This window comes from Lithobates pipiens, unplaced genomic scaffold, assembly GCF_037356315.1.
Source record: "Lithobates pipiens isolate NorthernLeopardFrog02 unplaced genomic scaffold, aLitPip1_a1.2 Scaffold_3, whole genome shotgun sequence".
Lineage (NCBI taxonomy): Eukaryota > Metazoa > Chordata > Amphibia > Anura > Ranidae > Lithobates > Lithobates pipiens.
This window is the reverse complement of record NW_027507790.1, coordinates 55,022,826-55,094,914: the sequence shown is the minus strand read 5'-3', so window position 1 is coordinate 55,094,914 and position 72,089 is coordinate 55,022,826. Positions and strand designations below refer to the sequence as shown.

The window sequence follows — 72,089 nt, the reverse complement described above, 5'->3', positions numbered from 1 at the left end:
TCTTCCTGACCGACCGTGCTGCGTGCTCGGATAAGGGTCTGCTATGGACTTTGGGGGGACCCCCATGGTGTTTTTTCGGCATAGGGGTTCCCCTTTAAATCCATACCAGGTGACGGGGCTTGCAAGGTATTAATCTCGCCAATGAAGGTGGCGACATTGACTTCCTTCTACCTGGAGCCATGTTCAAAATGAAGGGACTTTACTCCGTGTGTGGGCAAGTCTGTTAATTTCAAAAGTCCGGCGGACTCCTGCCATAATCCGGCGGATTGTCTGCCGGAAAAGTCCGGTCGTGTGTGGGCAGGTCCACTCATTCGGAAAGTCAGACGGACCTCCACAAGTCCGGCAGGTTGTTCGCCGGATAGTCTGATCGCGTGTACTCGGAATAAGGGGTAGATCTGAAATGAATGGAAGCTCTGCTGATTTTATAATCCAATAATGTGCAGGCTAAATTGCTGTTTTTATTTTCATGTCCCCCTCGGATCTACAGCGACTTTACTCCCAAGTGCACTTTCAGTGCAAAGGGGATTTTCCTTTAGTAAATAACCCCCAGTGTCTACACACTGTCATTCAGTAAACATATTTGCTTATAGCAGTGAAATTCACTGCTATAAGCAAGCATAGTATGTGAAAAGAAAAACAAATCCTGATCAATTTCCCAGAGTGGTATATTTTTTTTTTTTTGCTTACTGTCAACAGTCAGTGTTGGTGGTCACTGCCACACCAGTTATATGATGATGCTATACTGCACTGGTGACAGTATGTAAATAATAATAAAAAAAAAAACGAATTACAACTTCAAAAAATGCGCCATTACTCTTACTAAATACCTCAGACTGTCTACTTTTCAAAAAAGTAATTTGGGGAGTATTTGTACTATACTAGTGTTTTTGGGTCTCAAGAAATGAGACCCTCGGTACATCAGGATTGATCAATATGTATTTGATATATATACCAAAATTTGTGGACTCTATAACTTTCCTACAGACTAAATAATATGCACTCATTTGGTTTATATTCACCAAAGAAATGTAGCAGAATACATATAGGCCTGAATTTATAAAGAAAGATTATTTATTTGCAAACAAAATGAAGAAGGCTGGAACTGGAACATGTCACAGGGTCCACCCTAAATAAACATGTTCCAAAGGTGAATTTATCCTTTAAATATTTATTTATCTATCTGGATGACATCGTCTTTTCTTCTTCATTTCAAGAACACCTTGAGCCTAGATACTATTCATGAGATGAGCAAAGCACGTATTAAAGCTGAAGCCACAAAAAGTAATCTATGAACTTCCTGGGGCAGAGACCTATATTAACAGTATATTCCTCCACACACTAGCCACAGACACCAGGGCCATGTCCCTGCCACTAAACTAGGTTTTTTGCTCACACCTACTTATAGAAAGGTTGAGTGCTGCCCTGCTACTATTTGCCGCAGGCCTGACAGCATACCTCTCCACTTGACGTCTTTCACACCAGAGCGACCAGAAGTAGGTACTAGGCTGGAAATCTTCAGGTGTGGTTGGTTTGTCCTAAGGGCTACCGAGGTGTGAGCCCAGTGTCCATAATGTTGCCAGATTTATCCCGGACCTAGCTTTTTCCCAATTCCCCATAACATGCCAAAATAATCTTAGGGCCAGTTCACACCACATGTAGTCCAGCGCATTTTTTTTCTGCATCAAAAATGCATAGAAAGTAGGTTATATGGTTTCCAATGGCATAGTTCACACCAGTGAGGTCAGTTTCAGGGCATTCTACTTTTTTTCTTGAACTGGAACGTGCTGAATTTTTCTGGCACTGGACTGTACTAGAACATGGTAAAACACATCAAAAATGCACCAGAATGCAATGGAATGCATAAAAAAACAGGAAAAAATAAGAAAAAGGTATCTGGAATGCATCCAGAAACGCATCAAAAACATGCATGCAGAAAAGCATTCTGAATGCATCCGGATTGTGTGAACCGGCCTTAGAGAGAAAAAATGAATCTAGGCCTTCTGCACCTGCCCACCCAAGGATTTCTCTATAATTATGTGTGTAAAGACCGATAGACATTTTTTTTTGAGTTTCAGAAAAATAAAAAACAAACTGATACAGGGTTTTCACAAGATATATGTAGCGGGTATCATAGCCAATGACTTACATTGACACAGATGGGCTGCATGTACACAGGCTTTCCAGCCTGAAAGAGGGGAGTGAGCTGGCTGTCGTGTTTGCATGGGCTTTTTCACCCCCCCCCCTTCCTGTTTTCACTGACTGAGTAATGTAATGTGAGCTGACACACACAGAGCTGTGCATGCAGCAGCCTCTTTTGTGCCCCTATTGGCCAGAAGAAGAAAACCAATTAAAGGCACAGTTTCAACAGCCAATGGGAGAGACTGGACTGAACTGCATAGAGAGCTGCAATGGATTCTGGGACATGCAGTCCCCACACAAAACGGCTCCATGGACTGGTATACAGCGAGAAATACAAATCCCAGCAGGCTTTGCGGTTAGGAAAGTAAGACTCCAATTTGTGTCCTGAGGTAAAAGTCAGTCGATGAGGGAGTGCAAGAGACACAGACATGACCTGAGGGGCTGCTGTTACCCAAGGAGGGGATCCATCCAGCCACAGTTCCAGAGGTCGGTGTGTTGATCCTGCCACAGCTTCAATGGTTGGTGTGCTGATCCTGCCACGGTTCCAGGAGTCGGACGGCGACGGACATCCAGCCTGAGAAGGATCCCTGCTATATCTCCTGTCTTCAGGTGTTCCTGAGGGTGTGGACTGATCCGGTTACAGGGTGGCCAGTCGGGCCTTTCGGGGAACTGGTCGCTTGATCCTTTGGTTGCAGGATGGGTGAGCGAGCGTTTGCCCATTGTTGGAATTGAACATGATACATCTAAAGTTTCTACATATCTGTTGGTACAACCAAGTCACCAAACACAATCTGCATAGCAGAATGAGTTCTATTCAGCCCACCTGGTGTGCACGAAGCTTCAAAGAGATTTAGGACAATGACGGCGCCGGTCTGTCTGTAAGGACAAAAGGGACCTAATGAGCGGGAGGAGCATCCGAGATCGAATCACAAGATGTGAACCCAGTCGGAGCAGTTGCAATTCATGGGCAAACACTGCCCCCCAGAGGCCAGTTATGGCAGGACTGTCAGAGATATTTAGCCTGGGGGAGGAGACGCCCCAGAGACGCTGATTGGTCCACAGGCAAAGGAGGGTGGGCAATGGGGTGTGGTGTGGCTGAGGTGTATTTATCAAAAAGGGTTTCATAAAAGAGAGCTGCCTCTCATTCCATCAGGATGTCCAGTCACGAGGGTCTGATAAGTATACTGCTTATATTGTATTCTGATTGTATGCTATGTATTCTTGTAACTTCTATTGATACCTTATGCAAGCTTTCTTATTTCCTTGGGAAATAAATGAGATTTGATTGATCCTAGACCGTGTATTTGGTTTCATAGCTAATTGTTATAGTATTGTGATATTAACGATAGCATGCGCTCAGAGTATAGATAGACTAACTAATCTATAGGGACTAGACAAAGTAATACATAACTGATGATAATAGGTTGTATTGATCAGTTACTTCATTTGGCACCCCAGAAAGGCGTGTAAAAGGTATTTTTACACAGAATCCACAAAAATCTAATGTAATTTTGTTTCTGAGTCCCTGTAAGCACAGATCCTCAAAGACACCCAGAACTGAAAGTCATCTCTAGTGTGGACAAGATTGGTGCTGGCTCGCGAATTCTGAAACCACGCTTGGATGAGCAGGAAAATTCTGTGAGATATTTCACCGGTAGACACGGACGCGAAGAACCTGGTGAGAACTGTGACATATATATATATATATATGTATGTATGTTATTGTTGTATTTGCTGCAGACCTGTAACCAGAGGGCAAATTGGTGCACTGGCGAGATAGGGACTGATCATCCCTGGTTATGTGATATAACCGCAGATTGACAGGAGAACCATACAATTTTGAGGGAAAAGTGGAAATCCCCACGTGAATGTGAAAAAGCGCTCTGTCCTAATAGGAATTCCCTATGGCCCGCAATTGGAGAGGAGAGCATTGATTAAGAGTGTGTTCTCCTGAAGAAATTCGTGGTTAAACGGATTTGTATTTGTTTTTTTGGTTTTTTTTTTTTCCTTTTGGTTTTTTTTTTTTGTGTTTGGTTTTATCTGTGTCTTTGTGTGTGCTTGGTATCTGTTTGTTTAGTGTATTGCTAATGCAAAGTGTTGGTTAGAGATTGACAGGAATTACCATACATCTTTGAGGAAAAAAAAAAAAAAAGTGGGGGAAATATAGGTTTTTATTTCTACCCACGTGAGAGTGAAATAGCTCTGGTCCAATAGAAGACCAAGGCATTGATTAAGAGTGTGCCTTGTGTCTTGTATGCTGTAGAACCACAAGTCACTGTAGATTTAAATGGTTCGTATCTGTTTTTTTGTTTTGTTTTGGACTATAGGTGAAAGCTAGCTTTTAAACAGCTGTATCTGTGTCTTTGTGGGGGTTGTCTATTTGTTTGTCTGTGTCTATTGTCTAAGCAACTGGTTGAGCAACTTTAGTGTGGGTAGGCTAATTAGCATGTCAATGGAAGCCATTGAAGGTTTCATTAGCAAGCATGATGGTATTAGATTTCAACTTACACAAGAGAGTCATTTAACACACCAATTTGGGGAACTTCTGAGACAATGTAATACACATAACAATCTCATAAGTAATAAGTAAAAAAAAAGGCAGGAAACAGAGAATGGCCAATGCCTTATGCATGTTAATGAGAATGAAAGAAATTGCGGAACAAAAAGAATTAGAATGGTTTGATGAAAGAGAAAAAGTGATGGAACAGGTAAGAGATATATTAATGGGGATTGAAAAGGCAGATGCAGATGCCCATAATCGGATTGAACAATTAGTGACTGAGAAATGTGTATTGCAACAGAGATTAGATGAATTAGAACAAACGTGCAAATTAAGAGAAAGTTGCATTGCCTCTTTGAATCAAAGGGAGGCTGATAATTTGCAGGTTATCACAATGCTTAAGGCACAAGCAGCCATAATGGAGTTATCCTCCAAGTGTGCAATGGTGGAGGTACCCCCGGACATGCTCAGTGTACAGAAAAGCTAGAAGTGAAACATGAAGAAAACCCGTATGCTATTATCACTGCAAATGATATTACTATGATGGGAACCGATGTGGAAGAGGCAAATAAAGGTGCGATAACTGCACTTGAAATTGATTCAGGGGTTGAAACGTCTGATGACTCCTTAGACGATGAAAGTGTAAAGTCTGTTCATTCCAATCGCAGTAATATTATCCAGCAATGTGGGTTTCCAGCGCCATATGCTCAAAGAAGGGCCTATGCAGGGAAACCAGAGCTAAAATGTTTTTTGTGTAAAAGGGGGTCACATTTCAAAATATTGTTGGGTGGCGAATAATGATATCAAAAGGAGATCATACCTGAAAACGACCCCAAGCCATTATGTGTGTTATTCAGCCAGGTGGGGTAGCCATCCAAAGCATGGAACCCATAGTAATCAAACCCATTTCCCGTGTAAAATGCAAATGCGGGGTCTACAAACTGAAAAGCAATATGTAGGACAGTTGCGTAAAGTCAAAATGGAGGTAGACGCATGGTTATCAAATATAGCACTGGGGGAAACAATGTTAGCAGAACTTAGTGAGCTGCAGGCATGGTAAGAATATTCTGGTCAATGTTTCCCTGCTATGAAAAAGGTTTGATGTGAGTTTCAGGTTCAGAATATAATAGAGGACCTTGATATAGATATACATTTTTTTTTTGTATTTTCAGGGATAAACCTCTGAATTGGTATTGTGTTTTTTTTTGTGTGTGGTTAAAAGATGTTTCTGTTATGAGTATTGTTTTTTTTGTGTTTCTTTACTCTTCTCTTATTTTCAGTCTTTGTAAACGTTTCCCGAGTAATATCCAATACTGCTGCTTAACATAAGAATTGTGTGTAATCACTGTCTGTGTGTTCCTTTTCCAGAGACCAGGGAAGAAGTTAAACTGGTTTGAATACTGATATTTGCATTTGTTTGCAGGTCTGTCAAAGTGAGAACAGTGGGAAAAATATAACAGAACAGGGGTTAGGTTATTGTAAAGGCATAATCGATTATCGCATGGTACCATGAGCTCATTAGTTAGAAATTGTTTGAAAACAATGAAAAATAAATAGTACTAAAAAGATATAAATGAAGCTACAATGTTGTGATGCGATACATATGCTTTGTTTTGTTTTTGTTTTTTGTTTTCCCCAGTAACTATTTCAGATTGGAATGAGCACTCTTCTCAGGATAAAAAGTCCATGGATGTTGTCAACTAAAAGTTGAGTGTTTGTCATTGTTTTATGGTGGTTGTCTTGTCATGTTATTTGTGTGATCATGGCCAGATTTTTAATTTTTTTTACATTTTTTTTTATTATTTTTAGTTTTTTTTTCTCAAAATTTTTTGTTTGATATTGGTTTAGTCGTCTATTTTATTTTTATTTTTGTTCAGGTGGAAAAAGTAGTAGGTTTAATCCACCTGAAAGGGGGGTAATTGACAATGCCCTCAGTTAGAACCAGTCACCTGAAAGGGGGTAGTGCATACATCGTAAAGATACAGATAGATGCATTGTCTTTGTAGCTTGTAAAATTTGAAGTTTTTGAGACGCAACACTGACGTTCAGTTTTAAACATTTTTGATCATACCATGGGGATCCATTTTACAGTGGGTTAAGCCTAAAGAGGTCATGGTTGTTGGGATAGCTTGGTCAAAGTTGCAGAAGCCAGGAATACTAAGGTCCTGGGTTCCAAGGAGGGAACTATAAGTAAACATGATAAGCGAGCAGATATTGTGGATAAGAATTTCATACTGCTCTTGTTTTTCACTTGCAGAATCCTGGTGGAGCGAGAATTGGAGAGGCTTCTGGAACATGGATGACAGATGATCATCTGGTTGGCAGTTTGTCTGTGCCACACCACACTGCAAATTTGTTCTGATAAACATCAGGAGAGGAAAAAAAAAACTGAAAGATTCAGATTAACCACTTCAGCTCCGGACCAATAAATACCTTAAGGACCAGAGGTCTTTTTGCAATTTCGCACTGCGCTGCTTTAACTGGTAATTGCGCGGTCATGCAATATTGCACCCAAACGAAATTTGCGTCCTTTTCTTCCCACAAATAGAGCTTTCTTTTGATGGTATTTGATTGCCTCTGCGATTTTTTTTTTTTGCGATATAAATGGAAAAAGAGCGAAAATTTTGAAAAAAAAAGATATTTTCTTCTTTTTGTTATAAGAAAAATCGAATAAACTAAATTTTAGTCATACATTGAGGGCAAAATTTATTCAGCCACATGTCTTTAGTAAAAAAAATGTCAATAAGCGTATATTTTTTGGTTTGCGCAAAAGTTATAGCGTCTACAAACTAGAGTACATTTTCTGGAATTTACACAGCTTTTAATTTATGACTGCCGATCTCATTTCTTGAGGTGCTAAAATGGCAGGGCAGTACAAATCCCCCCCAAATGACCCCATTTTGTAAAGTAGACACCCCAAGAAAATTGCTGATGGGTATGTTGAGCCCATTGAATATTTTTTTTTTTGTCCTAAGGGATTGAATAATGACAAAAAAAAAAACTAAATGATATATTGCTCACACATGCCATGGTTATATGTGGAATTGCACCCCAAAATATATTCCGCTACTTCTCCCGAGTATGGGGATACCACATGTGTGGGACTTTTTGGGAGTCTAGTCGCGCACGGCACCCCGAAAACCAATCACCACCTTCAGGATTTCTAAGGGTGCAAATTTTTGATTTAACTCCTCACTACCTATCACAGTTTCGAAGGCCATAAAATGCCAAAATAGCACAAAACCCCCCAAAATGACCCCATTTTGGAAAGTAGACACCCCAAGCTATTTACTGAGAGGCATGTTGAGTCCATGGAATATTTTATATTTTGCCACAAGTTGCGGGAATATTACAAACTTTTTTTTTTTGCACCAAGTTGTCACTAAATGATATATTGCTCACACATGCTATGGGCATATGTGAAATAACACCCCAAAATACATTCTGCTGCTTCTCCTGAGTACGGGGATACCACATGTGTGGGACTTTTTGGGAGTCTAGTCGCGCACGGCACCCCGAAAACCAATCACCACCTTCAGGATTTCTAAGGGTGCAAATTTTTGATTTAACTCCTCACTACCTATCACAGTTTCGAAGTCCATAAAATGCCAAAATAGCACAAAACCCCCCAAAATGACCCCATTTTGGAAAGTAGACACCCCAAGCTATTTACTGAGAGGCATGTTGAGTCCATGGAATATTTTATATTTTGCCAAAAGTTGCGGGAATATTACAAACTTTTTTTTTTTTGCACAAAGTTGTCACTAAATGATATATTGCTCACACATGCTATGGGCAGAAGTCAAATTACACCCCAAAATAAATTCTGCTGCTTCTCCCGAGTACGGGGATACCACATGTGGGGGACTTTTTGGGAGCCTAGCCACGTACGGGACCCCGAAAACCAAGCACTGCCTTCCGGATTTGAATATAAAATGCTACCAAAAAACCTGTTAGCGATGGCAGGGATCAGGCCTGACTCTGCGATCGCTGCAGTTATGTGTTTAGTGTTTTGTAAGTGACAGTGATCGATCGATACTGCACTTGGGTGGGCTGGGCAGAGGGGCAAAACGCAGGTGCCAGCAGGTTTTTGGGCTGATCCCGCTAACAATGCGTTTTTTTGGAACCCTAAACTGCTGGGGACGCTAGTATAGATCTGATCAGATCAGATATTGATCTGTTCAGATTCTATACCACTACAGGAGGTGTATGCTTTGTGTGTGGGTGTTAGCGGTACTGGCACTAACCTAGCGCTGCCTGGGGCGACGCAGACCCTGACCCTAAAACCTAATTGATATCACCCGCCGGGTGATCAGGGGGTTAAACCTTTATTGGGTAATAAATGGTGGGTGCCCTGATGCTATAAAAAACAAACTAACCAGAGTCACCCGTAACACTTATACGGTGATCAGTGGTGAAAGGGTTAACTAGGAGCAATCAGGGGGTTCAAATTTTTATTAGGTAGTATATGGGGGTCCCTGGCGCTATATAAAAACCTGACGGGGAACCTAAATAACTAACTGGCTAACCAGCGTCACCAGTGACACTTATACTGTGATCGCTGGTGAAAGGGGGTGAAAGGGTTAACTAGCAGAAATCAGGGGGTTAAAACCATTATTGGGTAGTATATCGGGGTACCTAGCGCTATAAAAACCTGGCAGTGAACCTAAAAAAATAACTAGCTACCTAGCGACTGTAGCGACACTAATGCAGCGATCAGAAAAACGATCGCTTAGTGACACTGGCAAAAGGGGGTGAAAGGGTTAACTAGCAGAAATCAGGGGGTTAAAACCATTATTGGGTAGTATATCGGGGTACCTAGCGCTATAAAAACCTGGCGGTGAACCTAAAAAAATAACTAGCTACCTAGCGACTGTAGCGACACTAATGCAGCGATCAGAAAAACGATCGCTTAGTGACACTGGCAAAAGGGGGTGAAAGGGTTAACTAGCGGCAATCAAGGGGTTAAAACCATTATTGGGTAGTATATCGGGGTACCTAGCGATATAAAAACCTGGCGGTGAACCTAAAAAAATAACTAGCTACCTAGCGACACATGCAGCGATCAGAAAAATGATCGCTTAGTGACACTGGCAAAAGGGGGTGAAAGGGTTAACTCTAGGGGCAATCAGGGGGTTAAATCTTTATTGGGGGGTGATAGGGGGCTACCCTGGACCTAACACTAACTGTCCTGACAGTTTTTACTGTCACAACTGACACTGAATGCATTGATCAGTAAAGAAATGATCAATGCAATCAGTGACACTGTGACTGGGGGGGGAGGGGGGGCGGGGGGGATCGGGGGGCGATCGGGGGGGGGTTTGTGTGCCTGTGTGTACCTACATGTCAGTGTAGTGTTGGTGCACACTTACTTTCTGTCTTCTCCTCGTAGTCCGGTCAAAAAGACCGCCCCGAGGAGAATTACATCACTTCCTCCTTCCTGTGTAAACAATACACAGGGGAGGAAGCTTCTCATTGGCCAGGAGCGATCCAGAGGGGGTGGCCGAAAACCAACGGCCATCCCCTCATCACGGAGCGCTCCTGGACCGAATCGGACCGCCGTAACCAGCGGGAGGGGGTCCGATCGGACCCCCCACCCGCTGGAAGGCAATCACGTAGATGTACGTGATTGTGCCTGCCTGTGCCATTGTGCTGACGTACATTGGCAATACGGCGGTCCTCAAGTGGTTAATACTTGTTTTTTTCTTATGGACAATGTGGTGCGAGTGCTGAATCTGAAACAACAGAGCTTGTGAAATATTTTTGCTGAAGTCTCTCCTGATGAATGCAAACATGTTATTAATACATGTGCAATGGGTTGGAGGTTGGGGAAGGAATATTACACATCCAATCCGTCAGAACATGAAAATGTAAAATATGTGGGGTTTTTTTGTTGGAAGGAGGAATTGAAAAAGGGAAGGTTTTAACATATAACATGTATTGATGTAACGGAGTTAATATGGTGCAGGTACCCAGGAGGCAGGCTGGCACTTATGCACAATAAGGTAGCTGTTGGACAGACTAAAGGGTGCCAGATGACACATCAATGGGGTGAAAACTTCCTCATAGGGGTGGTGTCTCAATCCTAGCGGTCCTAGAGAGAAGCTTTCGGTTACTGGACATGCGGGACACCAGAACTAGACATGGGGAAGATACGCCTGGTTGATGTCTCACCTGAGAGGTTGAAACCCTGCACAGATAATGCCAGTGAATATACACAGGAGCATGCTCCGTTAAAATAAAGGGAACAAACGCTGGCTACCAGGGTACCATATGACTTCACCACATGGCGCTGCAACATCTCACTGTGGTTGATAGAAACCTATCACCCTATATGTGCTGAGTATACACTGAATCAAGTGCGGTCATTGTACCAGTGACTTACTCCCAGAGATGCGATCAAGTCCATGCAGGATGCTTATTTCTGAGGAGTAACCCGAAAAAGGAGGGATGTATTCAGCACTATATTTGAGGGGAACAGTAGCTGGGATGGGTGTTGTTAATGGAGTGGACATCAGCCTCCTGAGGAACAAATTCACAGCCATAGATTCAGAGAAGGAGCATGACTTTGTTACCCAGAAAGATTGGTGGCGTCCTTGATAACATTCAATGAAGTCACAGAAACACCCAGGTTAGAGTGGCTCCGGGTTTTGTCAACCATGTTGAGAGGTTGGTAGAGAGGACAGAAACCTGTCATTGGCTCTGGCGCGCACTCTGTGGCAGGTGGAAATATCAGTCAACATCAAGCTGATTGTACCGTCTCTGTATGAGGGGCAGTGGCCTGATGAGTTAGCATCACCGTTCAGTAAGATTTTGCCAAAACACATTGCTTACACTAATCCAAAGTAGTGGTCGAGTGCCTGTATGGGCTGTACTAAGTAGGATTGTGAAAGGTGTTATGCTGTATGTTCCCATATACAGAAGTGCAGACTCGGTCTGTATATTTGGTGGCATCAAGGGGCTTACTGACTGGGGATTCTATCTTGTTGCATTGGAGGCTTTATCGCACATGTGATCAGAGAAGATGAAAGCTGGAGGCAGGTTGATATTTCCCTTTGTCGGAAGCATGACCATGATGTCCTTTGTATGCCAGGTCAATACATGGGGATGAACGAATAATGTTGGGAAGTTATTTTTCTCTGTGTTCTGGATGGAGAGATCATTGCTGGGAAGGAGGCACCCGGGTATTATTTAAGACATAGGCGAGTTTGTTTCTTTGTCCTAAAGAATACCAGTGTAGTGTTAGTCATGGAACTAGAGGGTTCCTTAAACCTAACCATAGGTAGAGGTGTATGGTATACCATGGGCATAATCTCTGAAATCCAGGCACAGGGGTGGAATTGTGTGGGTTTGGTAATTGTTGTAAATTTATATGTGTAGTTAAGCGATATTTATCTAGAAGGGTCTCCCATTTGTCTATGCAAGTTGAGGGACGATTTGACGGTAAGCTCTCTGTGTACAAATTGGAGACTTTGCTGCCAAATCAGAGCCCTGCAATGCCGCTGTGAGCAAGTTTGCCGAATCCAGACCCATATTCACAGTAAGAGATCATAGGAGGTTGGGAGCAGGGTGCATAATTGGAGGGGACACATATGTATATATTATGGTAATAAGTTGATTTATTTCTGTGGTAGAGTGTGACCTATGTGTAGTGTAGGCTAGTAATATGGGCAAGAAAGGCCCTCATCGGAACTCGGTAGTTGAGAGCTGGATGAAATATTGCTCTGAACGTATGCTGGTGAATGGACACCCCTTGCCTGTACTGCCGTCCTGAAGATACAGAATGGTGACATGGAAGCTGTCGCTGAAGAATGGTGGTGATGTGTCACTCAGTGGCAAAGCGGCACGTGTTGGGAAGCATCACATGGTAAAACAATTATGGACTGCTCCATAGGACCTGTTTCTGCACATGTTGAAAGCACAGCGCTGTAAAACAATTGTGAACTGTTCCATGGGAGATGTCTCTGGAGCGCTTGTTGAAAACAATCACATGTTACACAAGCTAAGGACTGTGCCACAGGTACTGGTTCGGACACAGGTTGGGGAGCGACACGCGTTAAGACGGTTATGTTCTGTTCAATAGGAGCCGTGTTTGAAGAAGGGTGGTATGCACCTTTTAGGCGCAAAGTGGACTATGTTGGAATTGAACATGATACATCTAAAGTTTCTACATATCTGTTGGTACAACCAAGTCACCAAACACAATCTGCATAGCAGAATGAGTTCTATTCAGCCCACCTGGTGTGCACGAAGTTTCAAAGAGATTTAGGGCAATGACGGCGCCGGTCTGTCTGTAAGGACAAAAAGGGACCTAATGAGCAGGAGGAGCGTCTGAGATCGAATCACAAGATGTGAACTCAGTCAGAGCAGATGCAATTCATGGGCAAACACTGCCCCCCAGAGGCCAGTTATAGCAGGACTGTCAGAGATATTTAGCCTGGGGGAGGAGATGCCGATTGGTCCACAGGCAAAGGAGGGTGGGCAATGGGGTGTGGTGTGGCTGAGGTGTGCTTATCAAAAAGGGTTTCATAAAAGAGAGCTGCCTCTCATTCCATCAGGATGTCCAGTCACAAGGGTCTGATGAGTATACTTCTTATATTGTATTCTGATTGTGTGCTATGTATTTTTGTAACTTCTATTGATACCTTATGGAAGCTTTCTTATTTCCTTGGGAAATAAATGAAATTTGATTGATCCTAGACTGTGTATTTGGTTTCATAGCTAATTGTTATAGTATTGTGATATTAACGATAGCATGCGCTCAGAGTATAGAGCGACTAACTAATCTATAGGGACTAGACAAAGTAATACATAACTGATAATAGGTTGTATTGATCAGTTACTTCACCCATCTTTAAAGACATGTAGTCAAGCAACATTGCCTGCCCAGTGGCCATATTTGAAGGAATACTTGCCCCCTGCTGAACAGCCACTACATTTTACTTTGCCTATTAAGATACTGCTAGCATCCTACATCTCATTTTTGCCTACCAGGATATTGTCAAGTACCCCTTTGTTTATCCTGCTCAACAGGACACCAAGTGCATCAACGCCAGGCTAGCTGAAGATCCTGGATATCTCCATTGTGAGGACCCTGTTATTCAATCAGTAATTTAGTGATTCCGTGTTCATTATTAAAGTGACAATTTCATTTGTGGCCTATTGCCTCACATTTACCTGCCTTGGTCTGTGATTTCAGCAAAACAGATTGACTGTTAAGTCAGATCAGTTCCCCTTTATGCCTGAATGCGTAGACTACTCTAGACCCCTTTAAGTTGTTTGACTGTTATTTTGAAATCTGCATTTTGCGTTTGATTAACACTTTTAAACACCACAGTTTACCATTCTTGTCTATTGAGTTACCAGATCACAGTTTGATTGTCAAAAGTCTCCCAGTAAACAAACTTCCTTTTCACTGCATTTGTGTCTGTTTTACTGTGTTTGCAAGTACAACGTTTACTAGGTGGACCAGAAGGGCTGAGAGGCAGTGTAACAGACTGAACAAATTTAAGCAGGTCCTCCAGGGGTATTGCTACACATAAGGGTTTGTTTGGGACTGTTTCGCTACTCTGCAATCAACTCTTCAAGACAACACCCCTACAAGTGCCAAGATGAACCCCACTGCTGCGATCCAGTGGTGTTGTGAAGAAGGCGCCCACTCAAAGTTGAGCATGGTGATCGAACTCCCTGGGAAAGCCTGGGCTGAGGAACAAAATCAGCCAAGCTGTGAAGACAGTGTCCCCAGACAGGAAGGTGTGGGCGATTGCTGTCAAGACAGACCATGGGACCTCCCGCACCTCTGCGCTGTTAGGGTGGAGACAAGGAGTCCCTGAAAGCTTCAAAAAGGTGCCAGTATGCAATTGGCCAACATGAGGGTCCTACCAGCTTCAGTCAAGCCGAGTCAACTACAGAAGACTTTCCCTCCCTGTCACCTCTGACCATGATTGGACAAGAATTCTTTGCTGCCCTGGGAGACTGTCAGTAAGAACCTCCACCATACTGTGGAGCTAGTTATCAGGAGCTCAGGGCTTTCTCTGGAAGACAACCTGTACCTACATGGGAGGACAACTTTGAAGAGTGACTGGAGTAGGCGACACAAGGCTTGGATGAACAGGACATTTGAGACCCGCAAGAAACAGAGCTTAAAAAGGCCTGCCTCAGAAGCCATTTGCAATTTTAAGCTCAGTAAACCAGGTTGTCCTGGGCAACACAATCTTAACATTCATGGCAAACAGAATTAGACTTGGAAACTTAACATTAATAAATCCCCAGGACCAAATTGCTTGCACCAAAGGGTACTTAGGGAACTCATTTAAGCAATTGTCAGACCATTGTTCCTCTTTTTTTACTGACACGCTGACTGGCATGGTACCAGCTGATTGGAGAAAAGCCAATGTAGCACTAATATTTATAAAAGACAAAATACATAGCTGGGAATTACAGACCAGTTAGCCGAACACCAATAGTAAGCAAGCTCTTGTAGGGGATAAGGGATTATTATGCCACACAAAGATTTTAGTAATGAAAACTTTATTAGCAGTAATCAGCATGGATTCACAAAGGATCGTTCTGGTCAAACCAATCTATTATCCTTCTATGAGGAAGTGAGCTGCCATGTAGATAAAAGGTCTGTAGATATCTGGATTTTGCTAAAGCATTTGACAGTTCCCCATAAAATGTTACACATGGTACAAAGTAAGGCTTGTTGGCATGGAGGTGCAAGTACATGGATTGAAAACTGGCTACAAGGGCAAGTTTAGAGGGTAGTGATAAATGGGAGTACTGGGACTGGTCAGGGGTGGGGTGGGAAAGGGCCACCCCCCGGGATTCTGTGCTAGGACCAATCCTGTTTAATTTGTTTATAAACAACCTGGAGGATGGGGTAAACAGCTCAATCTCTGAATTTGCTGAGAACACCAAGCAGGGCAATAACTTCACAGGATGTGGAAACCTTGCAAGAAGATCTGAACAAATTAATGGGTTGACAACTACATAGCAAAATGAGTTTAAAAAAAAAAAAAAAAAGGTAGAAAAATGTAAAATGCATTTGGGTGGCAAAAATATGAATGCAGTCTACTCACTGGGGGGCGGTGAACCGCTGGGGGAATCTAGGATGGAAAAGGACCTGGGGGTTCTAGTAGATATCAGCTTGGCATTGAATACCATTGCTGAGCCTAACAAAGCAAACAGAATATTGGCATGCATTAAAAAAAAGTGGATTAACTCCAGGGATAAAGCCAAATTCTCCCGCTCTACAAGACTTTTGGTCTTGCCTCGCCTGGAGTATGCTGCCCTATGCTGGACACCAGTCCTTAGTAAGGATGTACTGAAAATTGAGCGAGTACACAGAAGGGCAACAAAGCTAAAGTGTCTGGAGGATGTTCTGAAGAAAGGTTGCAAGCACTGAACTTATTCTCTGGATAAGACATGCTTAAGGGGGGGGGGGGGGGGATATGATTTCAATTTACAAATACCATACTGGTGACCCAACAGTAGGGATAAAAAAAAAAAAAAAAAAAAAAAAAAAAAAAAAAAAAAAAACTTTCGTGGAAGGGAGTTTAAGACACATGGCCACTAAAATTACCGTAAGAGAAAAAGGAAAAAAAAAAAAAATAAATAAATAAAAAGTTGAACCTTAAACTACGTAGAGGGTTCTTTACTATAAGAGCAGCAAAGATGTAGAATTCCCTTCAACAGGCGATGGTTTCATCAGGGAGCATCGATAGTGTCAAAAATTAGACAAGAACCTGAATGACCAAACATACAGGGATCTACAATGCAATACTGAAATAATCACAAACATAGGTTGGACCCAGTCTTTAATGTCAGACGACAATGGGGCACTCTGTATTTGGAGATTAAATCTCTTTTCCATTAGACAAAGGCTTCCTCACAGTAAGAGCTGTGAAAAAGACCACCTCTTGAGGGAGTTCTAGCCAGCTCAGTAAAAACACATTCTGCTACTCCTGACTGACTATAGGTATACCACGTGAGTATTTCTGTCTAAATGCATAGAAGGTCCCATATCCAAAGCAGCACCTTCAGGATGTCAAGGGGCAAAAAAAATAAAAAAACTCTCCACACCAATTTTTTTTACTTCAGCCACCACTGTGTCCATGATCTCTGCCACATCAGTACAGTGTTCCTGGCCTCCTATGTGATAGGTAGTAAGGAAATCGGATGGGGTGTTTATGGTGTGGAGGTTCCCCCCCACCCCGACATCCTGAAGGTACTGCTTGGATATGGGGCCCACACTGGTCTAACATTGGGACTGGTGCAGCTGTGTTCAGGAACCTTACTGATTGCTTAAATTGGTCTGGTGACAATGGGACTGCTGTGACAATAAAAAAGATCACTGTTGCCGTCTTCTGGTGACACTGACTGTCTGATCTCAAGGTGGTCATTCGATCTCATCCATTTTGAAAATTATACAAACACCCATGAATAGTTTTGAACTGCATTTATTTAATTTGGTACATACAAATTATGCTGTCACCAGGCAAAGCTTAATACAACATAGAAAAGTGATACAAGACGCATTAAAAGGATACAAAAAATTCCAGAGTGTAAAGAACTGTGGAATACATTATCCACTTCATACATAAAATGCAGCTACAACACTTTCTGCAGATTTTATCAAGTGTTAGTAATTGTTGCAGTCACTTTCTATATTGGAGTAAACTCCCATAGTGCCATCTGAAAGCAAAACAGCAGTTTATATTCATCACCATATAGGTTAAAGTATCTTGCATAAAGCCTTTTCTGTAGTTGGGATGCAGCTGAATTGATCCTGAACGCCACTTGGGTTGCATAAATGTGTCAACATAATAGTTTAGCAGCTGAGTTTTGAAGGAGGCATATAGCCAGCATCACCAAGCATTCTTAGAGTTACACGACCATTGTGGTGAATCACAAGTTCAGTAATGCTGCCATGATTTAGATCCATGCGTAGCCAAGCTTCAGGGGGCAGCTGAAGAGCCCTATGGGAAGGAAGACAATTTAGACATTTCTAAAACTCTGCAATCTCAAAATACCTTACATAGCTTCCAAAAACCCCATCACAGTAGAGACCCGATTGTTCACATTGCAGGTGTACTTTTAAAGTGCATCTACACACAATAAAAGGAAATTGCAAGAACTCATGAGTCAAATCTTTCCTGTAGTCTGCCTATATCAGTTTCCATAGGCATATGCACAGGGTGTATTGGTATACACCAGTCACCCCTGCTAATGTTTTAATACATGGATGCTCGACCTGTGGCTCGCTAGCTGTTGTGAAACTACAAGTCCCATCTTGCTTCTGAATTTGAGAGTTATGCTTGTACCCTCATGGGTACAGGTTGAGCAACCATATATATTTTACACACACCTATGTCCATTTCATAGCTCTTGGTTAGCTCTGAGGTCTATAGAATCATTCTCAGAAAAGGGCTGGGTTCTGCGGTTTTATCCCTTGTCGCGATACAGAGGAGTAAGCATTGTCATCCAGTTATGGACAGACCACCAGTTGAAAGGTTGGGAAAGAAAACCCAATCTAATACAACTGTAGCAGCCATAACCCTCGATGGGGGCGGCCTTGACTTTTGGGCTTACCAGTTACCTCCACCTGGCTGGTTCTTCCATGTCTAGGGGTTCCCAGGGTAAGTACCCAACAACTTTGGATGCTGACACCATAAAAGTCCTTTAGAAAGGTTTTTATTTGCAGGGGTAACATCTAACAGTCTCGTATGGGAACAGAGGACAAGGGTGAAGAAACTCAGGCACTTTGAACTGCTAATCTTTACAAAGTCCAATACATCCCAAAGAGTAGCCACTCGCAGCTGGGCACTTCAAAGCTGAGCAAATCTAGCCAGAAATTATGGCAGTCAGCACTTTAATTCAGAACTTGCAAAGTCTATGTCCTTGAATAAACTTGCAACCGAAAGTGGATAGGAACATTTCTTCAGTACCTGGAACGTTCTGTCTCCTTGGCAGTACAAAAAAAACAAAAAACAAAAAAAAAAAAAAATAAAAATAAAAAAAGAAGGGGGGGGGGGATTTGTTAGTATCCTTGACAACCCAGCAGCCAGGCACTTCTTGGGATGCCAGCTTGTTGGCCCTCCTCCGAAGAGTCCCCCCCCGGTCGCTTACACGAGCTGTGGTGCCCCTCCAAGTTGAGAGCACAACCAGATGCCTTGAATCCCTTTTCAGTTACTGCGCCTTGGACCAGCCGTTCCAGACTCGGGAATAGATGGATCCTTATCCCATACCATGCGGGTCTAATGGGGTCAGTCAACCGGACCATGTTGCGGGGCAACACATGCTTCCGTGATCGGGTCCCCTCGCAGGGCTACCCCGGTCCAAGCAGCTCTGCTCTTATGAACGAACCCGTGACTTCAACATCTTAAGTACCCTTCCCCAGACACCTTAGTGGGGCCAGGCATCGGCGTTCCCCGGAAACAAAAGCGTTCAACCAGGCCTGATTCTGGGCCTGTCATGTGCACACAACTGTACACATGACCAGGCAGAACTCCAACACAGCCCAGCCAAACTGATGTCAAAGTTAAACCTGCACAATCAGCCCTCAAAACCCCTTTACTGTTCTGAGGGAAAAACTACATTTGTACATAGCAGACACTTTGTCCAAAGTGTCACCACTACACAACATATTTAACAGCCAGCTCAAAGAGCTAGTAAACGGCAATAAGTGTTAGGCTTTAACCCAGGGCCAACTTTAGAAAGTTGCAGGGCATTGCAGGACAGTGAGAAATGGCTGTCAGTGAGCGGTAAGCCGTGACAGGGTAGGGCCTTTGGAGACAGTCATTTGAGCCTTCAGTGCTGTGGGCTTTGTGGGGTTAAAAACCAGGTGCTGAGACAGTGACAATCTTACTGACAGGCAACCAATTACTGCAGATAGTGTCAGGGTCTATAAACTTTGCCTTAGAGTCATCAGCGATGTGATCAGAAGCAGGGGAGAGCTGGCAGCCTTAGGCCTGGGGGCAAGTCTAGTCAAGTGGCCCATTAATCCACGAATCAGCTCACCATCAACAGTGCCCATCAATGCAGCCTCACCAATGCCCATCAATGCAGCCTCACCAATGCAGCCTTACAAGTGTCTATCAATGCAGCCTCATCAGTGCTCATCAATGCAGCCTCACCAGTGCCCATCAGCTCAGCCTTGTCAGTGCCCATCAATGCAGCCTCACCATAGCCCATCAATGCAGTCTAATCCCCATACACTGAACAGAGAGAGAAAAGCTGCTGGATAACACAGAGTGGAGATCTCCCGCTTACCCAGTGCGGCTTCTGTCATACGAAGTCGTGCCTCCTGGACCAGGTTCTATGATAGATGTCACCAGTGTGCTCTTTATCATAGGACATCCTTGGCTTCCTGGCGGTATACTGAGGTACACGTCACCGAGGAGCCGATGCACGTACCCGGTTGCTGTGATGTCTGCCGGGCACCCGCAATCGTTCATGAAAGAGCAGGAATGTGGATCTGTGTGTAAATACACAGATCCACATCCTGTCAGGGGAGAGGAGACAGAGCGTATGTTTCTAGTATATAGGATTGGTCTCCTCCCTAGTCAGTCCCATCTCCCCCACAGTTAGAATCACTCCCTAGGTAACACATTTAACCCCTTGATTGCCCCCTAGTGTAAACCCCTTCCCTGCCAGTGATATTTATACAGTAATCAGTGCATTTTTATAGCACTGATCGCTGTATAAAAGTCACTGGTCCCAAAATAGTGTCAAAAGTGTCCGATCTGTCCACCGCAATGTCAGTCACAATAAAAATTGCAGCATTACTAGTAAAAACAAAAAAATAATAAAAATTCCATAAATCAATAACCTATTTTGTAGACGCTATAACTTATTACTGCTTATCGCAATTTTTACCAAAAATATGTAGAAAATTACACATCAGCCTAAACTGTTAAGGCTTAAGTTGGCATATTATAGCAAAAAGTAAAAAATAGTGTTTTTTTTAACCAGTTCCCAACCAGCGCACGCCGATGTATGTCGGCACAATGGCACAGGCAGGCATATTGGCGTACAGGTACTTCCAATCTGGTTGGGACCCCTGTGAGTCCAGTGGACTCGATCGCCGCGGGCATACCCACGATCGTCTCACGGGGCAGCTGAACGGAGAGATGCCGTTGTAAACAGCATCTCCCCGTTCTGCCTAGCAACAAATGACGCTGATCTCTGCTCCATGTGATTGGAGCAGAGATCAGTGTTCACTAAATGAAAGCCCAGCCCCCCACAGTTAGTAACACACCCCTAGGAACACTTAACCCCTTCACTGCCGGTGTCATTTACACAGGAATCACTGCATTTGTATAGCAGTGATTGCTGTATAAATGACAATGGTCCCAAAAATGTCCGATGTGTCCGCCGTAATGTCGCAGTCACAATAAAAATCACAGATCGCCGCCATTACTAGTAAAAAAAAAAAATTACTAAAAATTCCATAAAACTATCCCCTATTTTGTAAACGCTATAACTTTTGCGCAAACCAATCAATCGCTTATTGTGATTTTTTTACCAAAAATATGTAGAAGAATACGTATTGGCCTAAACTGAGGGAAAAAAATTTTTTTATATTTTTTTGGGGGATATTTATTATAACAAAAAGTAAAAAATAATGCGTTTTTCTCAAAATTGTCGCTCTATTTTTGATTATAGCGCAAAAAATAAAAACCGCAGGGGTGATCAAATACCACCAAAAGAAAGCTCTATTTGTAGGAAAATAAAGGCGTCAATTTTGTTTGGGAGTCACGTCGTACGACCGCGCAATTGTCAGTTAAAGCGACGCAGTGTCGAATCGCAAAAAGTGGTCTGGTCTTTGGCCAGTAAAATGGTCCAGGGCTGAAGTGGTTAAAGTTGGCACTCTTTGTTTAAAGTGCAAATAAAAACCACAGGGGTGATCAAATACCACCAAAAGAAAGCTCTATTTGTGGGAAAAAAATTTGGGTACAATGTTGCATGACCGCACAATGAAAACTGACCTGGGCAGGAAGGGATGAAAATGCCCGGTATTGAAGTGGTAAATTAATGAAAGTGTATTTCTTCCAAAAAAAAAAAAAAAAAGTATTTGAAAAACAGCTACATAAATACAGTGTGACATAAAATATTGTCACAATTGCCATTTTATTCTCTAGGGTCTCTGCTAAAAAAAAATTATTATATATATATATAAAAAAAATTATTATATATATATATAAAAAAAATTATTATATATATATATATATATAAGAAAAATTATTATATATATATATATATATATATATATATATATATATATATATATATATATATATATATATATATATATATATATATATATATAATGCTTGGGGGTTCTAAGTAATTTTCTAACAAAAGATTTGTTACTTGTAAACAAGTGTCAAAAAAGGTTTAGGCATGAAGGGGTTAATATCAGCTCCCAGCTTGAAACAATGGGAAAGAAGTGAGAAATCTTCATAGTGTAAGACTTTTCTTTTTAAGGAAAAAAAATAAAATAAAAAAAATAAACTTACATTATCTCTGCTCTGTCCTCAGGATCAGCCTCATGAGGTGACAGTCTGCTCCCCCGCAGCCTCTCGTTTGTTCTCTTCCTGTGGTCAGGCAAGGGAATTTTTTGCGCCCAGGAATTGCCATTAGGCCACCGGGACTACATGTCCCACGATGCTTTGCAGCTGCTGGAGGCTGTGATGGGCTCCCTCCCTCTACCAATGAGGAAGCAGGGGAGGGAACAGAGTGGGCAGACGCTCACACAGGCTGCAGTGTTCGGAGGAGAGGAGGGGGGGGGGGGAAATCCACCACACGAACTGACAGGTCAGGTTGGCTCTCACTCCACTGTCAGAGGATTAGTGAGAGCGCGACTGACGGGAGGTGCGGAAACAGAGCGGCCTCCACTACATAAGTGAGTGTGAGTGCCTCTTGAGTTTCCACGCCCCTCCCTCTGCCTCAGCTTGCAGCCAATGCCCTGACCCAAAAAAAAAAAAAAAAAAAAAAAAAAAAAATACAAAAAATTGTGAGCAGTGGCCGCCGGCCATTATGTATATATTGTTAGGGCAGCCTAGGGGGAAATTGCCACCCTGCCCCCTGGCCCAGCCTGCCCCTGATCAGAAGGACCAACTCCTAGTATGCTACTTAATGACACAACAGTCTCCATTCTGGTGGTGAACTTGCAACACAGGAGTACATAATGCAGTGCTAAAGATGACCCACTTCTGTGATGCGAAAAAAAAAAAAAAAAAAAAGAAGAAAAAAAAAGCAGCTTGCAAAGTGAAGGTTTTGCTCAGGTACAATATAGAAACCTGACATTAGAATAGCCTGAACACCTGCTGGTTGTTTCGCAGTGCCCCTTGTGAACTTTGAAAATTAGTTACTGCATATAGCTCCCAATTGGCGCCAATTTGGTACAAAGACCTGCATTTTGGCCTGATCTATATAGTTGTAAAAATGCACTGGCAAGTGTTTCCCAGTGCTAAACCTTTCATCAAGAGGCAGCTCTCCAATTAGGTGGTTGCCTTGGGCCTCATGCCCGCCTAATTTGCGTTGCTAAACAGCCATCTGATGCAGTGCATTTCCAGAGCTGAAGCAGGTGAGATTTCAGCATGTGTCTAGGGGCAGATTTACAATTACTGTCCCCGAATAAGTGTTACAAACACATTGTGCCGACCAAGCGGTTGCTTTGCCTTTACAGCCAGTATGTGGGACTGTAACCGCCCCCTTTCTCAGCCCAGCAAATTTGACTTTTGGAAGGTACTGGAAATGGAGGGCAGCAGGGAGAGGACAGACCTAATAATGCCACTAGCTGTAAGCTAGCTGGATGTAGCAAGGCTTGTTAGGAACGCAAGGCATTTAGCTGTTGCTCCCTCTGCCTGTATGAATGCTTAGAGCTCATCTCTTGGTCTGACACCCAATGCTTAGGAGAGGAGAGAAAGGAGGAGGAGAGAAAGGAGATGTTATCCCCTGACACAGGAACATCACACCTGGCTTCCATTGCTTGTCGTTCTGTGCCGTCCTGTATTCTCTTAACTGTCCCCGCCAATGGACATTGAAATTTTTGACTTTGTGCTGTGAGGAATGCATGAAGCAATATAAGCCTCTGAATTCCCTGCAACAGTAGGTCTTCTGGGTGGTGTGTTTCCCCCCCCCCCCCCCCCCAAAAGGACCAGCAGTGAACCTTGCAGAGTTATGGTTGTCTGTGTTGGTATGTGGATTGATTAAAGTGGCTAGTCATAGTACCTGGGCTGACTACAGGGGGAGAGGGGGGGGCGGGCTCTGCTGAATGACCCTACAAGCAAAGCACAGGTCTATCTGATCACTAAACCAGCTTGCGGATGTACAGAAATCAGTCACCTTTGCTGTGATGTTCAGTGCTACCACTGATATACTGGGGTCACTAGCAAACCCTATTTGGTGCAATTACATATTGTTTAGTACAGTGCATCAGCATAAAGAGTGGCTTATTATCTAGACAGATTGCCTTACGGTTCTTTATGAAGCTAGCAGCAATATAGTGCAAGCACTTACTGCAAGAACCATTGTTACACCTCTCATTCAGTGTCTGCTAGTGCACATCTGCCATGCAACACAAGGCAAACATCTTATTCATGTACTATACACATATGATCAACTGCTGTGCCAAGAACATGGTTTCAGACACTATAGTTCTATACAAATAGATTGTGCTGTAATGTTAGCATATCCATCTCTAGTCATATGCCATCTACACGGTATAGATCACATCACCCGACAAGTAGTCATTCAGTCCTGGCTGCAGCAAATACTTGAGTGAATAATAGCTGAAAAGCTGTCTGGCAGCAGGGCTTCTGATAAGGCAGTACAACTGGCCCTGTTGTACTGGGCCAAGGCAGCTTCAGGGGCATATGCGCATAAAGTCTGTTTCACATGTCTCACGGCACAATTAGTTCAGGTGGGCTGCCCTCCCTGGCAGAGCAATTCTTTGTACAGCCACTCCTTCAGTAAGGGCCAAGGAGGCACAAGGGAGAGGCTGATCTGAGATAGCTGAGGGGGCGCAAGTCTGAAATCTCAGCAGTGGGTGATGGTGCACAGTGACACCTACAGCTCTGGGAGAACATTACTGTCCCCAGGCTCCTCACTGTGAGCATGATTACCACAGCAGGTGGTTCTCTATGGCTCTGCATCCATGGCTGTTAGATATTGAATTTCTTATAGCCATGTTAGACTGTAGCACAGTACAGTCATAAAAGTCAGCACCTAACAGCCATGGATACCAACAGCCATAGATTACATGCTGCAATTAAAATAAATTAGCACAGCGAGCTGCTAGTTTACATGTTAGGGGCAGTAAAAAAATGGCTTTACTCCCTGGACCCTTTCATCCAATTTTTCCATTTAGGTCAACCTGTGTCTTTAATGCAGCCCTGATTGAAAGCTCCATGTAGGTTTACAGGTGGCCAGATGTAAACAGACTAGTGTCCCTTACACCCACCTACCTCCAAGTCTGTTTGAATACAGAAAGAAAAATATGAAGGGCTGCATCTTTTCCAGACCTACTGTAAATGATGGATCAGAGGTAGCCGGATGCAAGTGGACACAAGCTCATTTACATCTGGCCACCCATAGAGTAGGTCCAAGGCCATGCCTGTGTGACGGACTGGGGTTTATATGGTCACAAAACAGACACCCCAAAGCAAAGTACATATTTTTTTTTTTTTTATATTTCTAAACATCTCCCTTCTATTCTATTAATAACCAGTAGATGGCAGAGAAGGTACACAAACAGTCTATATAAGGCCACACACCATGTGACTGGAAATTAAACTACTTCCAGCCATAAAGTCAGTGGTCATATCTCATGCTGTTTGTGTGATTCTTGGCAGGTATGTACTCTAAATTGTTCCTAATCTGTATTAACCTGTGATAGAAAGATTCCTAAACATCTTGAGCAGATACAGAAAAAGTCTCAGCAGATTTTATGCTATAGTTTTGCTGTAATTAGAAGTTTAGAACAGCATGTGTCAGAAACAAGTGAAAAGTGCATAAGAACATGAAAATACTGCATTAGTCAGAACAAATGTCTATGATAAACACTAAACCTTTCTAAATAAGTATATTTAAACCTGATTTTTTGAAAATTGCATAGATTTATAGAAGCACATGTTTTCTGTTATTTAATATAGGAAAAACCTATTGTATGTAAAGCTTATGTATTGCATCATACAGACATGCAATGTGCACCATCTAGTGGTTAAAAAAAAAAAAAAAAAAAAAGGAGTACTACCATGAAAATATTTGTATTAAAGCAATACATTGCCAGTATGATTATTGCACACTTAAAGTGTACCAGAGAGATAAAGATAATTATCTATAACACTGAATAACAGGGATATACATGTTATTAAATTTAGTAATGTTCATTGTTGTAACTACATTTTAAAATACTTTAGTTAAAAATCGGTATTTATATATATATATATATAGTTAATGTTTATAAACATGTGACTATAAAAATGTAAAAGATGTATTGTTATGTAAAAAAAATAAAAAAAAAAAAATAAAAAATACTTCCAGCCATAAAGTCAGTGGTCATATCTCATGCTGTTTGATTCTTTGCAGTCCACGCCAAGCTGATCACCTTATCTCATCGCGTCTACAATCATCGGCTCTCTTAATTCACATTTTGAGGCCGGTAACACCTGTCTGCTGTGAGCAAATATAGATGTCAAGATAATGACATCTGTTCAGCTCCAGTTCAAAAGAGAAACCACTCACGGATCTGTGTGAAAGAGCCCTTATATGCTGCAACCATGATGCTTTTTGTGCAGAAAAAATAAAAAAAAATAAAAACACCCACCATGTTGCCTGCTGAATATGATCCCATTTAACTGCCATCAGGTGCTGAGTAAGTGAAAACTTGATTTACTAAAACTGGAGGGTAGGAGATCTGGTGCAGCTGTGCATGGTAGCCAGCTTCTAACTTCAGTTTTTTTCAATTAAGTTTTGACAAAACAAATCCTGGAAGGTTGTACAGTGCCCCATGATCTCCAACAGCAGCTCTGGTATTGATTTTACAGGCCAGCAATCTATTCCAGGGAGAGAGCTACAGATAAATGGGGCTGTGATCAGGAGAACAGTTCTAGAAACGATGAACTGATAGTTTAAAGGATCTAAGGCTCAATATATGCAATTTAGTTCATTTTTAGTGCTTTCCTATTATGGGTGTAAGTGGGGACTAATTTCTAAGGCCTCACAAAGCCTAGAGCTGCCTCTGCAGCCAATTTTTACATTTCAAAGCTAATATAAAAAGGAATAGTGGGAACACCAAGCCCCACCCTGATTTTTTTTTCAAACTGTCTGTGCCTACATATTTGCTAATATGCATGCCTCATTCCCATCTCAAAAAGTTGGGAGGCATAACCTTACAATGCTTAAATAGCATGTTTTAAGCATTTACATATTCTGAACAAGTAGCCTAAAGCACTTAGGGGGTTGTTTACTAAACAACGGAGTGCAAATTCTGGTGCAACCCTTCATAGAAACTAACTTCCAGGTTTTATTGCCAAAGCTTAACTGAACAAGCTGAAGTTACAGTTTGCTACCATGCGCAGCTGCACCAGATGCTCCAGTTTAGAGAGGACTGTAGTGAGAGCAGACTGCAGGGGAGCGTAGCGGAGGGCCGGACCTGACGGTGTGTCTAGTGACACATTTGGCATCATGTGGGTGGGTGGAGATTGGGAGCGGCCGTAGAAAAAGGGGGCAGAGCCAGTCCAGAGTGTGTGGCAGACAAGGAGGTAGGTTTTCTCACTGCTCCTCAGAGGAAGAAGATGGTGGACGTCTGGGAGCTTGTGGTGCAGTTGCGGGAGGCGGCAGAGGTATCTCAAGGGCCCAAATGGCTCCAGAGCCAGGTCGTGGCCGTGATGGCAGAAGGTAGCAGTCCTGCGGCGGGAGTCAGCAAGGCAGCACGCGGCAGGATCTCCAGGCTGCCTGCAAGGTATTCTCCTGGGGTGGTTTCCGGGACTTCCAAGGTCACCAGGAGCCCGGGGGGGGGGGGGGGGGGGGATCTCTCCATCCCCCCCTTCAAAGTGGAGCCTGGCCTGTATTCACCCTCGGCAGGGGCCTGGGCAGCCTGCATGCCATGGGTTCCAGCTGGTGGGCGGGGCCACCGAACAGCATGGTGCCATTTCCCAGGACACTGTTGGGAGACCAGCTGTGGACACTGTTCCCCTAGTGGCTCTGCACGAGCTGAGGGGGGGCAAAGAGGGGGGGGCCTTGCAGGGACAGGATGGTGACCGACTTTGGGTGGGAAAGCAGTGGCGGTCCCCTCAGCAGCTCTGCACGTGGTGGTGGCAGGGGAGGAGAAGGAGACGCATAGCGACAAGGGGTCAACGGAGCCCACTGCAAGGACTGACATCGCGAGGATCGCAGATTCAGCGAAAATGTGAGGTGCATGTATGCTTTGAGGGCCCGTTAGGAGCGCACTTGAAACAGGAGGTATGGGACAAAATTTGCAAAGGGGAATATGTGGACATTTTCTCCTTGTTACCTTTGGAAAAGTTTAGTTTAGAGGAAAAGGAGATACCGATTTATCCCGTGGATGTTTGCCAATTGGCTGCTGGCGTTCGCCATTATGGATAGCCTCATAGGCGAGAAGAACCCAGAGAATTGCTCAGTGTTTTGTTATATGGATGCCATCAGAGAAGCATGGCTGCGTTACGACGAGCAGTTCCTTCAATGCAGGGCAGTCCGGCCCGCTCTTTGGTGGGACCATAAAGACATTAGCCTCTGGATGAGGCTTATGGCGTCGGCATGGGCTCCACCTCAGTTATTTCAAGGGGGGCGGGGGGTAGCCACTCCTCGGGACAGCCGGCAATTTAACGAGGGCTCGTGCAAGTTTGGTGGAACGTGCAAATTTAAGCATGAGTGCTCAGGGTGTGGGGGGAGCCCATACACTCACCAGGCGTTTCAAGAAGGGAAAGCGTGCCGGAGAGCCTACTCACAAGAGGGATGACTCCGATGATGTGAGAAGGACGCACCCTTTCCCAAGTAGGGACCCGCATAGGGCCGCGGCGGGTTTGATCTGTGGGTTTTAGACCGGGGTTCAAAATTCCATGTGCATTGAGGGTGGTGCCACCGATGGCAAAAAAAAAAAAAAAAAAATTGAAGCTGCGTTACAGCACCCAGAAGTGGGGGGGTATGGGGTTTGAGTTTAAACCGCTTTCCGACTTAGTGATGTCCCTGTTGGGGGTTGTTCCCAAAAAAGAGCCAAATAAGTTTTGGCTGATACACCACCTGTCTTTCCCTAAAGGGGGCTCGGTGAACGATTTCATTGACCCGAGGCCTGTACGGTGTCATACATCGTTTGACGCAGCCGTATGGTGGGTCAGGCAATACGGCCAGGGGGCCTTGATGGCGAAATTGGATATAGAGTCAGCTTTTAAGCTCCTTTCCGTTACACCTGAGAGTTTTCGGTTACTGGATTGCTGCTGTCAGGAAAAATTTTATGTGGACAAGTGTTTGCCCATGGGTTGTTCCATATCCTGTGCGATGTTTGATGCGTTCAGTTCCTTTTTAGAGAGTGGATGGTTAGGGACATGGCAGGGATAGATTCCGGCATCCATTATTTGGATGACTTCTTGTACGTAGGCCCCCCCCTTCTTCCAATGTGTGCGATTTTGCTATCCACATTGCAGGTTCAGAGTGCCTTTGGCAACCCGAGAAAACAGAGGGTCCATGGACGGAGCAGAGTTTCCTCGGTATTGTGATTGACTCCATGGCTATGGAGTGCAGGCTACCAAAGGAGAAGTTAAGGGACTTGCAGAAGGAGATTAGGGAGATCCACGGTTTGAAAAAGGTTCAGCTGCGTGCGTTGCAATCGTTGGGGGGGGGGGGGGGGGGGGGAAGTTAACCTTCGCATGCAGGATCATTCCCATGGGCAGGATTTTCTGTTGGCCCCTACGCATTTCATTTGGCTGAACAAGGATCACCGGGAGGATCTGAAGGTAGGATATCAATTCCTCTTGGTATTGAATGGCAAGTCGGTGTGGATGTCGGGCATGGTGAGCAATTTGTTACGGAGCGTCTTTTTCAAGGGCAGTGGAGCGTGGAACCCTGGCCGCGGTCCTGGGTGGAGGCTGGTTTCCTTGGGAATTTGGTACTACTGGAACTATTCCCAGGGGTGTTGGCATTGGAATTGTGGGGGCAGGCCTGCCGGAATTTGAAATTGCGATAATATGGGAGTGGTGCAAGTTATCAATAGCATGTCAGCATCTTCACAACCTGTCATATGGTTAATGCGACAGTTGGTGTTGCGTTGCTTGCAATTTAATGTTTCTCTATGCAGTGCATATACCGGGGGTGGACAATACTTTAGCTGATTCTCTGTCACTTCCAGTGGGACAAGTTCAGGGCTCTGGCACCGGAGGAAGGAGTCCCTTGCCTGGGCTGGATTTGGGAGCCGACATCGCCATGGGATGGATCCAGCGGTCAGTGAGTGGGTCCACATGGTCGGCATATGTAGAGGTATGGATGGAGTGGTCAGCCTTGGTGCAGGAGGCGGGCGGGGGGGGGGGGGGGGGGGGGGACAGGGCATCAGTGCAGCTGTTTATGCTGTATTTTGTCTCCAGGAACATGGAGGCGGGGAGCTCGATCTCGATTGAAAAGATGGCGGGCTTGGCATTTTGGTTTAAGTTATGGGGGGGGGGGGGAGGTAGATTGGACGAAGGACTTTTGGGTTAAGCAGGCTTTGAAGAGTTACCGGAAGGAACACAGGTGTAAGGATACAGGGCGGCCAGTGACTTTTTTGAATCTGGTGGCCATACACGCTCAGTTTTTGCTGGACTTTGAGGCGTTCAGCATTGGGGAACCGGTTGGTGGGATGTTGGTACAGGATGTGCAGGTTTCGGCGGGTAAGGCGTCGTTGAGGTTGAGAAAGTCCAAAACGGATCAGAAGGGGCGAGGGGTGTTGGTGTGGTTATACGTGTTGCCGGGCTGTGCAGTTTGCCCAGTACAGGCAGTTGAGGCTTTTCTGAAGGTTAGACCGGGCACGGGGTGGGCCTTTTCTAGTGCATGCAGATGGGTCCCATTAATCAAAAAAATTTCAATTTGTTGTGGTTTTCCGGAAATGTCTGGGGAGGGTAGGCTTGGATAGTTCTGCATAAACTTCACACTCCTTCCACATTGGGGCGGCCATGGAGGCCACCAGGTGCCGTTTGGATGAGGTGGCTGTGCAACGGATGGGGAGGTATTTGGCCTCATTTGGTTTTGGAATTAAAAAAAAAAAAAAAAAAAAAATTTAAGAAATGAGTGTGTTTCTGACTGTGTAAAAGTTAGGGGGGGGGGGGGGGGTCATTCTTGTGGTTGGTTATGGGAATAGGGTCTGACGGGAATCACGTTTTTCATTTCAGATGGAGGGCCTCCACGTCTTGTCTGGATTCTTGGGCACTCGTATGTGTTGGGGTGCCAGGAGAGGGGGGATGAGAGACCGGACGGGAGGCAATTGGGGATCTCCAGGAGAGAAGCGTAAATAAAAGGTGTCTGGGGAGGCCAGGAATGATGTGGGGCAGGGTGGTCCCAGAAGTGGAAAGGTACGCTGGGTTAGACATACCACCAGACGTGTTAGTCATCCACGCGGGTGGTAGTGATTTGGGAGTGAGGACGGTCAGGGATCTGATCATGGATATAAAGTCGGACTTCGTCTAATTGCGTTTGGCAGTCCCGAAGACACTGCTGCTGTGGTCTGACATGGTAGCGAGGACGGCATGGCGGATGACCCGGTCTGTAGACATGCTTAATAAAGCCAGGATGGTGGGGAGGTTTTTGGCCCGGGAAGAGGGTTTGGTCATCTGCCATAGGGTACTAGAGACGAACGTGGGCCTCTACTTGAGGGATGGGGGTATTGACCTTTGGGCCCTGGGACTTAAGGAATGCAGGTGGCCCTGAGGGTGTGGAGGGGCCCTCAAAGTTGATGTTTCATCCTATGGCGTTATTTGTTGGTCAGTGACGGTAGCAGTAATGGATGTGGAAAAAGGGGTGGGGGGGCTCATTGGTAGTATGGCCCCTCCGGTGTATTAAATCAAAAAGTTTGATGAATACTTGGTGGTTACACTGCAGGAAAGGGGGGTTGTCTGAGCAGTACAGCTGGATGCCTATGATGTTTGGTAAATAGTCCTACAGTGTACTGGTGAGATACAGTGGAAAAAGGAGGTAGCTCCGTCACCGACCAATAAATTGGGTTGAAACATGTTTCTCGTATGTATGTATAAGGTTATTTGGAGTTTTACTTCAATTGTTAAAGGCTGTTATGGCTATTATACTCCATAAGAATGGTGTGGTCTCATTTAAGGTAAAGAAAAGGGGAAAGGAGTATAAGGGGCTGTAATAGAAAAGTGGGGATATCTGGGCTACACTGTCAGGTAAACTTGCCTCAGTGTGTGCGCAATCATTGTTATGCTGTAGTTTTCTGACCCACCCTGAATTAAACAAATCCAGTACAGCTAAAGACTATCTGGTCAGTTTTGGCACTGTACTTTGGTGTAGCCAAATTACACAATCCTCTCCAGTTTACAGGCTGGGGAAGTGATAGGCCTTTATGGACTGAGTGTGGATTGCAGACTGCAGTTTTAACACTCCCTTTGACTCACTACAGTTGATCACACAAAGGCAAAAGCTCTCTTTTTTTATGTAAAAAAGATAGGATTATTGGTTCTCCCTGTTTTCACAAGAGTGCAAAGGTAATGGCAGATTCTCCTACCTGCACACAATATAGCGGATAACATTATCATGGCAGACTATGATCTCATAGCTTTCATCCTTCTGTTCATAGTCAGCACGATGAATGAAGCTTCTGAAAGCAGATTCTATACGTGGTCCATCAGCAAAATACTGGAGGGGAGGAGAGATTCAGGATTAGCACAATTAAAGTGATAGCAAAGTCTTACACAGGTAAACACCTACTCTGTACAATGGTATTGCACAAAGCAGCGCATTTGGTTCCTCCTGGGGCACTTTGCAGGCAGTACATTGCAGGCACTTTTTTTTGCAAAGCGCTATTGAAACAGCCACTCCCAAGGCTTTCACACTGGAGCGGTGCGCTTGCAGGATGGTCAAAAAAGTCCTGCAAGCCGTATTTTTTGGAGCTGTGTATTTACTGCTCCTAAAGCACCCCTTCCCATAGAAAACAATGGGGCAGCGCTGCAAACTATTACTGCAGCAGCGCTGCAAACTATTACTGCAGCAGCACTTTGTGGGTGGTTTTAACCCTTTTGGTTGCTAGCAGGGGTTAAAACTGCCCGCTAGCGGCCAAATAGCGCTGCTTTACTGCCAGCAACACCCCAGTGTGAAAGTAGCCTTTTTACAAGAATACCTCAGATTCAGATTGAAATTCAGAAGGGACCAGCCATTTTGATTAGTGTGTGGCTGCCTCCACAACAAAATTTGAGACAGGTTGGAAAATGCTCTTGACCACTAAGTAATTCAGACAGAAAAACATGAGAATGTCATTTTCTCCCTAGTCTTAAACACTTCAATACAGGGCACTTAAACACCTTCCTGCCCAGACCAATTTTGAGCTTTCAGCGCTGTTGCACTTTGAGTGACAATTGCGCGGTCATGCTACACTGTACCCAAATGAAATTTTTATAATTTTTTTCCCCACAAAGCTTTCTTTTGGTGGTATTTGATCACCTCTGGTTTTTATTTTTTGCTTAATAAAAAAAAAAGAAAAAAAAAATCTTTCAAAACTTTGCAAGTAAGTTTTCTCCTTCACTGATGGGGTTACACAGACGGGCATGGGTAGGTGGCACAGATGGGCACTGATAGGCAGCATTGTATTATATACTGTACTAATGGATGCCAATCATTGCCATCCATTGTGGCACTGACTAAAATCCCTGGTGGTCTATCTTGTCCTGGGCATCCCTAGTGGTCTAGTGTGGGCATCCTGGGGGGGGGGGGGGGGGGGGGTTGAGCATCGATCAGCGCAGAGCCCCCCCCTGTCAGAAGAGCAGATGGTCGGCTCTCCTCTACTCGCGTCTGACAGAAGCGAGTGAGGAAAAGCCGATCACTGGCTCTTCCTATTTACACTGATCAGCCGTGATTGGACACGTCATGAAGTCGGTCAGGATTTTGAAACCACTTTGCCGCCGTCATTTTGTTACAGGGCGGGTGGCAAGTGGTTAAAGGGGCATGTCGGCCCCCCACTGTAGCTGCTAACTTTTAATAAGGACACTTACCTGTCCAGCGAGCCTGTGATGTTACGCCCACCCACTGCCAGTTTTTCCTACTGTGCGAGTCGCATGGGGCTTTGTGAATGGCACACACACACACATCCCAGAAGGCAACGGGGCCACTTGCCGAAAAGTGGCAAGGCAGATTAGGAAGACTGCCTAGCAACAGGAGTTTCCGGCAAGAAAAAAAAAAAAAAGTTTAATAGTGAAGGCTATTTTAGGGTGGCCCTCCACTTTAAGTTAATGACACCTAGCAGGGATGAGCTAAAAGACCCCTGGTTTGGATCAGAGCTTGTGAACAGGCAAAAATAAAATAAATCCATGCGAACACGGCTTGTATGCAATTTGTCATAAGTGTTGGCCATGCATAAAAAGTTTAGGGGTCCCACCCAAAATCCAGGCCCTTATTTGAGCATGCAACCTGGCAGGCTGGGGGGAGGGGAGGGGTTGGGATGAGTCCAGTGTAGGCGTCAGTGTGATGTGAGTAGTGCAGGAAGTAGGAGTCAGGTGGATTAGTGTATGTGTCAGGAGGTCAGTGTAGGGGTCAGATAGGTCACATGTGTAGCAAGAGCAGGGTAAAGTGGAGTCGGGCGCATCGGCGGCAAAGGTCGGCGTCAAAGATCCTTGCACCAGCCCCGCCTACTAGCTAGGGATAATTCCAGCAAAGATTCAGGCTTCATATATTGAACCTACCTAGAGTGGGAAGTCTGTCATAGGCAATTGAGTCTCACTGCAGGCAAGTCAGAGACACAGACCAGTATGAGCAAAGTGGGATGAGAGGTTGAACCACTGACAAAGCATATCAAATTCCATGTACGCTACAAGTTAGTAACAACCCGTCTCGTTTGCCTGAAGGTAAAGTGCCAATTTGTTCCAGAATTAAAACAATTTCATAAGCTACAGGACGTGTGCTGTCAATCTGTAGCCTCCTAGCTCTGCAATTAATGGTCAGCCTCTGGGGCAATTTAGTTTTTAAAAATTAAATTAGTTCTCCACACAAGTACATAGCTCCCACGCAAAGCAAAATATTCTTACAAGTCCATAATGACTAGCTGTACAGTGAAGAGATTTCACAGGACTCACCACAACATCTGGTTTCCAGTGCTTGCTTGGTGGTTCTGGTTTAATGGGATCCCCTTCTCTTAGCAAGTCAGAACCAATACATTTCACACCTGTAAGAAAACAAGACAATTGACTGTCCATCAATATGGATGTACCAACTGACTACCAGCATATCCCAAATCTGATGCATGTACACAATTGCCATTATCACTTGCAGTGTGCGCTGTGTGGAAATGCAGTTAGCTGGCACTTTGTTTACATAGCGTGTGGGCATTTAGAATGCCATGACAGCTTAATGTTCATATATTAGGCTACCCATTGAAATTCACCTGAGCTAGAGATGAGCCTCCAGAAGAGGGGGTAGACTAGTTATAACTTGTCAAAAAATATATGACCAAGCCACCCAAACCACTCCACTGATGTTTCTTCCAACCCCCCCTGTGGGTTAGCCTGCAGGGCTTCCAAGCAGCCCCTATTGGGATTTGTGGTACAAAACCATTGCACAAGAAAAAAAAAAAAAAAAAAAAAAAAAAAAAAAAAAAAAAAAAACTATAAATAAACCCCACACTAAGCAATCTATATACCGTGGATGAAAATACTCCAATAATTCTCTTTGCTACACCCTTGTGTGCCAGTTTTCCCAGGTAGTGCCACCCCCAGTGCTTTCTTCTGCTGCACAGATACAGGCAGCTTCCAGTTTAGGCCTGAATAAAAAGGGCATACTGCACAAGTGAAGTTTAGACACCAAGTCTCCCTGACCATGTCTTAAGCCACACTGTTCTATAGGTCATCTACTGTAAAAGCCCAGTATAGAGGAAAAACCATCAACATCAAGGGCAGGTTAGGAGTGAAAAACTGTTTACCAGTTACTCCTAGGCTACATTAGGAACATTTTTGTTGCACACAGATATCAGGAGAAAGGCACTGGCTAAGGTGTTGTGGGAATTAAAGCCAGAGCCAACTGGAAGTGGAGATAGAAAGGTTCCCAAGGCTCAGATATTTGAACTGATGTCAAGTCAGTCACTTCATACATACCAACCAGATGCTGGCCAATTATTTCTGATGTCTCTTGGGCCCTTTGCAGTGTAGAGTAGTTCATCTCATTATATGTGTAACCCAAATTAGCAAGGCGCTGACCAGTTAAATTAGCCTGCTCACGACCTAGAATATGAAGAAAATTCTGTTAATTCCAGTGCCTTAACGATTAATGGGGCGTGTGGGAGGTTGTCCAAGTAAATCTTGTTTACAGAAAGATATTGAAATACAGTGCAAGAGAGAAATCCCAGAGCCAAAAGACATTTCCATGTGGACTGCCTTCCTCAAAATGCGAGATCCCTAGATTTCCCCAAGATCTCACCGGAAGGCCCATAATCTTTAACAGGGCATTGCAGGGAGAAGCCAGAGTGTAAGGCAAGAATAATTTCCCCAATTCTCGAATTGCAATTTTGTTATGCAAATTAATTTCAGCTTGTCAAGTCTGCTTTAAGGCCCCATGTAAACTGGGCATCAAGTCCCTGTGCACAAGGCATCCATCCCAGTTGCTGGCAGCCTTTTTATACTAGGAAAGGCTGACCACTGGACAATGCATCAAATGCCATTAACATTTTGTGCAGTATGCACTCAGGGGCAACTGCCTGAAGCACAGGGCAGAAAAGCAAATAAATATATTTTGATAGGCTAGATAAGATATTTTGAATCCCAAACCAATTATACCTCTACTAATTGAGCCAGTGTAAGTGTAATATGACAACTTTCCTAAGCCCTGTGTCTGAAACTAGCACCAACATGAAAGTGGGAAGGGTATAGCTAGAAATAGACCCAGTACCATACAGCAAGGGTGGACATGGGAGAGAAGAAGACCAGTCATAGTAAAGATGTAATGACCAGAAACTACCACAAAAGTAATTAAAAAAAAATAAAAAAAATAAAGTTACATGGCGTAGGGGCTGAAAACTCCCTGGCCAAATTTTTTTTTTTTTTTTTTTTTATGTAAAATTTGGCCAGGGAGTTTTCAGCCCCTACGCCATGTAACTTTATTTTTTTTATTTTTTTTTTTTTTTTTTTTTATGTAAAAACACAAGTTAGGAGTCCTTTAGGTGGACAGGGATAGAATATGGAGCTCTGCCCATCTTAGAATGCTTCCTGCTAGGCCTGGAAGAACTCTGCTTCTGGTGCCCCTGTGTTTATGTTGGCTACCACTGTGGTATTGTCTGACAGGATCTGTATATGCAGTCCCTGAACTTTGGCAAACATCAGTAAGGCCATTTCTTTGCCTTTACTTCCTCCAATTTGGAGGACCTTACTGCTTCTCTTGTGGACCACGAGCCCACACCCCAGGTGCTGGCAGCCATTGTTAATTTTACTTACCGTATATACTCGAGTACAAGCTGAGATTTTCAGCCTCTTTTTTGAGGCTGAAAGTGCCCCCCTCGGCTTATACTCGAGTCATCGCCGTCTGCCTGCCCGATCAGCGTGTCGAGCAGACAGACGGCAGCCATTCTACTATTCAAAAGCCATGCCTCCCTCTCTGTGATAGGCGGAACACTCAATTTCCCAGCAGTCAGTGTTCCGCCTATCACGGACATCCGCTCATTCTCATACTATGGACGAGGATGAGAGGATGTCCGTGATAGGCGGAACACTGACTGCTGGGAAATTGAGTGTTCCGCCTATCACAGAGAGGGAGGCGCGGCTTTTGAACACAGGAATGGCCGCCGTCTGCCAGGAGGAGAGAGTGGCACACAGAGGCTGCAGATTGGCACAGGTAGGCAGGGATGGACGGACAGTACAGCACAGCGACGGACGGGACACAGGGACGTCTCACCCTCGGCTTATACACGAGTCAATAAGTTTCCCAGTTTTTTTGGGGTAAATTGGGGGCCTCGGCTTATACTCGGGTCGGCCTATACTCGAGTATATACGGTAATGTTTGCTTATTGAATGGACTGGAGACGTATGGCCTTGAGTCTCCCAGACCTGCGTACATGCAGTTGTGCAGGGAGAGCATCTTTTCCCTCCATCCCCAAGGTAGCATGGATTACTTTCAAGAGTCCAACCTCTTCTAGTGGAGCAAGGGAAGCATCCTGGGAGATGGGACCACCACTTTTTAGGGAAGCCCCTTGGGATTCTGAAGATTGCTGCAGAGCCCTAGGTTCCCCTATGGTTTGGCCTAAAGCAGGGATCTCAAACTAGTGGCCCGCTAGTTGTTGCAAAACTACAAGTCCCATCATGCCTCTGCCTGTGGGAGTCATGTTTGTAACAGTCAGCCTTGCAATGGCTCATGGGAATTGTAGTTTCACAGCAGCTGGAGGGCCACCAGTTTGAGACCCCTGACCTAAAGGCCATTTTCAATAATGGAAACACTTCTGTATACACTGCCCTTTATCTCAAGCTTATCTAGTAAATTTGTGCAAATTTCCCTTAATTGCGAACACAAATATTAACTCAATACAGGGACCTATGAACAGGTTAACACAATATCTTATGTGTCAAATCTCTCCCTTCTGCCTCAACTCGCAGGCCAGCAATCCTACACAGTATGAAAAATACTATATAAACATTATCTTCAATTAGGATGACTCCCTTTATTTTCTCTCTAATTGCAAGAAACTGCTAAAGTGAGAAAGGGTATTACTTGAAACCCAGATATCTTCAGCTAGCCTATTTTATGTTGTAAATAAAGTAATCCAAAATTGCAAGGTGCAGCAAAGCCAAGTTTATCCTGGTAGTACAGCTTCCTTATTTTATAATCCCTAAACTAGTCATCCAATATGGCTAGTGAAATCAGTAATGTGTACTGAGCATAGGCATCTGCTTGCTGTGTCTGTTAGAGAGTTTAACTTGTGGAACTACAAGTACCACCAGCTAGAGTGTGGGTATGTAGCAGCAGTGTTATTGACTAAAATATGGGCTATGCCTGCTCACCACTCCAAATCTCAGATGGATTAGATAAGTGCAGAAGACTCCAGCCAGAACTCTTTGCTCTGGAAAATTCAGCCACCACACTGCAGCTCACTGGAATCGGAATTGAAGCCGCCTCTGGATGACCTGAAACACCCTCTGGTCCACTGCACTGAAGTGATGCTGTCCACAGAGATCCCTCTAGGTATAGCCGTCTGGCTCCCAGCTGGGCAGGCCACAAATAGTCAAACTCCCTGACTGGTCTCCTGCTGGCAAAGTCAAAACTGTCCAGAGAGGCTGATCTAGGCTGCGCCAGCCTTTATATCCTCCCAGCAGTCTGTTCGGTGCACTTAGCATTCTGTTCCTTGTAGTTCAGATCAGTCCTGCTGGAAGAGTCACTTCAGCATTCTGAACTAAATGTCCCATGATGCTTTGCTCTACATCTTCACACAGGAAGGGAGGAAATTCAAAGAGTCCAGCAGACACCATAGTGAGCCGACCCCACATTAACACAGAAAGAGTCCATAACTTATAAGCATAATGCTCACCATGGCTACACATTAAAATGCATACCTGTATTGTTAACAGGACACGACATGTTTGCATTAACCTGCATTGTGAACAGAGTTTAATATTGATTGCACCCTGGGCAAACATTTTTCTTTGGGCCCCCCAGCTTACCCCTCCGAATAAGTAGTTTCCTGTAGCAGATCAGGCTAATGATTGGTTGCCAGAGGCTACAGCATCTCAGTGCTCACTGGCTGGATGCTAGAGGTTACAGCACACCGATTAGTTGATTGCTAGAAGGTACTGCACTTTGTCACTGCTAACCAATTGGTTGCTAGAGGTTACATACTTACTGCTCACTCGTGGTTACTGTGCATCATTACCATTTATTGGTTGCTAGGGGTTATAGCACATCCATACAGCTCATTGATGTGTTGCTAAATGTTATAGCACATCTCCCCACTGCCTGTACACCATAGACTGGGAAGGTGAGGTGACCCACCAATAGACTGTCACTGAATGCCTAGAACTTGCCATTAGTAGAGAGCAGAGTACACACAACCATGAAGGTTAAATAAAATTAGTGCAGGTAGGAACAGTCTAATGTGAGCAGAATCTGCAGTGACAGGTTGCCAGAAATAAGTGACTAATCATGCTGCCTGCAGTAGAGCATTGTTGGAGTGCTCCATGTACACAAACCTACGTTACCGGTATTTCTATAAACCTTCCAGGATGGCACACCTGAGAGATGAGGGTTCCTCCCTATAGGAACCACAATCATTTGACAGTTTTGTTAAAGTCCCCACCCTTCCCCTTGATCCTCAGTATGTAATAAAATAATCCTGAACTGGTTCCCAAGGAGCATTGCTCTACACATGTACTTACCACCTAGCGTTTAGCTAATCTTTTCCCCCCCCCTCCACATAGGGCGGGAAGTAGGCCTGCCATCCTGGAAGGTTCATAGAAATACTGTTACTGGCAAGTCCAACATAGGTTTTCTCCTATCACCTTCCAGGACAGCATACCCGAGAGGATAAACAGTTAACCACAGGCCTACTTTAGGGTGGGACCTCTGCCTGCAAGGTCTTTCTGCCAAATGTCAGGCTTTGACCTGAATTTTTTTTTACCTCCACTCTTTAGTGTGTGATGAAGGTATCCTAGCTGGATCATGCAACTGATCTGCAGGTCTGCTCCACCTACGTCCCTGCCTTTTCAGATGCAGGATCTAGGTGGCATGGGCTCTTAAAGATAAATTCTGAGAGCCTGTGAATTTTGTAAGTTAGAAAATTTGAGAAAAAAAAAAAAAAACACTGAGCTACTATTTAACAGAGGAATTAGAGCAGCTAACACTCAAGCAACCAAAGCTAAACAAAAAATGATGAAAGACTAGTGTAGCGCTAAACATTATGTACACAAGTGTAAATACAAGTATGATACAGCACTGCACAATGTGATAAAATTTACATAAAAGTGCAAAACAATATATGAGAGTGGACAAAGTGAAGGACTTGGTTCGCCTATATAGGAAATGGTCTGCATAAGCCCAAATTTGCAGGTGAATGTTCCTGTAGGATAATGCCAAACAAAGAAATCTGGGAAAGCGATGCCAACAATGGGGGGCTAGGACTAGTAGTCTAGTCACATCAACCAGAAAAAAACAAAACAAAAAAAAAACCCTAGTTAGACCTTCCGGTAACGGTATTTCTACGAGTCTTTCAGGACAGCACCTGGAGAGAGTGCAGCTCCACCCACTTTCCCAGGAAACACTGAAGATCACTTTAAAGACCGGACACTTCCACCATGGCCTCAGTTGTTCATAGAGTACCTCCAGCCATGCTGAAATTAAATAAGCAGAACATAATAACACCACATTTTTCAAATACAATCTAGGGTGGGTCATCAGCGCTGTCCTGAAAGGCTCGTAGAAATACCGCTACTGGTAGGTCTAACTAGGGTTTTCTCCCTTTGTCTTTCAGGACAGCACCTAGAGATAAGAGTACTTACTCTAGAGTGGGACCACCGCCTGCAGAACCTTTTTTGCCAAACGCTTGGTCTGAAGCTGAAAGCAGGTCCAACCTGTAGTGGCGGGTGAAGGTGGAGAAGCTTGTCCACGTAGCCGCTTTACAGATTCGATGAGGCCCCTGCTCTTTCCGCCCAGGATGTTGCTACTGCCTGAGTAGAATGGGCGACAACACCTGCAGGGGGCTTTACTCCTGATGCACTATAGGCTTCCCCAATAGCCATTCGTAGCCACCTAGCTATAGTATTTTTGGACGCACTATAGCCCTTCCGTGGTCCTGAGAATGCAATGAAAAGAGTTTGACTTCCTAAACTCACTTGTGATCTCTAGATAGTGTAATAGGCACCTTCTTACATCTAGGCTATGAAAAGATTTCTCCTTAGCGTTTGAAGGTGAAGGACAAAAAAGGTAGGTAGAACTATTTCCTGCGTCTTAAGGAAGGCTGTTGAGACTTGGTAGGAAATCCGGGTCAGTTTCAAGAACCACCCGGTCCGGGAATATGTAACAGAAAGGCTCCACTATTGATAAGGCTTGTAATTCGCTTACTCTTCTAGCAGATGTAATAGCCACTAAAAGGACTAACTTAAAGCGGGATTCCACCCTAAAGTGGAACCTCCGCTGATCGGAACCCCCCCCCCCCCTCCGGTGTCACAATTGACACCTTTCAGGGGGGGAGGGGGGGGGTGGAGATACCTGTCAAAGACAGGTATTTTCACCCACTTACGGGCATAGACTCCCACGGGAGTCTACGCCATTTCCTGCCCTGCCGTGCTGTCTGCTGGGACACACACGGGTCCCAGTGACAGCGCGGAGATTTCCTATTGCGTGGCGCAGCTCACGCATGCGCAGTAGGGAACCGGGAAGTGAAGCCGATTCGCTTTACTTCCTGATTCCCTCACCTCGAATGGCGGCGGCAGCCCGAGCGGTCGATCGGCATCGCTGGAACCCGGGACAGGTGAGTGTCCATTTATTAAAAGTCAGCAGCTGTAGTATTTATAGCTGCTGGCTTTTATTTTTTTTTTGGGCGGAATCCCTCTTTAAGCAACCACAACCTGATAGTCGCTCCTACTGGGGGGTTCAAAAGGTTCCTTGGTCAATGCCTGTAGAACCAAAGACAGGTCCCATTTAGGGAAAAACTTAAATGGTACAGGCCTAGCTCTGGCCAATGCCTTAAAAAAAAAAAAAAAAAAAAAAAAAATAAGCGGTTCTTGAGATAACCGTCTCTCAAGGAAAACCGATAAAGCAGCCACCTGTGTCTTCAGGGTACTGGCTGCAAACCCTAGTTCCATACCCTCATGAAGAAATTCGAGAACCGAAAGCATCTCCTGAGGAGGCAATTCCTTTGATAGGCACCAGGAGTTAAAACGTTTCCACGTTTTAAAATAAATTGACCTAGTAGTACCTTTTCTACTTCCTAAGGCCCCTTTCTTACGGGATGTATCAGTAATGATCCGCTCGCTCAGCAGGGATCGCTCCGTTGTCCCCGCTGAGCTGGCTGTGGACAGGGCGGTCTCCGCACACTGTGCGGGGACCGCCCTGTCAGCTCTCCTCTATGGGGATCGGATGAGCACGGACCGTCTGTCCGTGTTCATCCGATCCGCTCTGCAGACGGATAGAAAAATAGGATTTTTCTCCGTCTGCAGAATCGAACAGTAGCGGAGGCGGACGAAATCGGGTGTCTGCGGATGTTCATCCACAGACACCCGCTATCCCATAGGGATGAATGTATGCCCGTATTTCATCCGCAAATGGATGGATGAAATACGGACATATCGTCCGCATGTGTGAAAGGGGCCTAAGAGGGTTGTGATGAGCTTATCAGATAACCCCTTTTTAAGATTTGCTCCTCAGTAACCACCCGGTTAAGTTGAGTTGCCCGATGTTCGGATGCTGAAGAGGTCCCTGGGTTAGGTGATCCCTTCGAAACGGAAGAACCCAGTGGGGTCCCACCGCCATCCTCTGTATGGTAGCAAACCATGTCCTTTTGGGCCAAAAGGGGGCCACTAAAATCAGACTTGTGGATTCCCCCTGCAATTTCTTTAGAACCAAATGGATCATTTGAAAAGGGGGGGGGGGGGGGGAAGCGTAGCACAGGCAGAAATCCCATGGGTGTGCTAGGGTATCCAGTCCCCTTGCCTGTTTAAAGAGAAGAAGGCCCTCACTTTGGTGTTGCTCCGTGACGCGAATGGATCTGAGGCAGACCCCCATCTCACTGTCAGATCCTGAAAAACTTTGGGGTTCAGACTCCATTCTGATTCCCAAATTTTTTCCCTGCTCAGAAAATCCGCTACAACATTCAGGTCCCTTTTAGGTGTACTGCTGATATGGACCTCAGGTTGCCTTCTGCCCATGACAGAATCCGGCTGGCCAAGGATAACAGCACCCTGCTCCTTGTGCACCCCCTGCCGTGTTATATAGGATACAGCTGTGGCGTTGTCGGCTAAGATCTGGATATGGAGACCTTGAACCACTTCCTTGAAGGCCCATAGTCCGAGCAGAATGGCCCAGAGTTCCCTCCAATTGGAGGATCTCCTGGCCTCCCTGACTGGCCAGCTCTACTGGGCCATCTGCCCTTCCAGGTGGGCACACCAAGGAGCTTGCATCTGTAGTCAGCCTCCGGTCTACCGGAAAACACCAAAGTAGACCCCTGTCTAGATTTTGAGTGATTCCTCCACCAGAGCTTTCTCTGGACCCGAGGGGGCATCCTGAATTGTTTCTCCAGGGACTCCCTGTAGGACCAATTCAGGCAATATTGCCTGTTGGAGCCCCCTTGCATGCAGGCGTGCCCACTGTACTGCAGGGATGAATGCTGTGAGGAGGCCCAAAACAGACATGGCTGCCCTGACAGAAATAGGCAGGTTTGTCTGTCCTCTTCACAGCACTCTGAACTTTTTCTATTTTCTCTACTGGGAGAAAAATCTTTTCCTGTCTGGAGTTGATGGTGTACCCCAGGAACTTTATCGACTGGGATGCAATCATGCTTGATTTTTCCCTGTTTATCAGCCATCCGAGACCCTCTAAGTGTCTTACCGTCTTTCCCAGGTCCCTCTCCAATAGATGTTTTGTATTGGCAAAAATTAAAAAGGTCGTCCAAGTATGGAACGATTGATATACCTTCTACTCTGAGGGGGGCTAGGGCCTCTGCTACGATCGGTCTATCCTCATCTGAGGATATTTACAAAGAACGGGAGAGCTCTGAACTGGAGATGCATCACCGAGCCTCCCGTCCTGAGCGCAAACCTCAGATATTTCTGTGAAGCTATGGCCATCGGCACATGGAGATATGCATCTTAAGTCTATGGATGCCATAAAACAGTTTGGCATCAGAAGACTCTTCACCGAGAAGATTGTATCCATCCTGAATCTTTTGTATCTGATCGATTTGTTTAAAATCTTCAGAATCAATCTGAATTTGCCCGATGGTTTCCTTACAAGGAAAATGTGTGAGTAACAGCCCAGCCCCATCTCCTTGTGGGGGGGGGGGGGGGGGGGGGGAGAAACACACATGATCACCTTTTGCTGCATCAGTTCCCGTAGAATAGAGATCATGGCTATTTCTCGGTCCTGAGGAGCCTGGGTTACATAAAACTGTGCGGGGGGGGGGGGGGGGGGGAGCGAATTCCAGCCTGTAACCCTCTATTGTTTTTAGGATGAACAGACTGTTTTCCACTGCGGAAAAAAGGCCTGTAACCTTGCTCCCACAGTTGGAAGACAGTCACTGGCTTTTTGGGTTCGGGGTAGGGGGGCAGAATAACACTCCCGACTTGCCCCTTCCCCTCTGAGGCTTCCAGGGCCTCCTATATCCTGTCTTTGGTCTGAGGTTTTTCGAAAAGCACGAAAATTTTTAGTGCTCTGGGGAATCACCTTTTTAACAGGAAAAACCCTTCTTGTCAGCCGTTCGGTCCAGAATGGCTTCAAGGTCAGGGCCGAACACCAAATCTCCCTCGAACGGAAGACCGCATAATTTGTCTTTTGAGGCAGTATCCCCTGTCCATGTCTTCACCCATAAGGCCCTACGGGCTGAGATTATCAGGGCTGAGGACCTGGCTGACATCTTAATTGACTCCGCCAAGGCATCTGCCATATACCCCACTGCTTTTGAGAGAACAGGCAAGGTATCGAGCAGGTCCTTTCTAGGCGTTCTTGCCTCGATATGGTCTTTTAACTGTTCTAGCCAGTGCTCCAAATTTCTGGCTACTACAGTTGAAGCCATTGCTGACTTGAGGTTTGCCAATGTTGAGTCCCAAGCCTTCCTTAGGAGGGAATCAGCTCTTTTGTCCATGGGATCCTTGAGGATACCCATGTCCTCAAACGCAAGATCTGTATTCCTTGAGATCTGAGAAAAGGCCGCGTCGAGCTTAGGTTTCTTGTTCCATACCTGAGAGCTATCATCAAAGGGAAACCTGCGTTTGAGGGACCTGGAAAAGAAAGGAGCCCTCTCAGGGTCTCTCCATTCCTTTTTTGATAGTTTTGGATAGGAACTTATGCACCGGGAAAACTCTGCATTTCACCTCGCCCAAACCCTGAAACATTCAGTCATGTAGTGACAGTTGGGCCTTATCCTCTGATATTTAGAGTAGTGTGGATATTTTTAAGCAGGTCATCCACCTCTAGGGATAATTTATACCGGGATGTTGAAGCAGAAGCCTCCTTTACTTCCTCTGCCTCCTCCTCTGAAGCAGAGGACCTACTATGTTCCTCCTCCGAGTCACTGCCCCCCCTGGATGCAGATGCTGGGGAGTGAGAACAGGGCGCTGAGCCACTACCTGCAGCTGGGCGTCTGTCTAAATAAGACCGGAAAGATTCAAAAGGTATCTGACAATTCTTTCCTGAAAGAACTTAGTAGCTCTCCCTGCTGAGACACAGGGGTATTGAAAGCTGCTTCTTTGACCAAGTCGCTTATGCAGGACCTGCATAACACCTTAGTCCAAGAATCTTAGTATGTTTTTACATGATGGGCACCTCCTCTTGCTGGGAGGGGACACATGTTTGGTCTTCTTTCGCTTTCTGAAATATACCAAGGAAAAAACCCCAAAACCTGAGTTACAATACACACAATAGAAAAAAAAAAAAAAAAAAAAAAAAAAAAAAAAAAAAGCTGCAAAAATAGAACAAATTAACAATTTTCACATTCTATTTGCTCTTCAGCCAGTGAATCCCCCCCACAGACTCACTAAACTATTGAAAAGCATTATTCCTAAATAGCATCATAGGAAAACAGTGCTGCAGGCTTCCCAAGGAAGGGAGGAAACGACACGGCTCAAACAGTAATGACAGAGACCACTGCCCCTGCTTACCTGAGCCTGGCTGACAATTGTGGCTCCTGCTCCTGCCACCGCCGATTGATCCTCCTCCATCGTTCAGCAAAGATCAATGGTGTCTGGGCGCTTTTATCAGTTTAAATTCCACGCCAGTCCCGGAAGTGATGTCAGCCGAAGAGACCCCCCCCTCTACCTGCGTTTCAGCGGCCGGAACCGGAAGCCGTGTCGCACCGTCGGAAGTCCTGCCCCCGGCCGTAATGACGCGCTCGTCATCCGGACCCGGAAGGCTTGAGCCTGAACGAACGGCGCGAGATATGAATCTCGGCCGTGTCCCAGACCCAGCCGCCGGTCTAGAAGAGGGGGGAACCTCCACGGCCTAACCCCCCTGGGTATGAAGGAGAGGACACCGGAGCGACCCCTGCACGTGAAGGGAGGAAGCTGGGCCAGGTCTGTCCAAACAGCAAACAACGGTATACCTCCAACTCTACCCACCTGGAGAGCGCAGCACCCCTTGGTTCCCTGCAGCGCTTCCACCATGGCCGGAGGAAACACTACAACTGAGGCCATGGTGGAAGTGTCCGGTCTTTAAAGTGATCTGCAGTGTTTCCTGGGAAAGTGGGTGGAGCTGTGCCCTCTCCAGGTGCTGTCCTGAAAGACGAAGGGAGAAAATAAGTGGGTACTCTTACCAGTATAGTTGGACACGTCATAAAGGCTTGCAATCACGATCTAATGCCGTGTGGGAGCAGTGGTTAGATGGATCCTTACAGAAGGTCCTTGATTCTGTATCCACAAGCTCCAAGGAATAAATACTCCAAGATGGCTGTATCTGGGACCAGTTCACTTGTCCTCCAATGCTCAGGTTGAGATTAAATAAAAATATAAAATAAAAAAGGCAACAGAGGGGCTCCAAATTGTGCAGGTCAAAATAACACTCAGATTTATTGCGTCAAATAAAATGACACCAAAAAAATATCCATAAAAAGTGATCACGAACAATGGTAAAATAGTAAAAGCAATGTGGGGTACAAGAAAGCTGCCTGATGCATATTTCAACTCTAGAGGTGTTCAACAGGGGCTTAATGTATCCCCTCACATTGCTATTCAATAAATAAACTACTAGGTCTCTGATCTGCCCATAATAAGGGGGTGGGGCAAGAAATCAACAGCTGAATCTGCTCTCCTAGCCTCAAATTGACTTGGGCTATGTGGAGAACACTAATCCAATATACCACAGATGTAGATAAAATACTATAAACTAACCAAACAAGTTGGCCACCAATGAAAAGAGAAAGCAAACGAGATAAATATCACTCGTTTAGCTGTAGTCATTACTGTACTCACGTTGGGCATCCTCACTAGATTATCACCCTATAATAAGGGTAGCAAGATCCATAGTTTCAGGGGAGGGCTGGGCCAGGGGGCAGGGATGCAATTGCCCCCTGGGCTGCTCTGATATGCGGTGGCAAAGGCTGCTGTGTTGTCAGCTCAAAACCGCAACATGCACAGTTCTTGAGCTGGCCGAGTCCAGTACTGTGAGCCAGCGATGTCTTCATGTCAGGGCTTACAGTCTGTGTTACACAGCCCCGCCCAGCCCCTCCCTACTCCACACCATTGGCTGGCAGAGGCTGGACCTGCTCTCTGCTCAATCTGAGCAGTTGGCTGGAATCCAGTGAGGCTCCTGGGAGGCTGGGACCATCCAAGTAAGTGAGCTGCTCCTCTCCTCCTCTCTGCAGCCAAAGAGTTTTTTTCTAGCAGCCTGTGCTAGTACCTTGCCCTCCTAGGGCTAGGTGGTATGAGGAGGGCTCTCACTGACATGCTGCAGTGCTGGTGTACCAGCAGTCATCCTGCATGTTGCCCCTGGGACAGAGGATGCACATTTTTACTGCATGTTCTGAAAGTGCACAAAACGTCCTGCATGTTTGCTGCACATTCAGAACATGCAGCAACAATGAGTAACCTAAAAGAAGTCTGAGGGGGTGTGACACCCACCAGTACACCCGCACTGCAGCCAAACTGCAGCACACCAGTGTGAGCCTAAATGCTTGTATTCACTTGCAGCAGCCACTGCCACTCATCTGAAAAGTGATCCATGCTCAGGCCACTTTTCAGAGGCATTTGACAGGCAGTGAATAGTTGATATCACATTTCATCCCTGCCTGCTTTAACCCCCCTGAATGCCAATCCCTGCAGGTAATGACACAGTTCACTTTGAACTCCACCTTATTTCCATTACTCTCTGTAGGTATTAGATGTGGTCTTAGCTTTTTTTGTTTGCACATCTAATACCAAAGGGTACTTTCACACTGGGGCGGTAGTGGTACAGCACTGCTCGTTTTAGTGGCGCTTTATCATTGTTTTAGTGGTGCTAGCGGGGCACTTTTAACCCCCACTAGCGGCCAAAGACAGTGTTTTGAAATGATGGCCCTTTTTATAGGCTGGGCACCTCTCCCAAACCACCCCAATAATGCTGCTTGTTGAACTTTTCAGAATGTCCTTCAAGCGCACCACCCCAGTGGGAAACCTGGGGTGGCATAAGAAGCGCTTTACAGGTGCTATTTTTTAGCACTAAAATGCCTGTACAGCGCCGTCAGTGTTAAAGGACCCTAAAGAGAGTTCTGGAAATTAGGTGTAGAAATTCACTTTGAACTCCACCTTAAGTGGAGCCCCCTTTTCAGAAGATTTGAGGATATTATTAAACCCAGAGACTGGTGGACTTAGGCCACAATAGACAGATTGAAATGTCTACTGAACCGGCAGAATTTCAATCTCTGTGCAGACTGGTTGTACAGAATTTTACTGCAACTGACAGTACAACCAGCGTGTCTATGTTTTTAGTGATCAGTGCTGGCTGCTATAGCTGCCAGCAGTGATCACTGTATTCTGATGGCTTGGAAACTTTCACCTCAGAGCACACACGGCTCTTACGGAAGCTTGGTAATTCAAGTTCTGGGCTTCCCTAACATTACAGCCCTGTGGGGCTGTGACCAAGTCTGGGATATGACATTACTTGCCTCATATCCCTGCCACTCGTAAACCTGCTCCACTGCAGCACCAGGCTCACAATGCCCTTAATCTGGCCTGTGCTCCGGCATGCGCCTGCATATGCATTTCTTACTATCCGCAATTGAGACAGGAGGAACCTGCACCCTGGTGAATCTGGTGTTCATGCCGGGGAGACAGCAGGACTTGTGTGTTTAGCCTGCTGCTCTCACTGTGACTCTCAGCTACTCTGCTTGCTTGGCTTGCCCAGTGGTGTGGCGCTTACTCACCAGAGAAGCTCCGGACTCCACAGGTAGTGCTTAGTGTGGTGGCAGTAACAGCACAGTCTTTAGTCTTCATCTTCCTGCAGCCTCATTGGTCTGTGTACTGGGTGTGGGGAAGGGGCCAGCTCTTTTTCTCAGTCTCTCTGGGGGCAATCATGCAGTCTTTCTGAGAGACTGCTCCACTTCACAGTGCCTGCACAGAGACTGACTGCTCTCTGTGGAGGCAGTGTGGAGCGGGGTCTCTCTCTCTGTGGAGGCAGTGTGGAGCGGGGTCTCTCTCTCTGTGGAGGCAGTGTGGAGCGGGGTCTCTCTCTCTGTGGAGGCAGTGTGGAGCGGGGTCTCTCTCTCTGTGGAGGCAGTGTGGAGCGGGGTCTCTCTCTCTGTGGAGGCAGTGTGGAGCGGGGTCTCTCTCTCTGTGGAGGCAGTGTGGAGCGGGGTCTCTCTCTCTGTGGAGGCAGTGTGGAGCGGGGTCTCTCTCTCTGTGGAGGCAGTGTGGAGCGGGGTCTCTCTCTCTGTGGAGGCAGTGTGGAGCGGGGTCTCTCTCTCTGTGGAGGCAGTGTGGAGCGGGGTCTCTCTCTCTGTGGAGGCAGTGTGGAGCGGGGTCTCTCTCTGTACAGGGAATGTGGTGTAGATGGGTGGTGAGCTGATTCAGTGGTTCAATGGGCCACTTGACTGGACTTGCCCCCCAGGCCTAAGGCTGCCAGCCCTCCCCTGCCCATGTCTGTTTTTCATATTGGTTGCTCTGAAAAATGCCACATTTGCATTTGTTGGTGTCCTTTGTTGGCTATATGACCTTGCCTTACCCAAGTCACGGGATGGATTAGCAGTGATCCGGGGATTGATGTACATCTGCCATATGGGTATGCTACTTGTGGCATATCATTTTACCCACCTGTTGTCTATATAGTTATTAGGTTAATTTTATTAAATGAGTTTGACAGTTCCCCGATGAGGTTTTGCCCTTTCAGGTGACCCCATATGTTACTGTCTTTCTGGGTGATGGAGCCATGGATGCTCAGCGTGCCGTGGGGATGTCGGCTCGTATGACTGGTGCAGGTGTGGTCACATGACCCAGTGATGTCATGAGTACATGTGACTATACAAGGAAGTGGACACCTGTTTGGGATATTGCCATGCTAGGACCTACGTCTTCCACATCTCATGACCTATCCAGCGTTAGACACTTGTACCAATAGTGATCCTGCTGGTGATGGAATGATTCGGTAAGGGTGACCCCAGAACTTCAATTGCAGCGATGTCTGACTCCAGGTATAAGGAGCACAGATAAGCACCATATTTTTCTGCAAATGATGCAGTGTCTAGTTTACATATGTTAAACTATGCAGGGGAGGGCTGGCAGCCTTAGGCCTGGGGGGCAAGTCCAGTCAAGTGGCCCATTGAACCACTGAATCAGCTCACCACCCATCTACACCACACTGCCTCCACAGAGAGAGACCCCGCTCCACACTGCCTCCACAGAGAGCAGTCACTTTCTGTGCAGGTACTGTGAAGCAGTCAGTCTCTGTACAGGCAGTGTGAAGTGGAGCAGTCTCTCAGAAAGACTGCATGATTGCCCCCAGAGAGACTGAGAAAAAGAGCTGGCCCCTTCCCCACACCCAGTACACAGACCAATGAGGCTGCAGGAAGATGAAGACTAAAGACTGTGCTGTTACTGCCACCACACTAAGCACTACCTGTGGAGTCCGGAGCTTCTCTGGTGAGTAAGCGCCACACCACTGGGCAAGCCAAGCAAGCAGAGTAGCTGAGAGTCACAGTGCGAGCAGCAGGCTAAACACGCAAGTCCTGCTGTCTCCCTGGCATGAACACCAGATTCACCAGGGTGCAGGTTCCTCCTGTCTCAATTGCGGATAGTAAGAAATGCACATGCAGGCGCATGCTGGAGCACAGGCCAAATTAAGGGCATTGTGAGCCTGGTGCTGCAGGTTTACGAGTGGCAGGGATATGAGGTAAGTAATGTCATATCCCAGCTCTTGCCCAGACTTGGTCACAGCCGCACAGGGCTGTAATGTTACGGAAGCCCAGAACTTGAATTACCAAGCTTCCGTAAGAGCCTGGTGTGCTCTGAGGTGAAAGTTTCCAAGCCATCAGAATACAGTGATCACTGCTGGCAGCTATAGCAGCCAGCACTGATCGCTAAAAACATAAAGACACGCTGGTTGTACTGTCAGTTGCAGTAAAATTCTGTACAACCAGTCTGCACAGAGATTGAAATTCTGCCGGTTCAGTAGACATTTCAATCTGTCTATTGTGGCCTAAGTCCACCAGTCTCTGGGTTTAATAATATCCTCAAATCTTCTGAAAAGGGGGCTCCACTTAAGGTGGAGTTCAAAGTGAATTTCTACACCTGAATTTCCAGAACTCTCTTTAGGGTCCTTTAACACTGACGGCGCTGTACAGGCATTTTAGTGCTAAAAAATAGCACCTGTAAAGCGCTTCTTATGCCACCCCAGGTTTCCCACTGGGGTGGTGCGCTTGAAGGACATTCTGAAAAGTCCAACAAGCAGCATTATTGGGGTGGTTTGGGAGAGGTGCCCAGCCTATTGAAATGAATGCAACACGGCCCTTTTTAAACACTGTCTTTGGCCGCTAGTGGGGGTTAAAAGTGCCCCGCTAGCACCACTAACAATGATAAAGCGCCACTAAAACGAGCAGCGCTGTACCACTACCGCCCCAGTGTGAAAGTACCCTTTGGTATTAGATGTGCAAACAAAAAAGGTAAGACCACATCTAATACCTATAGAGAGTAATGGAAATAAGGTGGAGTTCAAAGTGAACTGTGTCATTACCTGCAGGGATGAAATGTGATATCAACTATTCACTGCCTGTCAAATGCCTCTGAAAAGTGACCTGAGCATGGATCACTTTTCAGATGAGTGGCAGTGGCTGCTGCAAGTGAATACAAGCATTTAGGCTCACACTGGTGTGCTGCAGTTTGGCTGCAGTGCGGGTGTACTGGTGGGTGTCACACCCCCTCAGACTTCTTTTAGGTTACTCATTGTTGCTGCATGTTCTGAAAGTGCACCAAACATGCAGGACGTTTTGTGCACTTTCAGAACATGCAGTAAAAATGTGCATCCTCTATGTCCCAGGGGCAACATACAGGATGACTGCCAGTACACCAGCACTGCAGCATGTCAGTGAGAGCCCTCCTCATACCACCTAGCCCTAGGAGGGCAAGGTACTGGCACAGGCTGCTAGAAAAAAAAACTTTGGCTGCAGAGAGGAGGAGAGAGGAGCAGCTCACTTACTTGGATGGTCCCAGCCTCCCAGGAGCCTCACTGGATTCCAGCCAACTGCTCAGATTGAGCAGAGAGCAGGTCCAGCCTCTGCCAGCCAATGGTGTGGAGTAGGGAGGGGCTGGGTGGGGCTGTGTAACAGACTGTAAGCCCTAACATGAAGACATCGCTGGCTCACAGTACTGGACTCGGCCAGCTCAAGAACTGTGCATGTTACGGTTTTGAGCTGACAACACAGCAGCCTTTGCCACCGCATATCAGAACAGCCCAGGGGGCAATTGCATCCCTGCCCCAGCCCTCCCCTGGACATGGGCACCTTTAACTGTTTAGTTTTTCTGATGTACTGCAAACCAAGGTACTAGATGCCAGACAAAAGGCCAAGGAATACACATACATAGTCACCAACAATAATTCAAATGTTGTGCACTTCTGATTAGCAACACTGCCCAGTCATACTGTAACCAACAGAAATGTCACTAGCAGAAAAATCCAGTGCAGTGCATTTGATTAGCAACATTGTACAGTCATAAAAAACAGAATTGCCACTAGCAAAGACTCAAATGCCATTTCTGAAATTCTGATTAGTAACAGTGTATAATCATAGCCAACAGAAATGTTGCTGACAATTCAATGCTGTACATTTCTGATTAGCAAATTTGGACAGCTATACAACCAACAGAAACATCAACAAAAACTCAAATTTAGGACTGTGCAAGATTGCTATTCAGAAACGCACAAACAGAAGTGTCACTGACAAATCATCTAAGCATGCAAGGTCTTTAATGAGCACAGACCCAGAGATCAATTAAGCCAGTCTCAGGAGAAGATTACGACAATCTTAGCCTGGAGGCAGACACCTGTAGGGCTTCTCACTGAACCCAGGCTAGTTTATGTAGATCTAGCACAGAGGTTTGCACCAGTAAGTTAAGGGTTGCAGGATAGCAATTCATGCTTCTCATACAGCACACAGGTGGGCTGTAGCCCAAGCCACAAGAGGTCTTGATTAACTCTTGCACCCAGATATAGCAGCAGTGTAAAGAGGAAATGGGTTGGAACTTGTTGAGATGGTCCCAAGGGTGCCCCCCCCCCCCCCCCCCCCCGACTACCCTATGGGGGGGGGGGGGGGGAATTAGGAGGTAGGCTTTTAGGAGCCAAAAAAAAAAAAAAAAAAAAAAAAAAACTCCAAATGCACCATTGTGGGGCTACCTGCTAGATTCATAGCAGCTGGCTTTAGATTACCTGGTGTGCATTTGCTGACCAGGGGAAACCTGTCATTGTTCCTGCAAACCACCTCACAACCTTCCCATTAACGGTTTAGGAATGTTTAGTGGCAGGAACAGCCTGTAAGACTAACAGATCACACCTCTTCACTAGATTCACCCATATTGATGTACTATATTAGGACTTATAGTGGTAGGCTGGTAAGCTAGGTTTGCAATAATCAGTGTCTAGCTGAAGCTCCTGGGCTATCCAGACACAAGGGAAAGGATAGTGGCACCCAGGATTGAGGGAGGCAATCCTATAGCAAACACCCTAAAAACCACCTGGCTGTTAAGGATTCTGCTGCCAATCTCCCAAGGCAAAAGGGAAGTAATCATTTTGGTTTCCCCTGTCCCCCCCCCCCCCCCCCCCCAGGGCTTGCTTTTCCAACCTCAAGCCACACTGGAGGAGCAAAGCAGCCAAAATCACAGCCTTCCAAGTTGTTGTCCCATCTGGAGAGCTGCAAAGATAGGCTGGGTGACACCACACACCAGGAAGGGGGGAAAAGCCAGGGCCAAACAAGGCTGGTACCACTTGTGGGGCTAGTACAGCAAGCCGACCCTGGCCGCCACCTGTCTGTCTCTCCATGCTGCTCCTAATGCAACCATGTACCAGAGCGAGGCCTGGAGTGCAGTACTCCTTGCAAGAGGATTCCTGGCATTGAGAGAGTGGCTGGCGGCTGCATTTCATGCACATACAGCGATGGCACGCACTCCGTGGCCAGAGCGCTGGTGCAAAACTTGGGGCGGCCTGTGAGAAGGAGAAGCCTGCAGGTTAGTTCAGCCCTCCCTGGCTTCCCTAAAACCCGTCTCAGAGGACCATCAGACCCTCCCTGGTCATTCGGTCTTTAAACAAACCTGCTGCTGTGTTCAGGAGAAACAATACTGAGGATCAAGGGGGAAGTGTGGGGCCTTATAACAAAGCTGTCAAGTGATTGTGTTTCCTGTAGGGAGGAGCCCTCATCTCAGATGTGCCATCCTAGAAGGTGATAGGAGAAGTGCATGGTAGAGGGGTGGGTTTGTACATCCAAGCACTTCTCCCTTGGAACTCTGGGGGGAACAAAACCAAAACCACACACCCACCTGATGCAGATCAATGCAAGACATACAAATTTCATGCAAGTGGGTCAGAACACCTACCAAGTGGCGTTAAGACTTTTTCAGAGTCAGTTTCACCATTCACGTTGTACTGTCCATGGCGAACAAGGAAGATATGACGCCTGGCCTTTGCATTATATTTTTTTAGTTGGTTTTGCAAGTCAACATCATTTCCTTTCAGGTCATTTAGGTTGATCAGAGAAAATGGTTCACGTCTACAAAAAGGGAAACAAGTTAGTGTCAGTTTATTCAGAACAAGCAGCTGTCTCCCCCCCTCCCAAAAAATAAAGTAAAGTCAGCAGCTAAAGAGACTGTAGCTGCTGACTTAAAGTGGTTGTATAGTCAATTTTGGGACTTTTTACCTACAGGAAAGCCTATAAGGCTTACCTGTAGGAAAAAAAAAAAAATTCTACTAAACTGTATAGGTTTAGAAAATATTCCCCTCGCAATGCGCAGCTGGCTGCAGCGGCGCATGCGCACAGGGGATTCCCAGCTGAAAGTACGGCAGATGCCAGACCCTGCCGGAAAGAAATCTCCTGCACGCATGCGCAGGAGTGACGATATCGCGGCCCCAGCCACTCACAGCGCCAGAGCCGCGATACCCGGAAGAAACATGTCAGCTCCCTTGGCGTGGATCGGGGCAGATGGCGGGGCCTCGTTCTAAGGCAAGCATTTCATAATGAGCTAGTATGCGGTGCATACTAGCTCATTATGCCTTTTCCTTTGCAGTTGGGAAAAAAAAAAAAAAAAAAAAACACTCAGTGGGTATACAACCGCTTTAATTAGGACACCTACTTTCCAGGGATCCAGCTATGTTGGCACCTGAGCTGGTTGCAGAATCAGCCCCAGACGTCTGCATCTTAGGCAAGGAAAACCAGCAGTGAAGCCTCACAGCCAGTTACCTGCTGCGCTTTGTGAACAGTGCTGCAGTCTTCTGGATCACATGTCCCAGAAGGCTGTGGAAAGGGGGGGGGGGGGGGGGGGGGTTGAAGGAATCTCACCAGTTATAGCTGCAAAGGGTGGGAAAACTCAAAACTGACCCCTACGGACCAAGAGTTCATGTGCGTGTAAAGGCAGACACTGTTAATTTTGGCAGCAAATTTCAATTTAGTCTGGACTAAAATAGCATCAATTGTGTCTATGAAAAGGTTTTAGTGCAAGCCATTTGTTACTATAGTGTACATGTTAGAACTGAAGCATTGTTTTATAAGACAATTAAAGGGAATGCCATTTCATACAATGGCTGCACAGAGGGAGAACCAATCTTTAATGGACCACTTTAATCACTTCCAGACAGCCGATATAGGTCCTCACTTTGAGGACATATTATAGGAGCAACTAGCTGCCATAATCCCAATATCACTGTGTTCAGACAGCACAAGATGAAAGTGGTCTCTGCGGCGGATTTGCCACAGAGCAATCAGATCCATCCTGTGGCTGTGCATGGAGATGAGTGAGGGGAAGATCCCACCCATCTCCATGATACTGCCTGGCCGAAGCGACAGCAAAACATCACTTCTGCCCATAGCTCTTAAAGGGCCTTTTTGTGTAAATATTAGATCCTGTCATGCTTCCCCCCCCCCCCCCATTACAAGGGATGTTTACATTCCTTGTAATAGGAATAAAAGCGACATCTAAACCACTTAAGCACCCAACCATTTTTTGCAGGCCAAAGATCAGAGCACTTTTTGCGATTGTGCACTGTGCCGCTTTAACTGACAGTTACACGGTCATGCAACTTGGCTCCCAAACAAAAATCGATGTCCCCTTCCCCCCCACAAAGCTTTTTGGTGGCATTTGATCGCCCCTGTGGTTTTTATTTTTTGTACTATAAACGGAAAAAAAAAAAAAAAAAAAAAAAAAAAAAAAAAAAAAAACACACACACCACACACACACACACATTTCAGGGTTTAAGTTTGACCTCATCTAGTTTGGTAAATCTAAAGGAAAACAGTACAAGACCATTGTATAATGTATGGTCAGCCTTACCAGCATGGCTATCATTTCAAATATGCAGTTTAGATTAAAGCACACAATGTAAGTGTGAACCAAGTTTACTGAACAGACAAGTCTACTTTGCCCACTATAGCAAGGTTTCATAATAAGTGGTTTGTAAATGGTTTACACACAGCCATATTCTATATTAAAGAGGAAGTAAACCCTGATGGGTTTACTTCCTTTTTCATTCCCTGCAAAGGTAAAGCATAATGGACTACTATGCATTACATAGTAGTCCATTATGTGTTACTTTCCTGACACAGGAGCCAGCAAAGTCACCGCTGTCCCCTGTAGTCCAGCGCATCCATCTTCTCGGTGGGTCTCACCGCTGTCATTCAGCAAAGCCGCGTGACATCACTCCCGCAAATGCACACGGGAACCCCCACACGCACACAGGAGCTGCCACACACGCTCAGTGCGCCTGCGCACCGTAGACAGCAGTGCCCGTCTTTCGGCAAATATCTCCTAAACTGTAGGTAAGCCTTAATCTAGGCTTACCTGTAGGTCAAAGTGTGTTGTAAGGGTTTATAACCACTTTAATAGCAGCAAATATACTAATCTACAGTTAGCAGAGAAAACAGAACTCTATGTGAAAAGCTCACCGGTCCCAGTTGGGGTCCCAGCTCCTGGTGAAGGGTGGTGGCCATGACACAGCACTTACACTCAAGTCATCCCCATTGTGCTTCAAAACTGCTGCAGCAAAAAGTGCTGCTCCACCAGCCACAGCAACCCTGCGTAGAAACATCATAACCACTCAACAAACCCACCTACACTGAGAGATGTCTGTCTGCAGGCCTTATATAGTAAGGTACTGCGGGCGGAGTCTGTCTGCAGGTGTTAGATGGTGAGGGGAAGAGACTTTGGAAGGGCCAATTATCAATATCTAAGGCTGCCTTAAAGTTAAAGGGAAATTTAACTAAAAGATGGGTGTGAGGGAGCCAGGCACTGTTTACATTTTTACATTGAAGCCTGCATAACATTGCATCTAAAATTTGTGATTTACATGTGCAATGCATGTTTTACCTTCAGCCTCAGGTCTGTATGGAGATATGGACCTTCAGTGTGGCTGGGGGAAGTAAACAACGGACTACAAGTGTTGTCATGTCACTGTACTTGTGCTTTAGGCTGACTTCACACTGAGGTGGTTTTCAGGTGTTTTAACGCTAGAAATAGCATCTAAATAACGCCTGAAAACCACCTCCCGTTCATTTCAGTGTGACTGTTCACACTGGGAGGTGTGCTTAGGGGACGTTAGGAAAAGTCCTACAAGCAGCATCTTTGATGTATACAGAGCTCCTAAAATGCACTGCCCATTGAAATTAATGGGTAGCACTTCCAAATCGCCCGAAGAGCGCTTCAGAAGTGCCACAACATAGGCAATATATACCCCTTCTGTGGTCGCTAGCGGGGTGAAAAGCACTGCTAAAGCGTCCCAAAAACAAGCAGTGCTTTAGTGCTAACGCGGCCGTGGCTCATTGTAAAAGGGGTCTTATTGAGATCTGTGATTTCCTATATTTTGTTGGAAAGTGGGACTTGTAGTCTTGACAATTTTTGGATCTCTGAATGGATGGCACAGCTATATGGGTGGAGCCAAGCACAGCCATGCTAAGTTAAATAAAAGGAGGATGCTAAAGGGAGAAGTATCTCATCATTTAGTTAAAGAGGAAGTAAACCCTGATGAGTTTACTTCCTCTTTTATTCCCTGCAAAGGTAAAGCATAATGGACTACTATGCATTGCATAGTAGTCCATTATGTGTCACTTACCTGACACAGGAGCCAGCGAAGTCACCGCTGTCCCCTGTAGACCGGCGCATCCATCTTCTCGGGGGGTCTCGCTGCTCCGCCGCTGTCATTCGGCGAAGCTGCAATGATGTCACTCCCGCGCATGCGCACGGGAGCCGCAACTCGCGGCATATCGCCGTTGACCGTGGCGCGCTCAGTGCGCCTGTACGCCGCAGGCACACAGCGGTGCCTGTCTTTCGGCAAATATCTCCTAAACCGTGTAGGTTCAGGAGATATTTCTTGGACATACAGGTAAGCCTTAATCTAGGCTTACCTGTAGGTCAAAGTTGGTTGTAATCAGGGGCGGACTGACAACTCATGGGGCCCCCGGGCAATAGAAGATTATGGGGCCCCCAGGCTTACAGGTGGCTGCCATGCCAGGAGTAAGTAACATACAAAACAACAAGTACAGTCAGGATGAACGCCACGCTCACATCAGCCCTACCTTACACCATAGTCCTAACATTCTCCCTATATATCACAGTCCACAGAGTCCTAACTTATGGCAGAGCCCCCCCAGTGTGTCACCTTCTATCAGTGTCCCCTTACACACACCTTTGCACCTTAATTTAAAGGCCTTTAAATTTGAAAAGAAAATCCACTGTTCCATCTCTGAACTGTGCAAGTGAGTCTTAGCCCTTGTACACACGGTCGGAGATTCCGACAACCAAATCTGTCAGATTTTGTCCATCGGATCTTGTCCGAAACTGTTGCATACACACGGTCGGACAAATTTGTCAAAAAAATCTGATCTTTCAAAACGTGATGACGTAATTTCGTTACGATGGGACTACGTTCAGGCTAGTAGCCAATAGCTTTGATGTAGGAATTTGATCTGAGCATGCGTGGCACTTTGTCCGATAGGAATTCTCTACACATGATCGGAGTATGTCCTATTGGACCAGTTTGTCGGAAAATATTTCCAGCAAGTTGGAAAATTTGGTCCGACGGATATTCCGATGGAAACAGTCCAATGCATACCACACACAGTCGGATTATCCGACAACGCGGTCCGATAGGACACATTCCGACAGATTCTCCGACCGTGTGTACAAGGGCTAAGAGCTAGCGAAATAGTGATCTGCCGTGGTTGGCCTCAGATCTGGCAGTGGGGCGTGTGAATAAAAGCCATACTTGATGTGCAGTGGCGGCTGGTGAAGTTTTTGGATGGGGGGGAGCCAGACCCCGCCCATCATGACCCCGCCCACCATTTTGGCCCCTCCCACTTCTCATAAAACACGCCCCTTATGTAATCGGAAAAAAAAATTGACGTGGGTTCCCCCTCCCAGAGCATACCAGGCCCTTAGGTCTGGTATGGATTCCAAGGGGAACCCCCTACGCCGAAAAAACGGCGTGGGGGTCCCCCCCAGATCCACACCAGACCCTTATCCGAGCACGCTACCCGGCCGGCCAGGAAAGGGGGTGGGGACGAGCGGGCGGCCCCCCCCCTCCTGAGCTGTACCAGGCCGCGTGCCCTCAACATGGGGCTGTGCCTTGGGGGAGGGGGGGCGTGCGGCCCCCCCACCCCAAAGCACCTTGTCCCCATGTTGATGAGGACAAGGGCCTCTTCCCGACAACCCTGGCCGTTGGTTGTCGGGGTCTGCGGGCGGGGGGCTTATCGGAATCCGGGAGCCCCCTTTAATAAGGGGGCCCCGGATACCGGCCCCCCACCCTATGTGAATGAGTATGGGGTACAATGTACCCCTACCCATTCACCTGTGAAAAAAAGTACAAAAAAAAACCACAACACAGGGTTAAAATATTTTATTGCACAGCTCCGGGGGTCTTCCGTCTTCGGGGGTCTTCTCGCCGGACTCCTCCGCTATCTTCTTGTAGCTCTTTTGCTAGCGGAGGAGTCCGGCTTTCTTCCTCGCCGCCGGCCTCTTCTCCCGACTTCGGGGGTCTTGTCCCCCTCTTCGGTTCTTCTGCCGGGCCACCGTGCCTTCTTATAGCTCTTTTAGAGGCGGTGGCCCGGTCTTCTGCTGCCGCCACCGCCCGTTCTTCTTCTTCTTCTTCTCCTTCTTCTTCTCCAGGAGATGTTGCCTCGACGATCTCCCTGGCCGGAATGCCAGGGACGCGCTGCGCTGCTACTTATATAGGGACAATGGGGCGGTGTCACATGGGTTGATGTCACATGGGTTGGTCACATGGGTTGATGTCACAGTCGCCATGCTCTCGGAGGGGGAACCCACGTCAAATTTTTTTTCAGAAATTTGGCGTGGAGTTCCCCCTTCAGAGCTCATTCTCTGATTGGCCACGGCAAAAGTCGCCTGGCCTGGGGAAACCTTTCTGGCTGTGAAAGCTTTTTGCATTCATTCAGCTAAATGCACGAACATTCTCCACAAAGTCGAGGCTAGAAAGCCTTTATGCGGTGACTCACCTCTCACTGTCTGGCAGCTCCACTCGGGCTAAGGAACGGAGCTGCCTACGTCACTTCCGGGTTTCGTGAAGCAGCCGAAAGCCGGAAGTGACTGCCTGTCTAAGATTGACAATGCTCCCGCCCGTAGAATCACAGTGATTTTACGGGCGGAAGCTAGTCGGCGTTCTGCAGTGCGCCGCAAGGCTGGTTTCTAACCCGCAAATGAAGCGCCATGGATGCAATCTTGTGATTGCATCGACGTGGCAGTTCTCATAGTGCACTGTGACCGGCGCCACAGTACACTATGTTAAATTGTTAAATGACATTTTTTTTTTTTTTAATGTCTTAAAGGGCCCGTTTTTTTTTTTTTTTAGTTTTTTTTTAACTTTTTTTATTTTTTTATTTTTTTATTTTTTTTATTTTTTTTACACCTAGGGAGAGGGGGGGCGGCGCCCGGGCACCCCCTATGGGCGGGCCGCCACTGTTGATGTGTGCCAAATCACGGCACGCACCCAGACCTGCCCTGCTGCCTGATCCGAGGCCGGGCTCAGCAGTTCACCATTCAGCTGCCTCCGAATGGCTGTGGATTTTTCAGGGGCATAGGATTGTTAGATCGACTTCTGTTTGGTGGCAGTAGGCACAAATGAAACATACAGTATACATACACACACACACACACACACACACATTATACATATATACACATATACACCAGTGGTGGCTGGTGCTCAAAATTTATGAGGGGGGGGGGGGGCACAAACAAACTGAAAAACACAAAAAAAAAAAACCATCAATTGCAGCCACTGTGCCCATCAAATGCAGCCACTGTGCCCCATCAAATGCTGCCAGCGTGCCCATCAATTGCCTCTACTGTGCCCCATCAAATGCTGCCAGTGTGCCAATCAATTGCTGCTACTGTGCACTGAATTGCTGCTAATGTGCATCGCCCCGTACTTACCTGTCTCGGAGCAGGTCAGCGGCGGTGTCCTGCACGCCCCTCGATGTCTTCTTCCATCCTCTGTCAGGCATCCAATCACAGTGCCTGACGCTCCAGCCAATCAGGTGACAGGTAACAGACCCGAGCACCTGATTGGCTGAGAGGCGGTTCAGTGTTAGCAAAGTGAATTCCTTTGCTTTTCTAACACACACACACACACACAGCTGAGTGAACAGTGAACGCCCAGCATGACGCCTGCTGTTCACCTTTGTGGGTGCCTATTAGAGCCTAAGGCTCTAATCAGGTGCTTCGCAAAAACACACCCGCCACTGTAATTCAGGTGCCCGAAAAGGAGACGAAAAGGAGCCCCTTATGGACGCACCGCCACTGATAGACACACAGTATACACATAGACACACAGACACACTCCATAAACACACACACACACACATATATATATTTTAGGGCTGGGGGAAAAAAAAAAATCGATTTAAATCTTGAATCGAGCTGAGAGGTCAAATCAATTAAAAATGTAAGAAAGCATCGTGGACTAAGCCAAAGCCGTAGCCTCGCCTAAAAACTCCTGCCCGCAGCTCCTCAGGACCGGTGCAGTGTCCATAAAAAAAAAAAAAAAAAAAAAAACACACACAACACCTTGATTCAAACCGTGTTTTTTTTTTTTTATTATCGCAGATATTTTTTTTTTTAGAAAAATCGCCCAGCTCTAATAATAATATTAAAAAAATAAATATATATTTATATATATAAATATATTGCCCTTTGAAAAAGTCATGTGATCGTGACGCAACGCGTCAGGGAAGGAGCTGTGGTGTTGCACTTGTCACTTCCGGTCGCGGCCGAGACCGGAAGTTCGGATTGTAATACAGTTACTTGCTGATTTCTACTTAAATGTAAGTTGCTACTTTCGTTATTAAAACATCATATTTACATACTACACATGAGAGCCCCCCTGTCCTTTTGTTCCACACTGTATGTATCGCACACCTTAACGAGTGAGATGTGAAGAACCTGGGAAAGAAAGATACAGGTGGATACTAGCCGCTGGACGAATGTGGATGGATTAGCTTTGGCTTTTAAATTGTGTTTCTATACCAAGTAATTGAGGTGAGAGGCTGGGGGAAACTGGTGGTGCACTGGCTTGGCACTGAATTCAGTCACTGGATTAGCACACACTTTGGAAGTCACCTTTGTGCATGGACTTTGTTTTTTGTTCACGAAGCATTTGCATGAACTGGAATTAATGAGCATTAATTATTTATCAATATATTTTTTGATGTTTGAATTTTTTTGCACATTTTCTTCTCAGTAATGTTTTTGGATTTTATATATTTTGGCATGAATATGTTATGCAAGCACATATAATATTGTAGTAATTATTTTATTTGTATTTTTTGTATCGCACATTTTGCACTTTGTGAGGTGATTCACACTGGTTGCACTTTAAATTTTTTAGATAAGTATTTATTTCATTTAGTTGTTTTTCGTGGTTAGCGCCGCAATTTATTCACTTTTATTGTATCACTATTAGTGCCGAGATCACTATTTTTGTAGGCTGCTTTCACACACTTATAGTATTTCATTTTTTATCTTACACATTGATTAGCAAGGTGAAGCGCACTAGTACCCTTCATTTATATATATATATATATATATATATATATATATATATATATATATATATATACACATATACACACACACCACACCCATATATGTACACACACAATATATATATATATATATATATATATATATATATATATATATATATATAGACACCAGCACTTTTCACCCAACAAATCAGCCTAAAAAACACACTGCTGCCACCATCTCCAGGCATGCTGGGACTTGTAGTGCCCCAGCAGCTCACAGACACTTTAGGTGGTAATGCAGGAGAGGAGGGGACTGTGCCTGTGTACTGGTGGGCAGGTAATGAGTAGGCAGGGTAGCAGAGATTGGGGGAGGAAGTTCCTTCCTCCAGAAGCATGGCACTTCTCACATAGAAAATCGATCTAACAGCTTCAGAGCCCTGCTAGAGGAAAAACACATCCACCCTCCCTCCTGCCCACTAGGTTAAGCCACTGACACTCAGTTCATCTCAGCAAGCTTACCTTCCAGCAGGTTGCAGCCCATCCCACACTGCAGGTTGTGTCCCCTCCTCCAGCTGTTGGCAGTCTCCTGCTCTGAAATCAAATGAGCCGCGGAGAGGAAGGGGGCGTGTACACTGTTTCCATTGGCTGAGGAGGCAGTACAGAGGCGGGGCATCTATAGCTTCCTTTTTTTTTTACAGCAAAATTATGTCGGCATGGGACATTTCAGGGACAGATGTAAAAAAACACAGATTTTTACATACTGTCCCTGCATTTACCGAGGCTGGCCAGTCTGATGGGGCCCCCTAGTGGCATGGGGCCCTCGGTCCGTGACCGAGTGCCAGAATGGTCAGTCCGCCCCTGGTTGTAATGGTTTACAACCACTTTGAGGGTTTGGGAATGTTTTATGGAACACCCTTATGGTGACACTAATCTGTGGTTTAAAAAATTATATTCAAGTATGTTTTCGTAAAAGAGAAGTAAGGGTTTCTTTTTTTTTTTTTTTTTTTTTAGATTTATACTTACCTCAGTGGATGCAGCATAGATCTGATGCTGCATCTGTCCGCCGGCACCTCTGTACTGAAAACCAAGTGATCGAGCATCGCCGAGCGCCCGGTTTTCAGAGCTCCATGAGCAGAGAGATGCAGACTGTCAGTCACAGCTAGGGATGAGCTCAGGCGTGTTCACATGGTCCACGTGCAGAGCCCGCTAGCAAGTCGACTCAACGCTGAGCTAATCACAGGCAGTGAGACATTGCCCGATCTCTGCAGCCGTGCATTGGGGCAATGTCTGACTGCCTGTGATTAGCGCAGCGCTACGCCAACTTCCTGGCGGGCTCTGCATGTGGACCAGACGAACACACCTGAGCTCATCCTTAATCACAGCACTCTGCTCATCTCCCTCCACACTCACTGGAGTGCTGAGCTGTGGAGGGGCGAGCAGTCATCTCAGGCTCTCAGCGACTCCCTGAAAGGCTGAGACAGGTATCAGTCCAGGCACCTGGCGGATCCAGACTCCCATTGTCGGGGTGATGCGGTGCCTGGACTGACATTGGTGACACTGGACATTGGGACTTTGGCCCACTCTCTGCTGAAAACAGGTCACAGGAGTGTAAAACTAATAGACATGTGCACTGATAAAAAAAATAGTTCATTTTCATTTCAGTTTCATTTGTTTTTTTTTTATTTCTTGGGAAATTCGGAAATTTGGAAATTTTCACAGTTCGATTTTTCGGATCTCCGAATTTCTGAATTTAGAATTTTCAAATTTAGAATTTTTAGGATTTCCGAATTTTGGGATTTCAGAATTTTTTGATTTTAACGTATTTCCGAATTTCAGATTTCCAAATTTAAAATTTTCAGATTTCCAAATTTCGAATTTTCGGATTTCCGAATTTCTGAATTTTCAATTTTCCGAATTTCTGAATTTCGATTTTTTAATTTTCGAATTTTCACATTTTCGAATTTCCGAATTTCCAATTTTCGGATTTTCAGAATTCTGAATTTTCTGATTTTTGGAACTCCGAATTTCTGAATTTTCGGATTTTCGGAATTCGGGAATTCAAATATTTGACAGTCCAAAAATGTTAAAATCTGAAAAAAAGAAAGAAAATCTGTTTAATTAATAACTAACTATTAAATTAACGAGTATGAATTTATCCGAAGTTACGAATTATCTGAAATATCAAATGCCCCATCTAAACAAATGGAACGGAACAAATTAATAATAAATAATGAATAATAAATAATTAATAATAATAAAAATGTTTTATTATTATTATTAGATCGTTATGTTCTATTTGGTTAGATGTGGCATTCGTTATTTCAGATTATTTAATTCGTAACTTCGGATAAATTCGTGCTCGTTACATTCACTAACAGACAAATTTGAAAGGAAATTCCAATACCTAGAATTTAATAGTTAGTTATTATTTACAATTAAAGAGATTTCCTTTCGTTTTTCAGATTTTCGGAAATCGGAAATTTAGAAATCGGAAATTCGGAAATCCAAAAAATGGAAATTCAAAAATTCGAAAATTTGGAAATCCGAAAATCGGAAATTCGTAAATTTAAAAATCCAAAAATTTGAAATTCGTAAATTCGGAAAATTCCAAAATTTCTGAATTTCGCAGATTTTGAAATTCAGAAATTCAGAAATTTCGGAAATTGAAAAATTAGGAAATTCATAATTAACGAATTTGTCAAAATTTGTTAAAAAACTAATTTGGAACTAAAAGAATTGCACATGTCTAAAAACTAATTGCACTCCCGTGATCCATAGGAGAAGCCAAGCCAAACAAGCTTTGGCTGTACTTCTCCTTTAGCTAAAAAAAGGGACTTTATATTGCTTCCAGCCTATACCTAGTTTTCAAACTCCTTTTTTTTTTCTTTTTTTTTTGCTGTGCTCCGACTTTCTGTTAGAGGATGGCTATGTTTGTTTTCTATGGACCTACTGTATGTAGGAACATAGTCACCCTCTTTTACTCGATGAACTAAGAACTATAGTTTATGAAAATTGTAGTGCGCATAGAGCAGTGCACATGACCTCAACTGACCTGCACTGCTTGTACCAACAAACAGAAGTGAGGGGGAAAAGAAGAGGTGGAAATGTCCTGAAGAGCGCAGCCTGTTCGTCCTGGAGAGAAGTGGATTTCACCGGAGGGAAGCTGGACAGGGACTGTTGACCAAGGGTGTATCCAGACGGAGGATTCAGGACACCTGACGGAGCCAACCAAGGGTCTTTGTCGCCTTGCGGAGTGTGCAGCGTGATGGTGCTGGCTGGCGGCAGGACTGAGATCATCGGAGCAGAGGCATCCAATTATCCAGGCCTGGTGTGGTGAGAGGGCTGATGCCCAGTAGTTACATAGAGCACTACACATGCCATAGACTAGTTTCACAGTGTTGCTGAGACCTGCAGTTCCACAGGGTGGTCTCAGTGGAATATATTGAGTTTAACCGGGCCTTAAAGCCTATACTTCACTAGATGGTGACTGATGGTTCGGGTATACTTTAACACAAGGAAGCTATAAGTGTGTCATATAACTAGAGTTGCTATTATCCTTTCCTTTTAAGTTACTTCACCACCTGCTAAACTTTTGGAATACAAATACTGCAGTATAATAGCTAGCTGAAGAAAAAAGATCAGAGACTATACAACTCACTGGGAGGCCTTGTGTTACAATCACATGCAAAGGACTGCATTACACCGCAAGGGGAGCTCTTGAGCAATTATACTGTATTGTATTGTATAATAGTAGTGCATAGTTTGTTGCGGGTTTTAAGTGTTTACGCGGCTGTACTGGAAGTGAGAAGGTGCCCAGCGTCGAGATCTTACCACCCTGAGCATTAGTCCCACTTGGAGACGCGTCTGCATACATCAATTGTTTAGTGTGTGTTTATATTAACCTTTGATAATATCTGTACTGTACTTATTTTGTTGTACAACTAAGACAAAGAGGTGTTCATCTAATTAAATCCTTTCCAGTAAACTTATATTATTTAACTACAATAGAATGTGACCTTTTACTGACAGCATGGAACCCAAGGTGTCAGAGGGAAGGGTAGTCCTGAGTGCCCGGGATAGCCAGTGGAAAATAGAACAGATCAGCATCCCCCATGGGGATACCACTACATATCGAGGTCCCACTGAGATTTCCCAACTGGAATGCCCAAATAGATCAGGAGAGGGGTCCAGAGGAGAAGAAATTATGAACCCAGCAATGGCCACTCAATGGAGTCAAGAATATGGGGGTTTGTTACAGAAAACCACCATTCTGAGACTGCCAGGAGACTAGTGGTTCGATAAAGAGGTGTGGCAGCTAATGAGGGGTGCGGAACCAGAACAAGAGTGTTATCTGTTAGATCTAAAGCAGGATGTGCAGGAAGATTTTACCTTTGTCCTCTTAGAGTGGAAAGAAGACACCCCAACAGCACTCAGAGAAGGGATGGTGAGCTTAGCAGAAGGCCTGGATGGGTGCGTGATTACGGTACAAGAATCCGAAGAGAAGTCACCAGTGACACCGCCAGGGAGTCCATTGGCAAGGAGTTTGATGAGGGGCAGTTTAAATTCCATGTGCCCGAGAACAGGAGAGAACTCTGAGCCTAGGATGCTGCCAGCTTCCTTCTATTTGGACATGAGCCGACTGGTGGACAGTCTGCTACAAAGCCACCATACATCCACAAATAAGAGTTATCGGAAGCTGCCAATATTCTCAGGATTAATACCAAGGCACGAGGGAGAAGAAGAATTTGAGAGTTGGATGGACCAGGCCATGCAAGCCTTAGAGGATTGGAATATCCCGGGACATTTAGGAAGGTGGTGGATTAGTGAGAGCTTGCTAAGTCCAGCAGCTGATGTCATCAGAAGCTTTAGGAAAGGAAAACCAGACTGTGATGCCAGGGATTATATCAAGGCTCTTTATGCTGTGTATGGAAGGGTATAAAAGATAGCTGACCTGATGTACCAGTTTGAACATACTCATCAGAAGAAGGGAGAGAAGTTGTCAGCCTACATTGTCCATATAGACCAGATCTTGCATCAAATCATCCTGAAGAAGGGTGTTGATCCCAAAGAGGCGGATAAAGTCAGACTAGAATGGACTTTACAAGGGGCTAGACCAAACCATCCCATTGCTCTTCAGTTACTCCTAAAAGGCACCAACGAGGCTCCCTCTTATCCAGAATTGATGGGATTAGTGCGAGAAGAAGAGGCCATTTCAGAAGAAACCCCTCAGAAGAGTGAGAGGGTTGCTGCTCAGTCAGTATCAGCGGAAAATGTGGAAGACGAAAGTGAGAAGGAGTATGAATGGGGGGAACACCATCAATCTCCTATGGTGAAATCCATGTCAAAGCCTATCTGGGTTGAGCCAGTCGAGGACGGAAGCCAAGCTAAAGCCCAACTGCAACAAGCTCTGTTATGAGTGATGGGGGCACAAGCTAAGAATTTGAATGAACAGATGGGTACTTGGAAGTGCTATCAGTGTGGGGATCCTGGACATTTTAGGGCCCAATGCCCAAAGAAGGACCTGAATGCTGAAATGTTAGGGGAATTGGTAACAATGTTGAAGACGTTGTTGAAAGAAAAGCAGACGGGAAACTCCAAGGGGTCTCAGTGAAGGAGCCAGCTGAGAACCCCGCTGAAAAGCAGAGCTCCAAGAAGCAGGAAGGGGGAGTGGTTAAAGAAAGGCCAAGGAAGAAGAGAAAGCCCAAAAGCTCAGGAAAACGAGCAGATGGACAAGCAACCCTACACCATGCTCATGGAGCCGGGTGCAGAGAGTCAATGCTTCACCAGTAGGGATGAGCCGCACCAGAACTTTCGAACGGACCCCAAATTCGTACGAACTTTAGAACCCCATTGAAGTCTATGGGACTCGAACGTTCGAAATTAAAAGTGCTAATTTTAACGGCTAATATGCAAGATACTGTCCTAAAACGGGTTTGGGGACCTGGCTCCTGCCCCAGGGGACATGGGTCAATGCCTAAAATGTTTTTAAAAATGGCCGTTTTGGCGGGAGCACTGATTTTAATGACGATTAAAGTGAAATATTCCTTTAAATATGGTGCCTGGGGGGTGTCTGTAGTATGCCTGTGAAGTGCCACGTGTCTCCCTTGTTTAGAACAGTCCCTGCACAAAATGACATTAAACGGAAATAACATCATTGAAAACTGCTTGCGGTTTTAATGTTATATCTGGTTCCTGCAATATGGTTGAAAATCATTGAGAAAAATGGCATGGGTAGCCCTCCCTGCCCATTACCAGCCCCTTTGGGTCTTGTACGCATTTTAAGGGGAACCCCGTACCCATATTAAAAAAAGGAAATGCGTGTGGCCCCCAGGCCCTATATACTCAGAACAGCAGTATACAGGCGGTGCAAACAAGACAGGGACTGTGTAGGTTTGTTGTGTTAAGTTGAATCTGTTTGTAATTTTCAACTGGTACATTTTTAAAGTGTAGCTCCAGTCAAAAAAACTATTTTTAAGCTTTTTGGAAAACATAGGGAAGGGTTATCACCCCTGTATAATTTGTTTTGTCTTCCATCTTTTTTCATCTCACTTGCTGTTGTCTCCTTCCGTTTGCAAGTAGGAGATGTTTGTAAGTTGGATGTTTGAAAGTAGGGGCCTGCCCTATATGCTCTGCAGAAATGGCGGAACAAGGTGTTGGTTTTGCCACAACATTGTAAGCCCTCAAAGTGACTCTTGGTGGGCGCTGGAGCGCCCTGCTGTGAACGATTATATCAAGAATTGTAATTACATGCCATTGTTGAACAGTGGTAGAAAAATTGACCTTTGGTGGTTGTGGTGCTGGTGCCACAACACTGTAAGTCCTCACAGTTACTCTGGGTGGGCACAGGAACGGGCCCTCCTGTGAAATATTATATCAAGAATTGTAATTACATGTCCCTGTTAAACAGGGGCAGAAAAATTGGGCCTTAGGCACTGGTGCTGGTGCCACGACACTGCAACCTCTCCCATATACTCTAGTTTTATTGCAGGAATTAGCCCTGCTGCAAAGCATTGCATCAAAAATTGTAATTAAACGCCCCTGTTAAACAGGGGCAGAAAAATTGGGTTTTAGGCACTGGTGCCACCACACTGCAACCTCTCCCATATACTCTAGTTTTATTGCAGGAATTAGCCCTGCTGCAAAGTATTGCATCAAAAATTGTAATTAAATGCCCCTGTTAAACAGGGGCAGAAAAATTGGGCCTTAGGCACTGGTGCTGGTGCCACGACACTGAAACCTCTCCCATATACTCTAGTTTTATTGCAGGAATTAGCCCTGCTGCAAAGCATTGCATCAAAAATTGTACTTAAACGCCCCTGTTAAACAGGGGCAGAAAAATTGGGCCTTAGGCACTGGTGCTGGTGCCACGACACTGCAACCTCTCTCATATACTCTAGTTTTATTGCAGGAATTAGCCCTGCTGCAAAGCATTGCATCAAAAATTATAATTAAACGCCCCTGTTAAACAGGGGCAGAAAAATTGGGCTTTAGGCACTGGTGCTGGTGCCACCACACTGCAACCTCTCCCATATACTCTAGTTTTATTGCAGGAATTAGCCCTGCTGCAAAGCATTGCATCAAAAATTGTAATTAAATGCCCCTGTTAAACAGGGGCAGAAAAATTGGGCCTTAGGCACTGGTGCTGGTGCCACGACACTGAAACCTCTCCCATATACTCTAGTTTTATTGCAGGAATTAGCCCTGCTGCAAAGCATTAAAAATTGTACTTAAACGCCCCTGTTAAACAGGGCAGAAAAATTGGGCCTTAGGCACTGGTGCTGGTGCCACGACACTGCAACCTCTCTCATATACTCTAGTTTTATTGCAGGAATTAGCCCTGCTGCAAAGCATTGCATCAAAAATTATAATTAAACGCCCCTGTTAAACAGGGGCAGAAAAATTGGGCTGATGGCATCACCCAGAACCAG

At 45.4% G+C, this 72,089-nt stretch overlaps 1 protein-coding gene across 1 annotated transcript; it reads right to left on the bottom strand.

Annotated features, from left to right (window-relative positions):
- Window positions 1–17,084: 17,084 nt before the first annotated feature.
- LOC143939977 (serine/threonine-protein phosphatase PGAM5, mitochondrial-like) lies at window positions 17,085–58,226 on the bottom strand. Its single transcript, XM_077461064.1, has 6 exons — window positions 58,072–58,226; window positions 55,513–55,685; window positions 35,941–36,066; window positions 34,927–35,015; window positions 32,370–32,500; window positions 17,085–17,619 (listed from the first exon to the last, which is right to left on the bottom strand). The coding sequence occupies exons 1-6, from the start codon at window positions 58,215–58,217 to the stop codon at window positions 17,472–17,474; spliced, it is 813 nt and encodes a 270-aa protein (XP_077317190.1). The 5' UTR covers window positions 58,218–58,226; the 3' UTR covers window positions 17,085–17,471.
- Window positions 58,227–72,089: the final 13,863 nt, after the last annotated feature.

Coding starts and splice junctions, on each gene's coding strand:
- LOC143939977 (XM_077461064.1), bottom strand. CDS start 58,217: ATGATGTTTCTACGCAGGGTTGCTGTGGCTGGTGGAGCAGCACTTTTT. Junction 55,686..58,071: donor TGGGACCCCAACTGGGACCG/GTGAGCTTTTCA, acceptor CCCTTTTTGTAG/ACGTGAACCATTTTCTCTGA. Junction 17,620..32,369: donor ATCCGCTATATTGTGTGCAG/GTAGGAGAATCT, acceptor TCCTTCCCATAG/GGCTCTTCAGCTGCCCCCTG.